The 63,566-nt window shown below is 42.8% G+C and overlaps 1 protein-coding gene and 1 long non-coding RNA gene across 3 annotated transcripts; both read right to left on the bottom strand.

Moving 5' to 3' along the window:
• Positions 1–22,256: 22,256 nt before the first annotated feature.
• Positions 22,257–48,610, bottom strand: tbx4 (T-box transcription factor 4). The gene is given in 9 exon segments (XM_029672653.2): positions 22,257–23,668; positions 23,670–24,262; positions 24,497–24,735; positions 25,485–25,573; positions 25,790–25,942; positions 30,674–30,821; positions 36,189–36,308; positions 48,047–48,141; positions 48,467–48,610. Coding segments are annotated over 9 exon segments (1,659 nt in total). The 3' UTR covers positions 22,257–23,590.
• Positions 39,067–40,827, bottom strand: LOC115136829 (uncharacterized). 2 transcript variants are annotated; one of them, XR_010465673.1, is made up of 4 exons: positions 40,022–40,827; positions 39,858–39,900; positions 39,421–39,623; positions 39,067–39,284 (listed from the first exon to the last, which is right to left on the bottom strand). It is a non-coding gene; the product is annotated as an uncharacterized LOC115136829 (long non-coding RNA). The 2 variants fall into 2 exon arrangements; XR_010465672.1 differs by having other exon boundaries at positions 39,343–39,623.
• Positions 48,611–63,566: the final 14,956 nt, after the last annotated feature.

The following is a 63,566-nucleotide window of genomic DNA, read 5'->3' on the forward strand; positions in this document are numbered from 1 at the left end:
CTGGAAAATTTCAAGAACTTTGAAAGTTTCTTCAAGAGCTGTCGCAAACACCATCAAGCCCTATGATGAAACTGACACTCATGAGGACCGCCACAGGAAAGACCCAGAGTTACCTCTGCTGCAGAGGTTATGTTCATTAGAGTTACCAGCCTCCAAAATTGCAGCCCAAATAAATGCTTAAAAAAATAAAAAATAAACTATCTGCCATATATTCAATGTATACCATTAACTTCGGCTTCAATATCACAGTGACACAATAAGGCCATTTGGTCTAAGCCACATCAGACAAGCATATAAACATGAGGGTTACTCTCGTCACTGATTTTTATTTTTGTGATTTAACCTTTATTTAACTAGGCAAGTCAGTTAAGAACAAATTATTATTTACAATGACGGCCTAGGAACAGTGGGTTAACTTCCTTGTTCAGGGGCAGAACGACAGATTTTTACCTTGTCAGCTCGGGGATTTGATCTAGCAACCTTTCGGTTACTGGCCCAACGCTCTAACCACTAGGCATAGGGCCAGTGCTTCCCAGAGTTCAAGTAATAGACATATCTCAACATAAACTATTTAGATGAGACTGCGTGATTCAGGTCTTCATGGTCGAATTGCTGCAAAGAAACCACAACTAAAGGATACCAATAATAAGAAGAGAATTGCTTGGGCCAAGAAACACAAGTAATTTCCACCATTAGACCAGTGGAAATCTGTCCTTCGGTCAGATGAATCCAAATGTTTGATTTTTGGTTCCAAATGCCTTCATTGTGAGACATAGAGTAGATGAACGGATGATCTCTGCATGTGTGGTTCCCACCGTGCAGCATGGAGGAGGTGGTGTGATGGTGATTTGCTGGTGACACTGTGATTTATTTAGAATTCAAGGCACACTTAACCAGCATGTGTCACGGCTTCTAGGAGTAGTGGGTGGAGAAGTCAGGCTCAGAGGTAGTTCAATCGTGATCTTTTAATCCAGAACAACAAGTAACGGTAACGCCAAACACTAAGGCGCATCACTTAAACCAGCCCAAAAGCAGGACCAAACAGTCCGGAGAAAATAGTCCACGAGAATACACACCACATGAACAGAAAAACAAGCCCGCACAAAAGCAGGCCGGCATGCCTGGTTTTAATAGCCCAAATCAAAACCCAAACAAGAAACAGATGTAACAAATCAGACAAAACTAACTGAAACAGAAAAGGGGATCGGTGGCAGCTAGTAGACCGGTGACGATGACCGCCGAACGCCGCCCGAACAGGAAGAGGAACCACCTTCAGCGGGTTTCGTGACAGCATGGCTACAACAGCATTCTGCAGCGATACGCCATCCCATCTGGTTTGCGCTTAGTGGGACTATCATTTGTTTTTCAACAGGACAATGACCCAACACACCTCCAGGCTTTGTAAGGGCTATTTGACCAAGAATGAGAGTGACGGAATGCTGCATCAGATGACCTGGCCTCCACAATCACCCAACCTCAACCCAATTGAGATGGTTTGGGATGAGTTGGACCGCAGAGCGAAGGAAAAGCAGCCAACAAGTGCTCAGCATATGTGGGAACTCCTTCAAGACTGTTGGAAAAGCATAACAGGTGAAGCTTGTTGAGAGAAGGCCACGAGTGTGCAAAGCTGTCATCAAGGCAGAGGGTGGCTACTTTGAAAAATCTAAAATATATTTAGATTTGTTTAACACTTTTTTTGGTTACTACATGACTCCATATATGTTATTTCATAGTGTTGATGTCATCACTATTTTTCTACAATGTAGATAATAGTAAGAATAAAGAAAAACCATTGAATGAGTAGGTGTGTCCAAACCTTTGACTGGTACTGTATGTTGATTACATAAATATTCACAACCCTGAGTCAATACATGTTAGAATCACCTTTGGCAGCGATTACAGCTGTGAGTCTTTCTGGGTACGTCTGTAAGAGCTTTGTAAGAGCTTTGCACAACTAGATTGTACAATGTTTGCACATGATTCCTTTTAAAATTCTTCAAGCTTCAAGTCAAGTTGGTTTCTAGACAGCCGATTTAAGTCAAAACTGGAACTAGGCCACTCAGGAACATTCAATGTCATCTTGGTATGCAACTCCGGTGTATATTTGTCCTTGGTTATTGTCCCGCTGAAAGGTACATTTGTGTCCCAGTGCCTGTTGGAAAGCGGACTGAACCAGGTTTTCCTCTATGATTTTGCCTGTGCTAAGCTCTATTCCGTTTATTTGTATAAAAAAGAACTCCCAAGTCCTTGCTGATGACAAACATACCCATAACATGATGCAGCTACCAGCGTACTTCAAAATATGAAGAGTTGTACTCAGTGATGTGTAGTGTTGGATTTGCTCCAAACATAACTTTGTTTTGCAGTTTTACTTCAGTGCCTTATTACAAACAGGATGCATGTTCTGTACAGGCTTCCTTTTTTTCACTGTCATTTAGGTTAGTATGTATAGTAACTAAAATGTTGTTGATCCATCCTCAGTTTTCTCATATCACAGCCATTAAACTCTAACTTTTAAAGTCACCATGGGATTTTCAATGTCTGCTTTTGTTATTTTAACCCATCTACCAATAGGTGCTCTTCTTTGGAAAACCACCCTAGTCTTTGTGGTTAAATTCACTGCTCAACTGAGGGACCTTACAATTATCTGTATGTGTGGGGTACAGAGATGAGGTAATTCAAAAATCATGTTAAACACTATTATTGCAACTTATTATGTGACTTGTTAAGTACATTTTCACTCCTGAATTTATTCAGGGTTGCCATAAGATAGGGGTTGAATACTTATTGACTCAAGACATTTCAGCTTTTCATTTGTAAAAAATGTCTAACATAATTTCACTTTGACATTATGGGGTAATGTGTATAGGCCAGTGACACAAAATCTCAATTTAATCCATTTTAAATGTAGGCTGTAATCTCCTCCTTTGGCTAGTGGCCTGAGAAGTGGTAGCAGGATCTGTCCTGGCAAATCCGGCTTGCCCATGATGGATGGCTAGGTACGACTGAAGGCGTGTTTCTGGGTGTTGTATCAGATTAAGTACAGTGGAAAGAGATCAAATAATACAATACTGTATCAGTACACAGACATATGTACAATTCAGATGATGTGCTACTGTACTTTTGTATCCGCCCTTGGGACTGTCATTAACAGGTTAGAGAGGTGATTGCCAATCTAGTTTATACTGTACACCTGCTAAAGCAGAGCAGAATCCAAAGGTTTGCTCTGTTTAAGTCTACACAAATGAAGAACACTTCCTTATTGTGTTGTTGTTGTGTAGTCGCAGTGCGTCATTATCACTTTATCACTCGCACACACTCACCAATCTCTATCTATTTCCAATCTGTTGAGATCTGGCCACGGCTCTATGTCCGCACACCACAGGGTGCCCAGCCTAGGGTTGAGAGAGGTGAGAGGTCTGAACTGCTATTACAAACAACAATTTTAAATTGATATCTGATTTTGAATACAGTACATGTATCATGATATGCAAAAAGTGGTATAGCTGGAACACGCACTGCTGTGGTCACCATTTAGAGAGAGAGAAAAGCCATTGGCATTTTGTTATTATATTGTTCTGGAAGTGCATTTTTTTGAACGAAAGCAGTTTGCTGTGAATGTGCGTGTGTGCGTTGTGTCTGCCGTGACTGGTTATCCCCTGAATCATCACCTCGCCCAGGCAGACAGCTATCAATGTGATCATACAGAAGCCTGGAGGCTGGCACCTCTGGTCACCCACACTGCATGCCCCGTCTGACCCCTCCTCCGCCACACACACACCCAGCCCAACACCCCTCCTCCCACTCAGTGGAACAGAAACGCTGTCTTGTTAATTTCCTGATTCCATAATTATATAAGGTTGTTTGTGCCATCAGTAGATTTGCAGCCATTGTCTGGACTGTGTGTGTTTGTGTGAGATGAGTGCCTCTGATACACAGTCCCCGGCTCCATGCTGATGGCACTATCTCAACCATCAGAGATTAGAGCCTTGCTCAATACACGCTCTATCTCACACACACACACACGAGGATACTCACCTCCAAAACGCATCCACTCAAAAGACTAAGACACAGACTCCACACATATCACAAACTCACACTGCACACTCTTAGAAACAAAGCCTTCGAATAGATCCGTCTCTTTTCACAGTTACACACTACCTTTCCTCCTCAGAACTTTTATGGCCCTGAATTCAGATAAGGGTCTGTTAGTGTGGTAGGCATGGTAACGTTGTTGCTTAGGTTGTTGTCTCCCGTGTAAGCTGGGCGGAAGCCATGTTATTGCAGCGGGCGGATGTTTTCCAAAGCCAGAGAGAGGACAGAGATGCTATCCTGCCCATTAGCTGTAATTGTACTCGTTTGGGGAGGAGTGGGGTTGACAGGAAGAAGGCAGTGGAAAGGGAGGTGTCGTCCTCTCACATCAGAGATGGGGGGCTGTGACGGGAACGGAGGAGGTGTGGCGGGAGAGTTGTGGTGAGGAGTGAATCGTCTGTAAGGAGGAAGTAGATGGGGGGGGGGGGGGTAATTTGGTTGGGGAAGGAGTGAGATTGAGATGATGAGCTGTGTTACCCTGGCACACCCTTCCCTTCCTGGGCCTGCCTGCCTGGCGATGGTAATCGTCTGATTTGTCCAGGGCTAAACGACAGACTCTAAACAAACACTTGGCATGATAAAGGGCAGGCGACTGAGGTGACTGGGACACTAAAGTGAGGGTCAGTGAGGCTGTTGGAAGGGCCCGTCACATAGTGGCTGAGGACTGAGAACCAACGCACGCACGCACGCACGCACACCCACACACAAGGAAAGGACACAAACAGACATCTACAATACACCCATTCACTGACCACACACAGACCAGTACTACAAAGACTCAGATACACAAAGGCACACACACATGTACAGCCAGTCAGTGACTGCTATCTCCCACATTGAGCTTTTAAAGCACCTTAAGCAGACACGTGTCGACATGTCAGCCTGAAGCGAAAACCACTGGGAACGTTGCCATGCTTTGCCAGCAATATGTCTGCCAGCATTCACATGCCCTACTTGACCTCATTGGCATAGCGGTCATTCCTTCAGAACATCACACAGATAAGAGACTTGTTCATCTCTGGCCTGTGTGACTTTGTATGTATTCACTTCGGACTCTGGTCTTCCCTTTGGCTTCTAGTCTACCACTTAGATCTTTGGCTTCTAGTCTACCACTTAGATCTTTGGCTTCTAGTCTACCACTTAGATCTTTGGCCTGGATGAGTTTGTATGCATTCTGTTTTGTACCAATCAGAGCTTGGGTCTATGTGAGTTTGTATGCATTCTGTTTTGCACCAATCAGAGCTTGGGTCTATGTGAGTTTGTATGCATTCTGTTTTGCACCAATCAGAGCTTGGGTCTATGTGAGTTTATATGCGTTCCCTTTGGCACCTCCTCTACACCACTCCTCTCTATGGTATGACTGACTGACTCTCTATCTCTGCTTCATCTGTGGCTCATCATTCAGCCATGCCACTTTAAGGTGGTGACTCACGCGTCCACCCCCGGATTAACACACTCATCTTGATCTTCATCTTGAGTGTATCTATGGATCACGCCACATGTTTTTCTCCCCAGAGGATACGCTTGTAACTAGGCTGCTAATCAGATTCTATAGCAATATAACTTTTTTTCAGTCAATAAACGCTTCCTCAATGCACTGAATAAATCAGCATTCCCTCACATAAAATGTTATTAGATTCTGATGAGAATTCTCATCACAACGACAAAGACTGTTTCGACCCATACATGGACTGTGACACACCCACACCTCCAGTGTATCCTGGCCTGACCTGAGGCTTCCTAGCTGGGCACTGTTAAGCAGACAGCTGCTTTGATTGAGGGGCCACCACAATGTCACGTCAATTCAGGTCCTTCTGGCCTAAACCCAGAGGGGATGAGCTGCAAACCACCTGCTAAAAGTCTTTGGAGCCCAAGCTGAGGCCTTTAGATCCCTACGTTCGCTTTCCGACCTGGACTTACCTTTTTTTACCTGGGTTTAGGGCACTTAGTGTGTGGCCGTTTGGCAGGGTACAGGACTGTTTGTCAGGAAGCAGGGCCGAAGAGGATAGGATACCTGGAAAAACCACCTGGTTCTGTCACACCTGTCCTGAAAACACCTGCAACCCAATTGTGACACCACAGGGAGTTTCAAGTTTTAATGTCACGTGCAGGGAAATGCCTTTCTTGTGAGTGTTTCTGTTTCTTGTTATTTGGCACCAGGTGAGTTATTCCTACCTGGAAATGTATATTTGTTGATTCTGCTGAACTTGAATAAGAGCAGCAGTAATTCCATGAGTAGCAAACCTAGGTTGCCCATGTGACTTGAGCTACCAGGTAACACTCACAAGTGGACGTGGCAGCTGAGTCGCTTATCCCATCTGCTTACATTTTATTTTTGTCTTAATTGGCGTTACGGGCTTTGTCCAATTTAAGTATATGCAAAATGACAAACAAGGTTGCTGTTGTGCTTCTCTCAGTCAGGGTTTTTCTTTAGGCACGTAATCACCTTGAGGAGGCTTGCTTCTCCTTTAGCTAACCTGCCAATCACCGGCAGGCCTGGCAATCCCTGATAAGCCGTATTTGTCAAACTAAACACTTGATCTGGAGCGGCGCTTCGGGATGAAGCTGAAGCTCTAAGGAGCCAGCCCACAGGGTTCAGGCAGAGACTTTAAAGAGGACAAAAGTTTTAGCTGGAGATTTGCAGATGCTTTTCTGGAGCTAATCCCCAGATCTCCCCCTGCCTCCGGAGATGCTCTGTGAGGCCTGGACCACTTGGCCTGGTCTGGGCTTAGTGCAGCTAAAGTGGCTCCAGGGGGCAACTGTCTGGCTTCCTCCAAAATGGCACCTTGTTCCCTATATCGTGCACTACGTTTGACCACAGGGCCCTGGTCAAAAGTAGTGCACTGTAAGGAATTAGGGTGCCATTTGGAATGCAAACAGTCTTGCAGACGAACTGTAGCCCACGGGTGCTGAGCTGTGTCAGGGGAATTAGTTGACTCTTTCTTGGAAATGTTTTTGTTTTGGTTTGCACTTCAATGACACATTCAATGATTTTCCTGTGATTTATAGTCACTGAGTATACAAAACATTATGAACACCTGCTCTTTCCATGACAGAGTGACCAGGTGAATCCAAGTGAAAGCTATGATCCCTTATTGATGTCACTTGTTAAATCCACTTCAACCAGTGTAGATGAAGGGGAGGAGATCAGTTAAAGAAGGATTTTTAAGCCTTGAGACATGGATTGTGTATGTGTGCCATTCAAAAGGGCAAGACAAAAGATTGAAGTGCCTTTGAACAGGGCATGGTAGTAGATGCCAGGCACACCGGTTTGTGTCAAGAACTGCAGCGCTGCTGGGTTTTTCACGCTCAACATCTTCCTGTGTGTATCAAGAATGGTCCACCACCCAAAGGACATCCAGTCAACTTGACACAACTGTGGGAAGGATTAGAGTCAACATGGGCCAGCATCCCTGTGGGACGCTTGAATAGTAGGAAGGTGTTCCTAATGTTTGGTTTCCCCGTGTATATTTCTGTACTGTGAATTTGGAATAATACTGTTGATGACGTATTTCAGATGGAGTTTTGGCCTGCCTAGTGACATCACCAGGCAGTAATTTTAGTTAATAGACCAATAATGAAGAGTTCCAGGCCTTCCGAGAGGTGCAGCGGTCTAAGGCATCGCAGTGCCAAAGGCGTCACTATGGACCTGGGTTTGATCCCAGGCTGTATCACAACCGGCCCTGATTGGGAGTCCCATAGGACGGCGCACAACTGACCCAGCGTCGTGAGGGTTTGGCCGGGGGGGGGGGCTTTACTTGGCTCATCACGCTCTAGCAACTCCTTGTGGCGGGCCGGGCGCCTGCAGGCTAACTTTCAGGTTAAGCGGGCAGGTGTTAAGAAGCGTGGTTTGGCGGGTCATGTTTCGCAGGACCCATTGGGGAGTTGCGGCAATGAGACCAGATCAAAAAAGCGGATAAACATTATTTTTTTTTACAAAAAAAAAAGAGATTTCCAAACCTCTCTGCCAATAATCAGTTACTTTTCAGTTTCCCCCTCCCCACTCAGACCACCAGGAAGCAATTTTTGCTTCTTTTTGACCATTTCAATTGAAAAAAATCACAGTAAGGTACATAATTGTTCGAGAAATATGTCTGCTTTGGACCTTTTAAACAAGTGCACAATCGGATAGTTACTATATCTGATGCTACATTAAATTAGACCAGCAGTCCAATGACTTTATGACCAGTTCAAGCTAGTGCATCTAGGGGGTGTTTAAGCAAAGATGACCATGTGTTAAACCTTGATGGTGTATGACAAAACACTAAAGGCAATCTCATTTTGTATTTCTGTGCACACAATTGCTGAGCACTCCATCTCTTTCCTCCTCAGCTCTTAGTTAAGCACACACTTATCATGCAATATGCCTGCACAGCAAACCAAATATGGTTCTGTGAGAGTTCCCAGAACATTCGTTGAGTTGCGGCAAATGTTCTCATAACACAAAAACAGTTGAGTCATAGTGATGATTATAGAATGTCTGTATACAAAACATTCTGATGTTGCAAGAATGTTCCTAGAACACATTTCATCTGTTCTTTAAAGTGTCTCAGCATGTTTCATTAGGAACGGGAAAGGGGATACCTAGGTTGTGGGAACTGTCTGGTGTGAACAATAAGGGGACAAAATATTTGTTACCAAAACACAATGTGTCCATTTGTACAGATTATAATACAATGTTTCTGTTAGGGTGCAAAAAACATTCACCTGATGTTATAATAAAGTCCCCAGAACACATTTCATCTGTTCTTTAAAGTGTCTCAGCATGTTTCATTAGGAACGGGAAAGGGGATACCTAGGTTGTGGGAACTGTCTGGTGTGAACAATAAGGGGACAAAATATTTGTCACCAAAACACAATGTGTCCATTTGTACAGATTATAATACAATGTTTCTGTTAGGGTGCAAAAAACATTCACCTGATGTTATAATAAAGTCCCCAGAACACGTTTAATCTGTTCTTTAAAGGTTCCCAGACTGTTTCATTAGGTTGTGTGAACAGTCTGGTGAGAACGTTGTGGGGACGTCACAAAAAATAGGTTCCCAAAACACACAAACTGTCATGTTGTGCAGATGATTCTACAATGTTTCTTTTTAAGGTGTAAAAAAACATTCACCTGATGTTACAACTACGTTCCTGGAACACATTACGTCTGTTCTTTAAAGGTTTCCAGAATGTTTCATTAGGTTTTGGGAACATTGTGTGGACATGACGAGATACCTTCCCAAAGCACTCAACTGTCCAGTTGTGCTGATTATTACAATGTTTCTATTGGGTTGCAAAAAAACACAGGCTCAGATATACTCTACTAAAAGAGAGAATCTCTTTATTTTGTCAAGATTCATAGAGCCAGTCAGAAATGCATGATGGGTGATGGTGAATAGCCCAGTTACCAGTATTTCCCTGGGTTAATTATGTCTAAGACGGCTAAAAACGAAGAATGGATTTCCTGATTGACTATACTGCCATGGTTATATACTCAAAAAATACGCCATAAGAGAGCTTCCCTGGTAGCGCAGAGGATGAAGGACCTGGCTTGGAAACCAAACATTGCAGGTTCAAACCCAACATGTGCAGATTGTCAACATATAAAGTGTATAAAAAAAGTGGTTGTGTTTGTATGATTAAATGCTGTTCAAATGTCCTATAAATTAAATTAAAATGCCACGTGGCTCTGTGTCACTTACAATATAGTCCTCAAATGAGAATTGCTATTAAATCTGGAGAGAAACATAATGGAGCTGTATTTGAATCTGCTTTCATTTGCATGCTGGGAATGGGGTAAAACCTAAATATAATATTTTCTAAATATTCTTAATGTTCTGAGGTACTCCAAGACAATACATATTATCTGAACATCAATGCAATATCACGTTAAACCTAAAACATATATGCTATGAACATCATACAAACGTACTTATTTAATTCCTACAATATTAAGAGAATATCCTTTGCAACCTTGTTTAAACATTGTATGAATGTCATCACAACTGTATCTCTTGTAATGTACCCACAACTAAAGTACATGTTCTGGGAACCTTTAAAGAACTCCGAAAGGATGTTCTGTCAACATTCTTGCAACATCAAATTAACGTTTTATGCAACAGGATACAAACATTATCTGAATGTCAGCACCACTGGAAATGTTTTGTGTTTTGGGAACATGTTTTGGAAACAGCATGATCATTACAAAGGTGCACCTTGTGCAGGGGAAAATAAAAGGCCACTCTAAAAGGTGCAGTTTTGTCACAACACAATGCCACAGATGTTTGAAGTTTTGAGGGAGCGTGCAATTGGCATGTTGACTGCAGGAATGATACATATGCATATCTGTATTCCCAGTCATGTGAGATCCATAGATTAGGGCCTAATGAATTTATTTAAATTGACTGATTTCATTCTATGACCTGTAACTCAGTTAAATGTTTAAAATTGTTGCATGTTGCGTTTATATTTTTGTTCAGTATAGAACTTAATGGGAATCTTAGCTAATATTCTGGAAATGTTCCTAGTTTGCTGGGTTGTCAGCTGCTCTCTGGAATGATCTATTACTGCCTACACATGGCATTATTTCCTCAAGGATGTCCTGAAGTCCAGTCTTTATCAGAGTTTGAGACTTTTTACGGAGCAAAGCAGGTTTCCCACCTTAGAGAATGTCAGAGAATGGAAACTACTGTGATCGTTCAGTTACGTCCCCTGACCAGTAGAGGGGATAGGCACTCCAAGTGTAGCTGTCCAGGCTGCTCGGTTCATTGTCTCACTGCGCAAGGTTGTCATTGTTCCTCCTCCACATATCTAACAGCCCATCTGTATGTGGATTGATGTCACGCCTCATCACAACACAGCAGCAGGAGAGGAGAGGAGTTGGCCATTTTGAACCGAACCAGCCTTCTCCCTCCAGTGTGTCTCTGTCAGCTGGTGCCAGTTCATTTGTCTCTGAATTAGATAAACAGAAACCTGGCAGTATTTGAGATGGATCTGTCTCCCTATTCACGGGTCAGCATCAACAGAGACCCACAGGGAAAACAGAGAAGCATAATCCCTTTAAAGGGGTGGTGGTGGTGACTGTATTGTTCCACAGTCTGTGTCCTAAAGGGCACCCTATTCCCTATATATTGCACTACTTTTGACCTGAGTCCTATTGGCCCTTTGTGCCATTTAGGACTCAGCCACAGATTACCAGGGAGTCTGTCGGGAGGAATTTCCTCATTGGCTCCCAGTGGCTTACACACACAGCGGAGCACATAATGGCAATCTTGTCACCAATCTGCAGTGAACCTGAAGAGGGGAAAGGTGAAGGAAGGAGGCGGTAAGATGGTTGGAGCCGTGGTGTTTGCCTTGGCCGGCCAGACATCAAATAGGCTCTGGCTTGAGGTAGCAATGGGCTTAGCTGGTGGGGGCTGGGCGGCAGTATGGGTATGGGGGGTGATGCGCGTGGCTAGTTGTAGGATGTGGCTAACGGAGTGTCAGGGCGGGGTGAGGGGGCTGGCCCTGCCCTTACCAGACCTCCGTCATGGGTCGGCAGGTAGCCTAGTGGTTAGTGTTGGACTTGTAACCGAAAGGTTGCAAGATTGAAGGTAAAAATGTTGTTCTGCCCCCGAACAAGACAGTTAACCCACTGTTCCTAGGCAGTCATTGTAAATAATAATTTGTTCTTAACTGACTTGCCTAGTTAAATAAAGGTTAAATCACAAAAATAAAATCAGTGACGAGAGTAACCCTCATGTTTATATGCTTGTCTGGCGTGGCTTAGACCAAATGGCCTTTGCGTGTCACTGTGATATTGAAGCCAAAGTTAATGGTATACATTGAATATATGGCAGATGGCTTATCCCAGGGGAGAACAACTGCCTCCTCTTATTGAAGCCACTGAAGTTCAAGGCCGACCGTAGTACTGCATGCATTGTTAGCAAAAAAAACAGGATCCCCTTTATAGTGAACGAACAAATGTCAATTTTCCTGGTCAATCTTTGTATTCTAAACATTTGTTTCTATTTACACAATCATGTTACCAATAATTGCTTGTAATACACAAGATAAATGTTATAGAACCGATCAGATTTTAAGGATAATTTGGTTGCTAATGGCAGCCTGCAGTACCCTGATCGGCCTTCAACTTGAGTTACTCAGAGAGGGCAGCACTGGGCTAGCCTGCAACGTCACTTCCTGGAGTTGCTCAAACGGTCTCCACGAGCAGGGACGGATTAAGAAATCATGTTTCCATTGGTTCTACAGACAGATTAGTCTTTTCTTTTCAGCAGTAGACATTTGTTTTCCAAACTGTACGTTTTCCCCACGATTGTATTTTGAAATCTGCAAAAGACAAAGTGACAGCTGCAACCAACCATAGAAATTTAAGCCATGACTGGCATCCATTGTAACACCCTTTTAAGACACTTTATATTGGTGTTTCCTTACTTTTGTCAGATACTTGTATGTGCTTGTGATAAAAAATTATGGAATCATGTAGTAACCAAAAAAGTGTTAAACAAATCAAATTAAATTTATCTTTGCGATTCTTCAAAGTAGCCACCCTTTGCCCTGATGACAGCTTTGCCCACTCTTGGCATTCTCTCAACCAGCTTTGAGAGAAGCACACAGCCAAAACAACACAGGAGTGGCTTCGGGACAAGTCTCTGAATGTCCTTGAGTGGCCCAGCCAGAGTCCGGAATTGAACCTAATCAAATGTCTCTGGAGAGACCTGAAAATAGCTGTGCAGCGACATTCCCCATCCAACCTGACAGAGCTTGAGAGGATCTGCAGAAGAGAATGGGAGAAATTCCCCAAATACAGATGTTTGAAGGTTGTAGAGTCATACCCAAGAAGACTGTAATCACTGCCAAAGGTGCTTCAACAAAGTACTGAGTAAAGCTTCTGAATACTTATGTAAATGTGATATTTCAGTTTATTTTTCATAAATTAAAAAAAAATGTAAACCGTTTTTGCTCTGTCATTATGGGGTTTTGTGTGTAGATTAATGAGGGGGAAAAATTATTTTTAATCCATTTTAGAATAAAGCTGTAATGTTTCTTTGTTTTTTTTAAAGTCAAGGGGTACTTTCAGAATACTTTCAGAATGCACTGTACACAGTCATTATCTTATCCTCATAGAACATCCTATTTTTCTTCTCTATTCTAATGATCACCGTTTTGTGTTGTTACTTTTAACCTCTTCTGCACCAATAAGGAACATCCTACACTACCGTTCAAAAGTTCGGGGTCACTTAGAAATTACCTTGTTTTTGAAAGAAAAGCACATTTTTGGTCCATTTAAAATAACATAAAATTGATCAGAAATACAGTGTAGACATTGTTAACGTTTATATGACTATTGTAGCTGGCGTACAGAGGCCCATCATCCGCAACCACCACTCCTGTGTTCCAATGACACGTTGTGTTAGCTAATCCAAGTTTATCATTTTAAAAGGCTAATTGATCATTAGAAGACCCTTTTGCAATTATGTTATCACAGCTGAAAATGGTTGTACTGATTAAAGAAGCAATAAAACTGGCCTTCTTTAGACTAGTTGAGTATTTGGAGTATCAACATAAGTGGGTTCGATTACAGGCTCAAAATGGCCAGAAACAAAAAACTTTCTTCTGAAACTCGTCAGTCTATTCTTGTTCTGAGAAATGAAGGCTTTTCCATGCGAGAAATTTCCAAGAAACTGAAGATCTCGTAGAACGCTGTGTAATACTTCCTTCACAGAACAGCGCAAACTGGCTCTAACCAGAATAGAAAGATGAGTGGGAGGCCCTGGTGCACAACTGAGCAAGAGGACAAGTACATTAATGTCTAGTTTGAGAAACAGACGTCCTCAACTGACAGCTTCATTAAATAGTACCTGCAATACACCAGTTTCAACGTCAACAGTGAAGAGGCAGAGTTGCAAAGAAAAAGCCATATCTCAGACTAGCCAATAAAAAGTAAAGATTAAGATGGCCAATAGAACACAGACACTGGACAGAGGAAGATTGGGAAAAAGTGTTATGGACAGACGAATCTAAATTTGAGGTGTTCGGAACACAAAGAAGAACATTCGTGAGATGCAGAAAAAAAATGAAAGATGCTGGAGGAGTGCTTGACGCCATCTGTGAAGCATGGTGGAGGCAATGTGATGGTCTGGGGGTCCTTTGGTGGTGGTAAAGTGGGAGATTTGTACAGGGTAAAAGGGATCTTGAAGAAGGAAGGCTATCACTCCATTTTGCAACGCCATGCCATACCCTACCCTGTGGACGGTGCTTAATTGGAGCCAATTTCCTCCTTCAACAGGACAATGACCCAAAGCACAGCTCCAAACTATGCAATAACTATTTAGGGAAGAAGCAGTCAGCTGGTAATCTGTCTATAATGGAGTGGTCAGCACAGTCACCGGATCTCAACCCTATTGAGCTGTTGTGGGAGCAACTTGACCGTATGGTACGTAAGAAGTGCCCATCAAGCCAATCCAACTTGAGGGAGGTGATTCAGGAAGCATGGGGTGAAATCTCTTCAGATTACCTCAACAAATTGACAACTAGAAGCCAAAGTTCTGCAAGGCTGTAAATGCTGCAAATGGAGGATTCTTTGAAGAAAGCAAAGTTTGAAGGACACAGTTATTATTTCAATAAAAATCATTATTTATAACCTTGTCAACGTCTTGACCATATTTCCTATTCATTTTGCAACTCATTTCATGTATGTTTTCATTGAAAACAAGGACATTTCTAAGTGACCCCAAACTTTTGAACGGAAGTGTATGTGTCCCTCAAGTTGGGGGTACTTGTGTAGGTTTTTTTCTGGGAATGTATCATTGTTTTGTGTAGTGATCGGGGGGAAATAGATACAGTTACATATCGGGATATTATTTTTGGATGATATTATATTGATATTGATATTATACCACCCACCACTGCGACCTGTATGCTCTAGTCAGCTGGCCCTCGCTACATATCTGTCGCCAGACCCACTGGCTCAAAGTCACCTAAGTCTATGCTTGGTAAAGCTCCGCCTTATCTCAGTTCACAGGTCACGATAACAACACCCACCCGTAGCACACGTTCCAGCAGGTGTGTCTCACTTATCATCCCCAAAGCCAACACCTCATTTGGCCGCCTTTCCTTCCAGTTCTCTGCTGCCAGTGACTGGAACGAATTTCAAAAATCGCTGAAGTTGGAAACTTTTATTTCCCTCACCAACTTTAAACATCAACTATCTGAGCAGCTAACCGATCGCTGCAGCTGTACATAGTCCATCTGTAAATAGCCCACCCAATTTACCTCATCCCCATACTGTTTTTATTTTATTTACTTTTCTGCTCTTTTGCACACCAGTATCACTACTTGCACATCATCATCTGCTCATTTATCACTCCAGTGTTAATATGCTAAATTGTAATTATTCTCTACTGTGGCCTATTTATTGCCTACCTCCTCATGCCTTTTGCACGCACTGTATATAGACTTTCTTTTTTTCTACTGTGTCATTGACTTGTTTATTGTGTTATTGGCTTGTTTATTGTTTACTCCATGTGTAACTCTGTGTTGTTGTCTGTGTCACACTGCTGTGCTTTATCTTGGCCAGGTCGCAGTTGCAAATGAGAACTTGTTCTCAACTAGCCTACCTGGTTAAATAAAGGTGAAATAAATAAATAAATAAAAATATATATTTGATTTCAAGTAAACCCTTTTTTTGCAACTGTAGGTAGCGTTAGCTAGCGCTAATTGGCTGTACCTGACCCAAAAGGTTTTCAGGTTTTCAGCACTTATTTCCCAGACTGTCCGAAACGCGTTCTCATGCTCTCTCTTGTCTCTCTGCAGCAGACATATAGTAAGGAATCTGTTTGGAACATCAAATCGCATTTAATTCACAGTATCGGATTGCGATACATATAGAATTGTGAGAATCGCAATACATATCATATCTGCACCTAAGTATAGGGATAATATTGTATTGTGAGGTCCCTGGCAATTCCCACCTCTACTTTGTGTGTGTGGTATGTGAGTGTGTGCGTGTGTTTGTGAGAGAGAGAACTATAGACTTGGACACTGTCATTGGGCATGTTTGTTGTGTTCCTTGTGCCCACTGCTCAGGCTCAGGGACATTGCTGTTTTCGTGGCTGGAGCAGGGATAGAGGAGGAGGGAGGAGAGGGTCGGGAGACAATAAGAGAGGTGCTGATTGGCTAAGGAGACTACGCCTTGGCAAAAAACTGAAGGAGGGAGGAGGAGAAGAATGCTGGACACGCAAACCTCTGAAAGTGAATGTCTCACCCACACAGTGTATACTCGTGCAACATCACACACATATTCCAACACACACACTTCGATAAACACTGGCTTTAATCAGAGCTATGCGGAGAAAGATGAGGTCATGTTCAGACCATGCATCTGCATCATCAAAGCAGTTCAGAGCCTCCTTCCACCACAACAGCCCATAATGAGATCCTGTTCTGTTTGCTCCCTCCAACAACGTGCATATTTCACTGAGCTGAGGTAACTATGGATTTGGATGGCAACCCGCTTCTACCACGTTATAAGTGCTGTGCTCTGATTGGTTTTAGGGCCAATTAGATTGAGCCGTAATGCTAAAGCAGAGGGTTTCAATCTTAGTTCTTAAAAGTTCTAGAGCTTGTTTGTTCTGTGTTCCACTGCCATCACCATCATTCTACTCACGTTGCACAGCGACGACTCAGCGATCTCAACAAAGCTCGTGGAACTCTTACTTAATCTGCTGGATACAACACTTAATCCACACCCCCATTTCATCCCTAACGCCCTAATCCAGGGAGCACTCACAATATAATTGTTCATTTTTACTGATGCTTTTATCCAAAGCCACTTATTAAAGTGGGAGCCCAGTTTCATACAGTGGGGTTTAGTGGAGCCCACCAGATGTAGGCTCTACCTTTGATCAAAAGACACCGCCACAGTTAAGTGTCCCACCACCGGAGAGTTGAACCCGCCGCAGCCCCCCCCCCCCCCCTTCAGCACACACACATCACATACATACATACATACACTCCCAAAACACCTATACACACCCTTCAGAAGGAAGAATTCAGAGTTCCTAGGGTTCCCTCTGTGTGGTGTATTAGGTTGACCTCAAGATGGGTAGCTAGAGGAGTTAGAGGAGGATGTGGGACGATGCCCCAACGCCACCACTCTACTGGCCCCCTACATCTTCTACCTGCCTACCCTACCTGGTGCTCAGGGCAGGGAAATCTCTCTCACCCCACCAGCTCCAACTTCAGTGGCTTGAGGGAAACACGCCAAACCATGCTGCACACACACTCCTCCCACCGTCCTCTTCTCTCCTCCCTCCTCCCCCACAGCGGATCTCTCTGCATGTGGATCAAATCAGAATCATCCACTAATTGACTATTTACAGGGCACCAGAAAGGCCGTAATGGACTTGTTATTAAATCCCTCCACTATTTAAAGCGTGTTTTCAGAGTGCCTGGGCTGGGCTGAAGGAGAGAAGGAGTCAGAGATTTTTTACAAGGCAGCCCAGTTAAGCCCATCAGAGTGGGTACCACCCAGCCCAGGTGTGTGTTCAAAATAGCACCCTATTCCCTATGAAGTGCCCTAATTTTGACCAGGGCCCATATGGCTCTAGTCAAAAGTAGGGCACTATATAGGGAATCGGGTGCCATTTGGAACGTACAACCAGGCAGCTCTCAAACGGGATTATGGGACGACAGCGGTATGGGAAAGAAAGGGCAGTGTGGAGTGTAGAGAGGCAGGGGAAAGAGGCACCGGCACAGCCAGATCTCAGAACCAATGAGTTCCAGATGGAACCCTAGGCCCCCTGTCAGGTTCTCACAGATAGGTTGCATCCCAAATTACTTTTGAAAGGTAGTGCACTATAATGGGAATAGGATCCCATTTGGGACGGAGACATGTCCTCTCACTGTCAACTGCGTTTATTTTCAGAAAACTTAACATGTGTAAATATTTGTATGAACATAACAAGATTCAACCACTGAGACATAAACTGATCAAGTTCCACAGGCATGTGACTAACAGAATGGGAATAATGTGTCCCTGAACAAAGGGGGGGTCAAAATCAAAAGTAACAGTCAGTATCTGGTGTGGCCACCAGCTGCATTAAGTATTGCAGTGCATCTCCTCCTCATGGACTGCACCAGATTTGCCAGTTATTGCTGTGAGATGATACCCCATTCTTCCACCAAGGCACCTGCAATTTCCCGGACATTTCTGGGGGGAATGTCCCTAGCCCTCACCCTCCGATCCAACAGGTCCCAGACGTGCTCAACGGGATTGAGATCCGGGCTCTTCGCAGGCCATGGCAGAACACTGACATTCCTGTCTTGCAGGAAATCACACACAGAACGAGCAGTATGGCTGGAGGCATTGTCATGCTGGGGGGACATGTCAAGATGAGCTTGCAGGTAGGGTACCACATGAGGGAGGAGGATGTCTTCCCAGTAACGCACAGCGTTGAGATTGTCTGCAATGACAACAAGCTCAGTCCGATGATGCTGTGACACACCGCCCCAGACCATGATGGAACCTCCACCTCCAAATCGATCCCACTCCAGAGTACAGGCCTCAGTGTAATGCTCATTCCTCCGACGATAAACGTGAATCCGATCATCACCCCTGGTGAGACAAAACCGCGACTCGTCAGTGAAGAGCACTTTTTGCCAGTCCTGTCTGGTCCAGCGACTGTGGGTTTGTGCCCATAGGCGGCGTTGTTGCCGGTGTTGTCTGGTGAGGACCTGCTTTACAACAGGCCTACAAGCCCTCAGTCCAGCCTCTCTCAGCCTATTGCGGACAGTCTGAGCACTGATGGAGGGATTGTGCGTTTCTGGTGTAACTCGGCAGTTGTTGTTGCCATCCTGTACCTGTCCCGCAGGTGTGATGTTCGGATGTACCGATCCTGTGCAGGTGTTGTTACACTTGGTCTGGGTCTGCCACTGAGAGGACAATCAGCTGTCCATCCTGTCTCCCTGTAGTGCTGTCTTAGGCCTCTCACAGTACAGACATTGCAATTTATTGCCCTGGCCACATCTGCAGTCCTCATGCCTCCTTGCAGCATGCCTAAGGCACGTTCACGCAGAAGAGCAGGGACCCTGGGCATCTTTCTTTTTGAGTTTTTCAGAGTCAGTAGAAAGGGCTCTTTAGTGTCCTAAGTTTTCATAACTGTGACCTTAATTACCTACTGTCTGTAAGCTTTTCGTGTCTTAAAGGCCGTTCCACAGGTGCATGTTCATTAATTGTTTATGGTTCATTGAACAAGCATGGGAAACAGTTTTAAACCCTTTACAATGAAGATCTGTGAAGTTATTTAGATTTTTACGAATGATCTTTGAAAGAAAGGGTCCTGAAAAAGGGACGTTTCTTTTTTTGCTGAGTTTAGATACACTGCCGTACCTCCGCAGCTCTAGAGTGGGGATACACTGTGCTCTGCAAGTGGCTTAAACTTGGCTTCTTTATAACAGAGAGAGACTGTGTTTTATGTGGAAAGTTAGTATAAGTATAAGTATAACTCCTTTCTAGGGAGTTTTTCCTAGCCACCGTGCTTTTACACCTGCATTGTTTGCTGTTTGGGGTTTTAGGCTGGGTTTCTGTACAGCACTTTGAGATATCAGCTGATGTACGAAGGGCTATATAAATAAATTTGATTTGATTTGATTTGATATAAATGTAGGTCTACTGCTACGTCTGTCTTTTTATGCTCTATTCGAGCTACAGCCGAAAAAAGGTCATCATAAATTTAAGAATGAGAAATAACCTTTTTTCCCAGCAGGTTCTCAAGAGTGGCTTTTGGGTGTTTCCTGTTTTACAGGAGTTTTTTGTTCAAACCACATGATGCTTTTATTTCTTTGTCCTCACCTCTCACACCATAGCACGGTTTCTGTTAGCCATCGTTGGCCTCTCAGCCATCGTAGGACAATCAAATCAATTATTTTGTAGTCAAATAACTCTTGACTTAGTCTGAATTACTTAGTTTTCTGATTATAAAATCGTCCAATTCTGCTCAATACTCCAGACCTATTGTCCCTCCCAGTAGAACCACCTGCGTTCAGTTGGACATCCTCCATAGACACATGGAGGTCAGTCTAACTCCTCAGCTTCACAACCACCATACCATCCACACATACACGGCCATCCTAACCATATTTCCTCCTGGTCTGCACATGTGAGAAGAACACACTTGTGTATATTACAATACACATGGTTTGTTACTAATTTTAAACTGGGTGGTTCGAGCCCTGAATGATGATTGGCTAACAGCCTTGGTATATCAGTCTGTATACCACGGGTATGACAACACATTTATTTTTACTGCTCTAATTAGGTTGGTAACCAGTTTATAATAGCAATAAGGCACCTCGGGGGTTTGTTAAATATGGCCAATATACCACAGCTAATGGTTGTATCCAGGCACTCTGCGTTGCATCGTGAATAAGAACAGCCCTTAGCCGTGGAATGTATATTGGCCATATACCACACCCCCTCAGGCATTATTGCTTAATTATATCCTGTATCTAATTTTTGTCATACATGTGATTTGTATGATGCTCTATGTTGTACATATGTCTCTTAATTAATTAATTATTTTTATTTAACGGTTGTATAACTAGGCAAGTCAGTTAAGAACAAATTCAAATTTTCAATGACAGCCTACCCCTGCCCAACCCTAACCTAACCTGGACAACGCTGGGCCAATTGTGCGCCGTCCTATGGGACTCCCAATCACAGCCGGTTGTGATACAGCCTGGAATCGAACCAGGGTCTGTAGTGACACCTCTAGCACTGAGATGAAGTGCCTTAGACCGCTGCGCGGAAGCCCAATTAGGCCAGATATTTTATACTGTATATTACTGTAAATATTTATTATGGTAAAATGATGATTTGTACCCACAATGGTTAGGTTCTCTTGTGTAGACACACTGCAAGGCCCCACATCCAATCATTTCTACATCCATTTCAGAGAGGAAATGATCTTTATTTATTTTATCTGTGGTGTATGTATTGTGGGATGTTTGTCACACCAGTAAAAGTGTATACTTAACCTATGTTGCCTATACAGCATATGGGAAAATACATGCATAGCCACTGTCATTTTAAGTACAAATGTAATTCATGTTCAAGATACTATCATGATCTCTGCTTACAAAAAATAAGCACCTCTCACCCACCGTTTGACATGGTAGACATTTCATCCTGTTTGAAGACCCCAGATCTCTGAACATTGATTTGTTGGAGTGGGAAGTTCTCCTAGAGACAGAGAAAGAGAATGAGGGCGAGAGAAAGAATGAAGGCAAGAGAGAGAGAGAGAGAGAACAAGGAAGAGAGAGAGAGGAGGCACTGACAAGAGCCAGGGCAGAACCATAACTCAGGACCCTAATGATTGCTGTGTGTGAGAAAGCAGAGGGCTACAGTACCGGTATGTATGTATGCCCTGGGATGTTGTCCTTTACCTCACCCATTCATTTACATACTGTACTGTACAGCCACGCTGCCCTGACACACATACACACACACTGACATATGACATACACACAAATGATCTCACTTGACAGATAACTAACTAACCCAGTCAATGTTCATGGTTTGATGCCATTTAGGTGGGTGTAGTTATTCATGTTTAATAATGTCGTTGATAGCTTGATTGGTTTTTAATAATAATAATTTGGTGGGTGCTTATTTGTCCTATTACACAAATGTACAACTGTGAATTGGAAATGTGTTTTTTTGCATATCCCACCTCTCCCCGAGACACCCTCGGTGAGTGGGGTCATGGCCAGGATTTTCCATTATCTGCGGCGACCCTGGAGCAATTAGAGTTAAGTGCCTTGCTCAAGGGCACATCGAAAGATGTTTCACCTTGTCGGGCTAGAGGATTCGAACTAGCGACCTTTTGGTGACTGGCCCAACAATAGAAATATAATTTATATATCTGTGGGCCCAACGCTCTAACCTGTTAGGCTACCTGCCGCCCGTAATGATTGATGTGAGCCTTAGATCACCAATGACAAGTAAGTGCTAGTGGAGGATAGACGGAAGTTAAATTCAGACTGAATCCAAGATAGCCAAGGTAATAACCATTACCATTATTATTACCAGTGCAATACATCCGCAAAGGTACTCTGTTGACTGTTTATTTGTTTTACATAACGCTAAGCAACAATGGGAGGCATTCAAATATTTATTTCATCATGTTTGGGAGAAAGAAATATTCAAAGAAGTTATATCGAGAAAACAAATGTAATAATGAAGAGATAATGTGGGTCTGCTAGGTAATAGACCCACCATATTGTTCTGTTATTACCCATTCCTACTTGTCAAGGTCAGACAGGCCGGGCTGAATGTTACCCAGTCGTCCCTACTTCAGTTCAGCTCAGCTTGACTTCACAATGTGGCTCCTCGCCCGCCCCACTCGGGCTGTTTTACATTTGCAGTCTTGTAAGGATTTTTCCAACGCAGTCATTTGGGGCTGGGATTTGTGAGAAGCTCTGTGTTCTGCACTAGTGTTGGCTTAACAATGATTCCTTAAGCTCCCATCTGGTTGGCCAGGGACCTTCTCTGAAGTCTCACTTCAACAGGCGGGAAGGCTGCTTCGGAACGGACCGCAGGTTTGGAGCCAAAGTGCTAAGCGATTACTGCCCTATTGTGGTTCAAAGACTTGGGTTACCGCTAACTAAGGGCCGTTTGGCTTCATGCTTAGTAGTGTCACGCTAGCTTACAATATGGCTAGCAGAGGAGTATGGTTGAAGATGAGATCTAGAACTACACACACTTAAGCTCTGCTCAAATGGACTGCATGGGTGGGCTTGTTGTGTAGTTTACCTGCAGCCCATGTTTACAAGTTCAACAGATTTCTAACTGGCAAAGTATCTCAATACAAGCAGAGATGGCAAAATTAAATGAAGGCTTTACTCAAAGTTTCAACAAAACACTTGGCCTGTTACTTCAATCTCTTTACACATACACATCCATGTCCCACTCACTCGTTTGCTGATAATAATATGATCAAGTTTTGCATTGAAATGTTTTTCTTAGAAACCTTAATCAATTCATTACTGGTACTTGTCCATCTTTACCATAAACACACTACTTCAAAGGCATAATGGATATTTTTCACTTTGCTGAACACATCTCCTTTTGGCAGTTTGACATTGAACGTTTTAGATGATTTTTTAAAGCCATTATATGGCAAGCTTTGCATAATTCTATAGAGGGGTTCTTCCTCTGGAATACTCATTATCATCATCACAGGCACAATGCTCCTCCAGTCAGGACAACATGGATCTGAAGGCGCAGATCTTTTAGGCAGATGTAGGCTTCTATTGGAGTTTGGTCACTCTGATCTGCTTCTCCTCATGCTAAACTACTATGGCTTCATCATGGTCATCATGGCTGTATTTCAACATAATCTAATTTCAGATGCCTCACATGCAGTTCAAAGTTGGCTGGCTGGCTGATTCTGAACTGACCGGATGGGTGGACATCGCCGCTGCCTCAGGAGCCACACAGCACTCCCTAGCCCTAGCTATCATTCCAGTGGGCCCCTACACTGCTCTGCCCCATCTGGTACTGGTAGGACGGGTCCCGGATGGATGGGGGTGCTCTGTGTTGGGAAGGCTGAGAACTCCCTGTGAGGACGGAGAGGAGACCCAGGCTTCCTGTGGTACAGAGGAGGATGGACCACCGGCCTGCTACCCCTGGAACCAGGAACCGGTGGAGAGGAAGACGAGATGGAGGACGACGAGGGGATGGTGGCCAGGCCTCGCTGTGCTGTGGCTGGACTGTAAATTCCTATGTCGGACTGGGGGCGAGGGGGTCCGGTGGGGGTGTGGTGGGGCACCACGGAGGTGGCGGTGGCAGTACTGGTGAAGTGAGCAGTGAAGGGCTGGTAGGGGACAGCCTCCACTGTCTGCACGCTGTACCGCGGGTAAGGCTGCACCGACGCCCACATGTTGCAGTTCAGAGAGGGGGGAGCCAGGTCGTCAGCACCCCCAGCCCCGTGCCCGTTCTCTCCCTCCATCCCTCCATACATACAGGCCTCCCTGGAGCTTATGGCCTCACCGCAATAGGGGTGGGACAGCAGTGGAGGCTCGTAGGTGGGAGGAGAGCAGAAGTAGTGTTCCTCTGAGACTGCTGGAAGTGCTGTGTCCAGATATGGCCGTTTACAACCCAGTTCCAAGTGCCTGGTGTTATCTGTAAAGAAATTAAGATTAAATCATCATCACTGAGTATCAACCTCGTGACCTATGATGCTTCTTTATACTGTTTGGAACTGTGTACCAAGCCATTTATATTGTGTGATATTGATGTGTAGCACCAAAAGATGTGTTGCAAGACAACAAAGTTTTCTGAAAGACTAATGAGGACTGCCCATTTTCTGTGATTGACAGGTGTGGAGATGTTCAGGTAGGCCTGTAGCTAACCCACCTCTGTGTTTGAAGCAGTGGTAGAGCAGGCTGGGCTCTCGGCTTGGAGGGAAGGAATTGGAGATGTGTTCCTGGTGGTCTGAGTTCCCCAGGGGCACCCCACCCTCGTACTGGTAGTGGGAGAGGACCTGGGGGTGCCCCGACAGGTGCACCCCAGCTCCCAGCTTCCCCGTCCGGTGACCATGTGAGGAGAGGAGCCTCTGGCGAACCAAGTTCTTAGAAATCACTGGGTAGTCTTTTCTACGGAGAGGAAGAAGGGAACACAAGAACAGAAGGATTAGCGTTAGTGTTAGTGTTGGGGAAGCTACTCTGAAAATATAGTTTATCAAGCTACCAGTTAATTCATACTGGAAGAAGTTAACCTACATAAAAGCTACCCTTAAGAAAAATATAGCTTACTTAACTAAATTTACTTAGAAAAAGTGGTTAATTACATCCAAACTACTTCTAAATCTAAAATGTCAGACTACAAATTGCAAGAGCAGTTCACTCTGGAGCCAGCTGTTAACAGAATGTGTAATTTAGCCTATTAAACACAAAAAGTGAGAATTAGGCAGGTCTGATGTAAAAATTAAAAATACATTTTTAAAAATTTAAAAATCTTGCCTACTTTACCGATATTTTATTTTTGTTAAAAAAGCTTGTCTGTAGTTCCAGTAGTTAGCTTCACCACTACATGGTAAAACACTACCAAGATTTGAATTTAGTTCAACTACGACCAAGCTACTGCAAAATTGAATTAAATCAATAGTTGAACTAAATGTAGTTCACCACTTCCCAATACTTGCGTTACAGATTCTACTTAGCAGAGAGTGCTGTATTAAAGGAAGCAAGCACAGATAAAGGAAGAAATGGAACAAGTTCCAAAAGGAACAAATGGTTCCAAGGAATGATGTACTGTCCCAAAATAAAAATTGTTTCTATGATAAAGTAAGTATTCCATATACTTTTTATTGAGTGGCACATTCCCATAAACATACAGAACATACCCCTGGAGTCTGGAGACACGCAGGTCCCCTTCGTCGCTGCCACGGAAACCCTTGGCAAACGGGTTGTTCTCGATCTTCAGCTGAGTTATCTGAGAAGACAGCAACATATCTTGTCACTGCACTTGAGACTCATCATGAAATGTGCAGCTAGGTTCCGTCAAAAATAGTCTTTCTATAATTTGGAACATTTCTCCTGCAGATAGTGTTTTGAAGACATGCTCTCGTATTACTGACATTAGAAACGTGTCAGACTGTGTGTGCAGCAGACGTTGAACATCAGATAGCAGGTGGCACACATACTGTACCTTGTGGTTCTGGTAGGAGGTGACAGAGATGAAGGCTGTCTCGTGAAACACGTGAGTGCAGTAGGCTGTGTTCTTAGACCCAAAGGCGTTGTTCTCGTCGGCCTTGACGATGTGGAGCCGAGGCTGGTACTTGTGCATCGAGTTCAGGATGATCTATCAGGGGGAAAGATGGAAAGTACAGGGTCAGACGAACGACAGCTGAGTCGATCACAGCACACAGTCCTCTTAGTGGCATCGGTGAATGACCAGACACCACCACAGGTTTAAGACTGTTTCAGATGTTTTTATTTATTTTTTAAGGCTAGTTGTTCCTCATTTAAATGAATGGTTGACCCTGGCCTAGATGTTAAATTCCAAGTGATGTAATTGTATTGACTTGAATAGACTCATAGTGTGAATGGGGTGCTTAAGATGCTCAGGTTTTCCATGGCTAGCCTTTTTAGCAGGTAGGCCTATTTTAATACTATTGGAGTCAGCATTAGTGGGCATACAATGCCCAACTTTGTCCATACATGTGGAAATTTGACAATATACTGTAGTTCAATGTGTTGATACTGAAAAGTGGGCACCCTTTTGTCACACTTGAGTTGCAACTGTATAGTGCATCAATCAGCATGTGTGGAGCGTGCTCAATGTTTGGGTTGGGGGGGTCTAGGTTAGCACATTGCACCAGTCTGCTCAGAGTAGCCCAGTAGCCTAGCCACGTGCTCACTAGAGTGTCAGCAGGGTTGGAGCAAGGGTTATCTCCAGTGCAGCTCTGTCAGGGCCGATGAGCATCAAGCTCTCCCCCACTCCCACCTCCTCTCCTACATTCTAGACTCACGGCCCAGTAGTACAAGGGCATTGTCTTAACAGGCGAGCCCCTCCAGGAGGCTACCACAGAGTGGGGTTAAGACTATCAAGCACAGGCGGGCCGGTTCACCATAATTGGGGAGGATGGGCTCATAGTAATGGATGGAACAGTATAAATTGAATGGTATCGAACACATCGCTACAAATCACTTAAGCTATAGACTTATATCTCCTTCTCTAACTTTAAGCATCAGCTGTCAGAGCAGTTTACCGATCACAGCCAATCTGTAAATAGCCCACCCAACTACCTCATCCCCATATTGTTATTTATCTTTTTGCTCTTTTGCACCCCAGTATCTCCTTGCACATCATAATCTGCACGTCTATCACTCCAATGTTAATGCTAATTTGTAATTATTTCGCCTCTATGGCCTATTTATTTCCTTACCTCCCTAATCTTCTACATTTGCACACACTGTACATAGATTTTTCTATTGTGTTACTGACTGTACGTTTGTTTATATGTAACTCTTTCTTGTTGTTTTTGTCGCACTGCTATGCTTTATCTTGGCCAGGTCGCAGTTGTAAATGAGAACTTGTTCTCAACTGGCCTACCTGGTTAAATAAAGAATAACATCAAACGCATGATTTCCATGTGTTTGATACCATTCCATTCACTCCATTCCAGCCATTACTATGAGCCGTCCTCCCCTCAGCAGCCTCCTGTGTTATTAGGGCACAGGCAGCCAGGGTTATAGTTGCACCCTGAACAGCCCAATGCTCACATGCCTTTGCACCCTTTTGCTGAGGCAAGGTTCAGACAGAGATAAACAATTGGTTCATTGGCTGCCTAGAGACCTGAGGCAGAACACGGATAGAGATAAGCTACTGGTTGGTTGACTGGAGACTCTCTGGTGATGACCTTTGTCTAGTCTGCTAGTCTGGCCAGTGTCTGTCTGGAGGGAGTGCAGGAAGGAGTCTGACTCTCTCTGTTCTGTCTGGTTGCATTGAGCAGGACAAGCCTTCCTTGGATCAATCCAGAACCAAATCATGCATTCTCTCTTTTATCTTGTGGGTGAAAATGCCAGCCCCAGACAGTCTGCTAACTGGTTTTTACACCAAGACACTCAGTGACAGCTGGGAAGTGACAGCATTTCAGGAGTGATTCCTTGGACCATCTCTTGGTCAACAGTAGCATGGGTCAGTGGGAGCCCAGATCCCAGATCAGTGATAGTGTTTTTACTGCTGATGCTGAGCAGGTCAGCAGCAAAGGGAAGGGAAGGGCAGGGCAGAGTTTGTGGGGGATGGTCAGAAAGGGGAAGGTCTGTCATAGATATGAGACCCCTGGGTTGAATCAAGCTGATGGCCATCCTGATCTGGGCTGGACTAGCAGCCATGCTGACCCACATACTTGCACACACAGTCATGCAGACCGCATACTCTCACATATATAAACACACTTGAAAAGACACACTCTCAAATGCACAAACAACAGAGTCTGTCATTGACTGTCATTAGCTCACTTAATTCACAGGCTGTTTTGTTTTGGCTGTGGGTCAGTTAAGAGCAGTGGTGTCAAACTAATTTTTCACCGGAGAATGCATTCAGTCTTCAATGAGGTCCGGAGGGCTGCATTGAAAATATTTTCAATGCTCCCTGACTGTCTAACTTTCATTTCAGTGATTATTAGCGAGCTGGATTTAACCCCCCATGGGCCGTATGCTTGACACCCCTGGTTTAGTGGGTCAGGTGGGTGGTGGATCCAGTGCTATGCAGGGCAGGGAGGAGAGGCTCTGGCTCCCCTGCTGGTGTTGGCTGTTCTATGGCCATCAGCAGGGCTTAGCTAGACCTGGCCCCTCTCTCTCTCTGTCCTCATTACTCGCCCTTATCACTATCCAGGCGGCGGACTCAACCTGACAGCGGGCCTCGCCGCTGATCCCAGAGGTTATGAACCTAATGAGTTCTCCTTCTGACGGGATGGCTTTGGACAAGCCTGCTCAGAGTTCCTCTGGGCAGCACTGCTGCCGCCGTCACAGCAAGACACTCACTTTCTCTCGTATGCTTTCTCTCTCTTTCCCTCTCTTCTCTCTCTGTCACTCCCTCCACTTCACTCCCTCTTTCACCCTCTGTTCCTTTTCCACTCCGGCCATCTTTTCTCGACTCCTTCCCCCTCTCTCCTCTCTCCCTCTTTCCCTCTCCTCTCTCCCTCGCTTTCCATAAAGACAGCTTCATGACTCAGTCTCTTGTTAAAAAACGCTCTATCCTGCTGTTGTTTTAACACCGGTCTGTTGAAGTCTCATCCACTGTGTAGTTTTTACTAAATGAGCCGTATCCAGTCACCTCTCTTGTTTTACATGGCCAAGAGAAGTGAGAAGCTATATTGTGTGAAATGACCCAGTGCCTTCCTGGGATGTGACCTACATTGTGAGGCCTCAGTAGCTAACCATCCCCCTCGCTCTCACTCTCTCTCTATTCCTTTACAGTTAATTGAGCTTAAAGATTATAGATGTTGTTGACATTATTCAGAGCAGTCAAGCTGTTGATCAGTTGCATCAGCAGGGCCAAGTGATGTGACAAGCAGAGCACTTCGCTCGATGACAAAGAACTAAGTGGCTTTAAGGGCCAAGTGTGAGGTCACATGGCCAAAGTACCTGTTGTTGTTTGGCAATTGTCCAGCATATACCCATAGTTTAGTTGTGTACTGTTACAGTTGAAGTCGGAAGTTTACATACACTTAGGTTGGAGTCATTTAAACCATTTTTTCAACCATTCCACAAATTTCTTGTTAACCAACTATAGTTTTGGCAAGTTGGTTAGGACATCTACATTGTGCATGACACAGGTAATTGTTTACAGACACTAAGTTAAGCTAGCTAGCTTCTGTCCTCCTCTGGGTACATTGACTTCAATACAAAACTTAAGAGGCTCGTGGTTCTCAGCTCCTTACACAGTAATTATGACAACTTCCAGAGGACGTCCTCCAACCTATCAGAGCTCTTGCAGCATGAATTGACATGTTGTCCACCCAATCAAAGGATCAGAGAATGAATCTATTACTGATTCATACGCTACAGCTAGCTAGCACTGCAGTGCAGTGCATAAAATGTGGCGAGTAATTTCCTCAAAGAGAAAGACTATAGTTGAACAGTTTTGAACAAATTAATTTCTTCCAAAATTAAGGAGAAGCGAGAGAGAGAGAGCTATATTTGGTTGTATTTTTTAAATTTTATTTCACTTCGCTAGTAAATGCAGCTAGCTAGTTTAGCCTACTCAAACAGAGAGGGATGCTATGTCAGCTAGCTGGCTATGGCTATCCAACACTGGAACTCTTCCAAGTCAAGGTAAGATTTTGGTTTTATTCATTTATTGCCACCGGGGTCCGCCGGTGTAACTGTTAAACTACTTTCTTACTGTACACTGGGTTTACTAAAGCATTAGTTCTTGTAGTTCTAGTTGACTATGACGTGGCAATGATGTTGGCTGTGTGTAGTGGTTTAGCGGTCATGATATGAAGGTTTTTTCGTCTGGTGTCAGACAGCTGATGTGCTGTGCACTGAAGTCCACAAGCGAAGGGAAAAGGTGTATCACGTGTGCTCACGTGTGCTATGAAAGTGAACTGTTAGCGTGTTACCAGGGGTCTATTCATTGCACCGATTCTGTTTAAAAAGGTTTCTTCAATGGAAGCAAACGGAACGAAACAGTGATATTTGTCCAACAGAAACTCTCATTTGCAACTGTTGGACTAATGATTACACCCTAGATCAGCTAGATGCAGGCAAGGCAGTGTGAATGTGTCACTGTCTGTCACCTTGATTACTCAAATTTCTCTCAACCTGTGCATCTACGTCATGAAGGGTACAGGGAAAATTTGAGTATCATGTAGTAGCCTAAACCTATCACTGTTACATTGAACTGGGTGAATGGAATATGAATGACAGTCATCCAATATGCTATAATAGAAATAAGGCTGTGCTTATTAAAAAATATATATATAATCCTCCCTCATCTTAAATGCACCGACAGCCACTGATTTGAGTGAATGTTAGCCTGTGTGCAGGGATGCTGTAGGTAGGTAAACTGAGGGTCACTCACATGCCCAAAGGGGTCCAGGTGGTTGTTGGTGAGTTTTAGCTTCTGAAAGGACACCAGCTGCCTCATCCAGTGGGCTCCTGTAGCTGGGGAGTCTGGGTGGACATAGAGCCTCCCTGGCATGGCTGGCTCCGCCTTGCCTGCCACCATCCTGAGTAGAAAAAGGAGGAGAAGAAAGAAGAACGAGAGTGGGAAGGTGAGAGGGTGATGAAGAGACAAATTAATGTGCAACATCATAAAGACCCCTTGGCTAGCAGCAACCAATGGGCATTACTCTGCCAAGATGACTCAGCCATTGCGGTAATCCTGCAGCCATATACAACCCAGTAGCCCTGTGATCTACCAAACCATATTGTCACAGCATGGCCAAATCTTCCAGCAGCCACACGACTCCATTCAGGCTCACTGATAGGCCACTGAGACTTAAGGATCCCTTTTTATACTAAACACATGTAGCTACAGTCAGTAATCATAAAAAATTACAGCCGTTTCAGCCCTCACTCCATGGGCTATAGGAACCATTCTCTCAGACTGGAGGTGCTGGTGGTTGTTTCAACCGTAACATCAATGCTAATTACGCTCCTCCAAGGTGTCGCTGAGAGAATCCAGAACACCACACTGGCAAACGCTGGGATTCCATGCCCTCCCAGGCCATCCCACAAAGATCTGGAACAAATGGCCATTAAAAAAAATGGCTGCTGGAGAAAGCAAAGCATGGTGGTACATTTTATGGAGACTTTGTCTAAGTCTCAAATGGTACCCTATTCCCTACATAGTGCACTACTTCTGACTATGGGCCCTGCGATTAGGGTTTTCTTGGCATGACTAGGGTTCTGGTGTCAGTACACCCTACCCTGGATATGGTTGTTTTGTCATTTGCACGGCTGGCAGTGCTAATGATTGATGCCGCTCCGGTGGGCAGTGGCAAAGGGCAGGCTGTGGTGGCATCACTACTTATGGCTAGAGGAATACAGATTATGTCAAATTGAGTTCAAAGTAGATTTGGTTTTGCATTTTAGCTAACCCTAACCGTAACCTAATTCTTCTAACCTGCTACGTTAATTATCCTAACCTGCTGCGTAAGTTGCAGCCAGGCGCTCCTTTTCACAAGAGCAATGATTAAATTGACAGAAACCTTTCGGTTTTCCTCCTTATTCAACCACAACAGACTCAATGTTACGAAAAGTCAATTCTTTACCCCTTTTTCGTGGTATCCAATTTGTAGTTACAGTCTTGTCTCATCACTGCAACTCCTGTACGGACTCAGGAGAGGCAAAGGTCGAGAGCCATGCATCTTCCAAAACACGACCCCGCCAAGCTGCACTGCTTAACCTGGAAGCCAGCCGCACCAATGTGTCAGAGGAAACACTGTATACCTGGCGACCGTGTCAGCATGCACTGCGCCTGGCCTGCCACAGGAGTCCCTAGTGCACGGTGGGACAAGGACATCCCTGCCGGCCAAACCCTCGCCTAACCAGGACGACACTGGGCCCATTGTGTGCCTCCCCATCGGAATCCTGGTCGTGGCTGGCGTCGACAGAGCCTGGTCTTGAACCCAGAATCTCTGGTGGCACAGCTAGCCTTAGACCACTGCGCCACTCAGGAGGCCCTTGTTCTGGTCAATGTGACATAAGCTGTATCCCATCTAGTCAAAACCGGCATCACCCAAGGTATAGGGTCAATGGAAGGACAGCGGGTACAGCCCAGCAGGCAGCTTGCTAATGACAATCCGCAGCTACAGTTTAGTTAGAGCAGCAACTGAGACATGAGGCACTGCTCTTGCTGTGCTCAAGGAGCATGCATGGTTTGACATAATATTATAACATGACCTCAATAACAACAAAGCTGTCTGTGGACAGACTTGTCGCAAAAAAAATATTACAGTACTAGAGATTTCGATGATCATCATACTGTTTTTGTGTCCTCTCTCTCTCGTTCTGAGAAGTGGTGATTTTCTCTGCAGCCAGGCGCTCCTTTTCACAAGAGCAGTGATTAAATTGACAGAAACCTGTCGGTTTTCCTCATTATTCAACCACAACAGACTCAATTTAGGCTGCTTGCTGAAGGCAGCAAGTGCCTGGACTCATACTCCATCTCTCCATTCCATCAATGAATGTATACAAATGAACGAATGAACAGATGAGTTGGAGATGGACATCACACATGTTGGTCTTGAACACAAAGAAAATGTTGTTAACCAATACACACACACAAAAATAAGGGTTCCTCAAGGGTTCTTTGTGAAGGGTGATGGTTCTATGTGGAACCATACTGACCCAAATAACCCTTTGAGCCGTGAAATGTTTTTTTTTGTAATTAGCAGAGTCAAAAAAGGGTTCTTTCCTCTTTTAGTGCTAATTAAAGGGTGGCGGATCATTAGAAATGTTGGGGGCGTGGTTTGAGCACTGCTCTTTTTGTAAAACCGAGTGTCATTACAGTTTATCTCATCTTTTTTGCTATGCCATATTGAAAATGACTATGGCCAATGACAGTGTTTTGTGAAAGACTCATGTATGGCCTTGATGTCCTTAAGGGTCCTTAAGGAGAGAATTGAGAACCACTGACTGAAGCAACAGTTCTCAATTGACACAAGGCCATTCCAGAGCTAGCACACCTGATTAAGCTTGTCAATGAACACAACAATAAAACCTATGGAATTGTAACACTATAATAGGGCTAACCAGAAAAAAATAACCCTGTATGGTTCTTCAAAAGGTTATTTGGAGAACTTTTGAGATTGATTATGGTTATATAAAAAAAAAGCTTTCTCCAGGTAGGTTCTATAAAGAACCATCAAGGGTTGTAATCATAACACTAAAAAGGATTCTGCTATATAGAACCTTTTTATAGTGCTTTATAGGAAAGGGTTCTTTATAGCAACATAAAGCTTCAATTTAGAACTGTATTAGCATGGTTCTTTATCTAACCTTCAAAAAAGGGTTCTATATAGTGCAAAAAAAGAGATCTACTATGGTTACAATGCTTTTTGGTGCTGTATGGTTCCACATGAAACAACGTTACATTATCCAACATGACATTTGTAAGGGGGGGGGGGGGGTGTAAATAAAGAATATAATGCAGAAAACGTGGTCATTTCTACCCTTCCATTAATTTGGTTTGCATAATGATGTCACAGCATGTAAAGTTTTTGTTCAAGAGGGCCCTCTGCCTGGGGTTTGTGTGTGTGTGTGTGTGTGTGTGTGTGTGTGTGTGTGTGTATGTGTGTGTGCGCATGTGTGTACTGTGTGTCTGTGTGTATACTGTGTGTCTGTGTGTATACTGTATGTGGGAGGCAGCATCACCTGAAGCATATAAAACTGTCTGAGAGTGTTATATGTCTCTCTCATTTGCACCCACCGTTAATGTCTACTCTACAGCGTTGGTGATTATTTTCCTATGGTGAGAGGAAGGCCTCTGCTGAGTGGTGGGGGTGAAGCTGTGGGGTTGAGAAGATAATAGCTACTTTCACCTTCCTTAAGCTCACCGCTCCCTCCCTAACCTCCCCATTTCTTTTGACCCCCCTTTCCATTTCAAAACATCCCTGACTCCTGAGGTCTAAAGCCAAGCAGCATCTGAGACAGAGATGAGTAGGTGGATTTCTCATAACAACCATTAAGGATGTTACTAATCTAAGCCCTGAGCTTAGAGAAGAACTTGAGCAATACTGCAAACTGGAAGAACCACTCTGACAAGGTTTTTGGCAGGATTTTACAATTGTCTATGTATATTTTCTATTCTGGTGTATTGTATGCATTGCTGTATTGTCTGTTTTTAATATGTACAGTTGAAGTCAGAAGTTTACATACACTGAGGTTGGAGTCATTAAAATAATTTTTTCAACCACTCCACAAATTTCTTGTTAACAAACTATAGTTTTGGCAAGTCAGTTAGGACATCTAGTTTGTGCATGATACAAGTCATTTTTCCAACAATTGTTTACAGGCAGATTATTTCACTTATAATTCACTGTATCACAATTCCAGTGGGTCAGAAGTTTACATACACTAAGTTGAATGTGCCTTTCAGAAAATTACGTCATGGCTTTAGAAGCTTCTGATAGGCTAATTGACATAATTTGAATCAATTGGAGGTGGACCTGTAAATGTATTTCAAGGCCTACCTTCAAACTCAGTGGCTCTTTGCTTGACATCATGGGAAAACCATAAGAAATCAGCCAAGACCTCAGAAAAAAATATTGCAGACCTCCACAAGTCTGGATCATCCTTGGGAGCAATTTCCAAATTCCTGAAGGTACCACGTTCATCTGTACAAACAATATTACGCAAGTATAAACAGCATGGGACCACGCAGCCGCCATACCACTCAGGAAGGAGACGTGTTCTGTCTCCTAGAGATGAAATGTACTTTTTAGTGCGAAAAGTGCAAATCAATCCCAGAACAACAGCAAAGGACCTTCTGAAGATACTGGAGGAAACAGGCACAAAAGTATCTATATCCACAGTAAAACAAGTCCTATATTGACCGAACCTGAAAGGCAGCTCAGCAAGGAAGAAGCCACCTCTCCAAAACCTCCATAAAAAAGCTAGACTACAGTTTGCCACTGCACATGGGGACAACGATTGTACTTTTTGGAGAAATGTCCTCTGGTCTGATGAAACAAAAATAGAACTGTTTGGCCATAATGACCATCATTATGTTTGGAGGAAAAGGGGGAGGCTTGCAAGCCGAAGAACACAATCCCAAATGTGAAGCACGGGGGTGGCAGCATCATGTTGTGGGGGAGCTTTGCTGCAGGAGGGACAGGTGAACTTCACAAAATAGATGGGGTCATGAGGAAGGAAAATTATGTGGATATATTGAAGCAACATCTCAAAACATCAGTCAGGAAGTTAAAGCTTCCAAATGGACAATGACCCCAAGCATACTTCCAAAGTTGTGGCAAAATGGCTTAAGGACAACAAAGTCAAGGTGTTGGAGAGGCCATCACAAAGCCCTGACCTCAATCCTATAGAAAATATGTAGGCAGAACTGAAAAAGCATGTGCGAGCAAGGAGGCCTATAAACCTGACTCAGTTACACCAGCTCTGTCAGGAGGAATGGGACAAAATTCACCCAACTTATTGTGGGAAGCTTGTGGAAGGCTACCCGAAACATTTGACCCAAGTTAAACAGTTTAAAGGCAATGCTACAAAATACTAATTGAGTGTATGGTAACTTCTGACCCACTGGGAATGTGATGAAAGAAATAAAACCTGAAATAAATCATTGTCTCTACTGTTATTCTGACATTTCACATTCTTAAAATAAAGTGGTGATCACAAATTACCTAAGACAGGGCATTTTTACTAGGATCAAATGTCAGGAATTGTGAAAAACTGAGTTTAAATGTATTTGGCGAAGGTGTATGTAAACTTCTGATTTCAACTGTACATTTTTGTATTGACTGTATAGTTGCTGTCTTGGTGACCAGGTTTCCCTCATAAAGTAGATTCCTTAAGGGTCTTCCAGGTTAAATAAAGGATCACATTTTTTAAAATGTGTCTCTGACTAAACTCACCACTTGTTGTCACAGAACTTGTAGCGATGGTCGTCGGCGGGGACAATGTCTGTGAGGAGGATGTACTTCGTTTTCGGGTTCATGCCCGTCACTTTAACCTTGTAGCTGGGGAACATCCTCCTGTGAAGGACACAAGAGAAGGGTCTTACATTAAATTAGACATTTCCTAATGATGATTCCACCCACCATAATACCCACTAGACCTAATGCTTGCTCCCCAACTCACTCAAACACGAATTGGGTCAGCATTTAGTTATTGGTGACAAAGTCACCTCATCCTGATCCAATTTGGAAAGACCTGCCATTAGCTTCTAAGCACCTTTAGTATCGTAAGACCCGTAAATACGGAGGTTTATTTAATGCCTTATGTCTTCATGCTGTCCTCACACCTTGGAGCTTTGAGGGATGTTGAACGGGAATCAAGGTGATAAGACGCTTTGGGCAATGATGTCACCCAAGCTTTTTGAGCACCTAAGTATCTTCCCTCACCTAGCTACCTTACACTGGAAAAGATTTCCCTCTTCAGATGAGCTAATGAAAATCAGCCAAGGTGTCTCTCCATGGGGCTGAGTGCAAAGGGTAAACATGCATAAGAGGCTCTTCTCCGGCTTTGCAGGAGGGTTTAAGTCAGCCCTGAGTGTAGCATCAGCACGGAAAGTGTTCTCCCCGCGGCAGATGAGCGGACGATTAGCACTCAGAAAGCGGCTCAAGCCAGGCTTAGAGACTGATTGGGACGGGTAAGGAGCTAGAGAGGTCACAGTAGATCACAGAGTTGGAGGTATGTAACCACAAACTGGTTTAATCAACTTTATTTGTCTACGTATTGTGGTGTGGAAGCTACGTGGAAAATACATTGGATTTGAAAAATGTAATCAATGTAAAAGTATGTTTTGAGGGTGGAAATTCAACCACAATTTTGTCATCATTGTAACCAGTGTTCAACATAGACAAACCTTGTATCAAATATGTTGAATATGTAAGTTTGAAACATTATATCCACTATCAGAAAGAAGACTATAGGCTGGGTAGTACCTCCTACTGGAGAGTTAATCTATCTACTGCTATTCATTTGGTCTCCCATCCAGGGTTTTGACCAATCCGAGCCCTGTTTAGCTTTTATATGTGTCACTGGCTACTACCAATGTGCTATCATGAGAATGAATACTGAGCAATCTCTAAATAACTAAATCTATTCACTGTTGCTACTGAAGTCATTCAAAGGGATAGCTTTAACAGAGCAAATTAAATGTAACCATATACTTTATAAGCCATACTGTATATCATCAATTACACTATTTAGGCCTATATAGCATTTGCAAAGTCATCAACAGCTTTTTAAAAATTATTTTCTTTATTTTTTAAATTATTATTATTTTTTATTTTTTTACCTTTATTTAACCAGGAAGGGCTCATTGAGATTTAAAATCTCTTTTTCAAGAGCGTTCTGGCCAAGATGGGAGCACCAAGTCATTATAAAAATTACAGACAAACAACATGAAAAACTACAAGTAATCTAGTAAAAACCATAGAATTCACAAGAGTATAACAAAAAATAAAAACAGCTAATTAAAAACATTGACAGGTCAGGGAATCAGTCTCAAGATCATTCATCAGTGATTTAAAAATACCAATCGGGGCATGTTCTTCCAGTTTAAAAGTATTTTGTAAGGCGTTCCAAGACGATGGCACAGAGCAGCTTTTGTTCAAATTCAACCCAGGGTTCAACTAAAAGTATAAACTGGGTGGTTCGAACCCTGAATGCTGATTGGCTGAAAGGTGTGGTATATCAGACCATATACCATGGGTATGACAAAACATTTATTTTTACTGTTCTACTTAAGTTGGCAACCAGTTTATTATAGCAATGAGGCACCTCTGGAGTTTTTGGTATATTGTCAATATACCACGGCTAAGGGCTGTGTCCAGGCACTCTGCATTGCATCGTGCTCAAGAACAGCCCTTAGCCATGATATATTGGCCATATACCACACCCCCTTGGGCCTTATTGCTTAAATATCCAATACATGTACACTTAGAGTTTCAAGCTTTAGTTGATTTCAAATCATCTTCAATTGAATCATTAATATGTTGGATTCACATCTCCATCTCAACCAAAAATAAAAGTTAAAGAATAGGACTAAATCAAATCATATTTTTTTAAAGTGCATCTAAAGTTTGATTAGACTAGATTTAGTCCTATTCTATAACTTTTATTTTTGGTTGAGATGGAGATGTGAATCCAACATATTAATGATTAGAAGTGACTCCAACATATAAATGATTCATTTGTAGACAAACTGGATATTGAACAGTCTTTGGTTGTCAATGCAACCAAATATCAACATTTAAAGGAGATGTATCTTCTGCTTGGATAGGTCCATCTGTGCCACTGATTTAGTCTGGCTTTAATTCCAGTTTCTCTACAAATGAATCATTGATATGTTGGATTCACGTGTCCACCTCAACCAAAAATCTAACTTAAAGAATACGACAAAAGGCAGGAAGGCCCTAAAAATTGTCAGACTCCAGCCACCCTAGTCATAGACTGTTCTCTCTGCTACCACATGGCAAGCGGTATGCACCAAGTCTAGGTCCAAAATGCTTCTACCCCCAAGCCATTAGACTCCTGAACAGCTAATCAAATACCCGGACTATTTGCACCCCGCCAACACCATTTTTAGAATGCTGCTACTCTCTGTCTATTATCTATGCATAGTCACTTTATCTCACATTTACATTTACATTTAAGTCATTTAGCAGACGCTCTTATCCAGAGCGACTTACAAATTGGAGCATTCACCTTATGACATCCAGTGGAGCAACCACTTTACAATAGTGCATCTAAATCTTTTAAGGGGGTGAGAAGGATTACAACATGATGGGACCTCTGTCTCCTCTCCAGCAGTATTATAACATGATGGGACCTCTGTCTCCTCTCCATTCAGCAGTATTATAACATGATGGGACCTCTGTCTCCTCTCCATTCAGCAGTATTATAACATGATGGGACCTCTGTCTCCTCTCCATTCAGCAGTATTATAACATGATGGGACCTCTGTCTCCTCTCCATTCAGCAGTATTATAACATGATGGGACCTCTGCCTCCTCTCCATCTCCAGCAGTATTATAACATGATATTATAACATGATGGTACCTCTGCCTCCTCTCCAGCAGTATTATAACATGATGGTACCTCTGTCTCCTCTCCAGCAGTATTATAACATGATGGGACCTCTGTCTCCTCTCCAGCAGTATTATAACATGATGGGACCTCTGTCTCCTCTCCATTCAGCAGTATTATAACATGATGGTACCTCTGCCTCCTCTCCAGTAGTATTATAACATGATGGGACCTCTGTCTCCTCTCCAGCAGTATTATAACATGATGGGACCTCTGCCTCCTCTCCATTCAGCAGTATTATAACATGATGGGACCTCTGCCTCCTCTCCAGCAGTATTATAACATGATGGGACCTCTGTCTCCTCTCCAGCAGTATTATAACATGATGGGACCTCTGCCTCCTCTCCAGCAGTATTATAACATGATGGGACCTCTGTCTCCTCTCCAGCAGTATTATAACATGATGGGACCTCTGTCTCCTCTCCAGCAGTATTATAACATGATGGGACCTCTGTCTCCTCTCCAGCAGTATTATAACATGATGGGACCTCTGTCTCCTCTCCATTCAGCAGTATTATAACATGATGGGACCTCTGTCTCCTCTCCATTCAGCAGTATTATAACATGATGGTACCTCTGTCTCCTCTCCAGCAATATTATAACATGATGGGACCTCTGCCTCCTCTCCAGTAGTATTATAACATGATGGGACCTCTGTCTCCTCTCCAGCAGTATTATAACATGATGGGACCTCTGTCTCCTCTCCAGCAGTATTATAACATGATGGTACCTCTGTCTCCTCTCCAGCAGTATTATAACATGATGGGACCTCTGCCTCCTCTCCAGCAGTATTATAACATGATGGTACCTCTGTCTCCTCTCCAGCAGTATTATAACATGATGGGACCTCTGTCTCCTCTCCAGCAGTATTATAACATGATGGGACCTCTGCCTCCTCTCCAGTAGTATTATAACATGATGGGACCTCTGTCTCCTCTCCAGCAGTATTATAACATGATGGGACCTCTGTCTCCTCTCCATTCAGCAGTATTATAACATGATGGGACCTCTGCCTCCTCTCCAGCAGTATTATAACATGATGGGACCTCTGTCTCCTCTCCATCCAGCAGTATTATAACATGATGGGACCTCTGTCTCCTCTCCAGCAGTATTATAACATGATGGGACCTCTGCCTCCTCTCCATTCAGCAGTATTATAACATGATGGGACCTCTGTCTCCTCTCCAGCAGTATTATAACATGATGGGACCTCTGCCTCCTCTCCAGCAGTAATATAACATGATGGTACCTCTGCCTCCTCTCCAGCAGTATTATAACATGATGGGACCTCTGTCTCCTCTCCATTCAGCAGTATTATAACATGATGGGACCTCTGCCTCCTCTCCATTCAGCAGTATTATAACATGATGGGACCTCTGCCTCCTCTCCAGCAGTATTATAACATGATGGGACCTCTGCCTCCTCTCCAGCAGTATTATAACATGATGGGACCTCTGCCTCCTCTCCAGCAGTATTATAACATGATGGGACCTCTGCCTCCTCTCCAGTAGTATTATAACATGATGGGACCTCTGCCTCCTCTCCAGCAGTATTATAACATGATGGGACCTCTGCCTCCTCTCCATTCAGCAGTATTATAACATGATGGGACCTCTGCCTCCTCTCCATTCAGCAGTATTATAACATGATGGGACCTCTGCCTCCTCTCCAGCAGTATTATAACATGATGGGACCTCTGCCTCCTCTCCATTCAGCAGTATTATAACATGATGGGACCTCTGCCTCCTCTCCAGCAGTATTATAACATGATGGGACCTCTGCCTCCTCTCCATTCAGCAGTATTATAACATGATGGGACCTCTGCCTCCTCTCCATTCAGCAGTATTATAACATGATGGGACCTCTGTCTCCTCTCCATTCAGCAGTATTATAACATGATGGGACCTCTGTCTCCTCCCCATTCAGCAGTATTATAACATGATGGGACCTCTGCCTCCTCTCCATTCAGCAGTATTATAACATGATGGGACCTCTGCCTCCTCTCCAGCAATCTCTACCTACATGTACATATTACCTCAATTACCTTGACTAACCTGTGCCCTCACTTATTGACTCTGTACCGGTACCCCCTGTATATAGCCTCGCTACTGTTATTTTATTGTTGATCTTTAATTATTTGTTGTTTTTCTATTTTCTTCTTTTTGAACTTTGTTAACACTTATAATTTTTTAACTGCATTGTTGGATAAGGGCTTGTAAGTAAGCAATTCACTGTATTTGGCGCATGTGACAAATACAATTAGATTTGATTTGAAATCAAGTCAAACATTAAATGCACTTTACATAAAGTTTGATTTGATTTAGTCCTATTCTTTCAATTTGAATCTTGATTGAGATGGAGACGTGAATCCAACAAATCAATAATTAATTTGTAGATGAACTGGAATTAAAGCCAGACTAAGTCAGCGGCACAAAATATACATTTCCTTCAAATGTTGATATTTGGTTGCATTGACAACAAAACACAATTCAATATGGGGCTGATTCCAACCCGCGTTAAGCGCGTAAATGGAATATAATTCCCTTTTTATGCCCTTTTCTCTCTACGCATATACTGAATTTGAACTTAAGCATGCTATTCACCCGCTATTATTTTGGGTGGGGATCGAATAAATGAAGGTGTGGCAAAGGTGTGTCTGATATGCCGTATTCTGACCTTGACTTAATTCCCTCATAATTCCACCACATTTATGTGCAAAGAAACCATAAATAATGTCTAGCCAACATACCGGTTCCAAGTGGAAAAAGCATCATTATTTCCTGATACAAATAACAACATTCTCAATGCACTGTAATTTACAACTTGATGAGAGCTATTGATAAGAACTAGGTAAATGAGTAATCCGTTTGAATCAGAGAATTGTAAATATAAATTATATATTTTACCTTATAATCGCTGGAGACAAATGTGAAACCAGTCATATGGCAGCAAACTGAAGCATATCAACGTATCAACTTTCCCACAGTAAAGATTATGAAATGCAGAATTTAAATTGAAAGACATTTTAACTTGCAGGGATGGGCACTCTCAAATGTCTTAATTATAGGCTACCCCACATTCTCTGTATCCTATTTCTATCAGGTTAAATATTACCCACTACTGGGTAACTTACTGTTAATTCCCTTCAGTTGGTATAGACTACATTATCATTCCATTTAATTCCATTGTTTTGTTTACAGCCATGTGGTTGTTGCTGAGGATCATTGGTAACAGTTGATAATATATATATTTAAAGACATGTAGGCTACTTAAATCGTTATGGAGTAAAGCGCAGACCAAGCCGTAACAGTTTGAACCTGATGCATGGTGCAATACTCGGCTGTGTCATCACACAATTCCATGGTTAGTGCAGGCAATAGACGAGGGTATAGCCTGCTATTGTACACTATTCTCTCTATTATATTTCTATGTACACTAATCTTCCAACATTACCATGGGTTGAAGAACTGAATGTGAACATTTTCAGAATTAATCAAACCACTGTCTTTTTTCTTTCGTGCATAAATGCTCTCCTATCCTGTTTTTTTATGATTCCTAAATACTTCCTAACCCTAAATAATCTATAAGATCAGAGTTTTTTTTATCTACCAATTGGTGCCGAAACGTAGAAGAATATGCATATATTTAGATGACTTTCTTTCATGATCTCTAATATTCTGAACACGTTCTCTGGATATATTCTAGTGAATCTGTGAATAAAATTAAATCTATAAGGTGTTTAAAGAGATGACTTAAGGTAAATGTACTGAAAACCTTATTGAATGAAAACTCCACGAGAAAATCTGTTGGCCAGCAAGTGGGAGGGTTTTCAGCGGTTTAATTGCATTTATTCAGCATGAGAAGGAATCACACCGGAATCACACCTGCAAATCCTGTTTCATGCCTACACAAGGTAAGTCTGAATACTAACTACTGAGAAGTGTGTGGGAAAGGTGTTCCTAAATCAGAATCGGGTCTTTCACTTTTGTAATACCGTAAATAGCCCATTAACTTGTTAATAAATGAACAAATTATATGTTGGATTCATGTCACCAATTAAATCAAAAATAAAAGTTAAAGAATAAGATTAAGCCAGTGGCTCAGATGAAACTATCCACTATCCAAGCATTAGATATCCATAAAATGTTGATATTTGGTGGCGTTGTCCACCAAACACAATACAATATTACTTTTGTAATTCAGAAATACAGACTAAAGTTAAAGCTGTCTTACAAACTAATGTAACAGTATTTATTCAACCTTAAAATAAGTAACATATCCATGGCCACATTTTGAAGTTAGTCTACAGTAACTATAAATGTCTTCTTATGTTCTTATGGGCTTCTGAGTGGTGCAGTGGTCTAAAACAGTGCATCACAGTGCAGGAGGTGTCACTACAGTACCTGGTTTGAATCCAGGCCGTTGGCCTGGGTAGGCCGTCATTGTAAATAAGAATTTCTTCTGAACTGGCTTGCCAAGTAAAATGTGTCATAGAAAGCTAGCATGCAAAGGTTGCAGGTATGTGGAGCTTGACACAGTTTCTATAATAATCTGTGCAGAATCAGCATTGATGTACTTTTTATGCAATCCAGGTAATTTGGTTATGCTATTAGATTAAATAGTGTGATAATACATTAAGTTGTTGTATAAATTCAAAATATCTGACATTGTATTACTATTTGAACTTTCTGTGCTTTTAAATGGTTGAAAGCGCAGTGATAATACATTTAGATAACAGCGACGGAAAATCTGACATTATTTTTCCATTGGAATTTGGTTGTGCTTTTAGATGGTTGAAAGCATAGTGCTAACACATTGGGAATTCAACAAACTTATGGCTGTCTTTTTTAGGGGGTGAATAAAGGTTGAAATTGAATTGATCCAACATTTCAACCAAACATTACTCACATTTCCACGTTGAAATGACGTGGTGTGCCCAGTGGTAAGTTCCTACATTTCACCTGATGGTTTTTGAGAGTGCATCGGCAGCACCGCCAAAAAAATAGTTCCCTGCTCTCATCCATCTCAGAGAGAGAGACTCGGGAATGATAGACAGAATATACTAATATAGCAGACAAGGCCATAAAACACATGAATACCCCTACCTTCCGTGACCTCTTCCCTGTGAAACGGCCCTCTTTTTCATCCCATCTGCAAAGCAAAAAGTTGCAAAGGGATCTGCAGCACCCCTTATAAACCCCTAAGTGCTTTTTAATGGCGGTTCGGATAGGACAGCACTTTGTACATCTGACTTGTCATCGTACCGCATCACCCCCTGAGAGAATGGTCGGTCAAAGGGTCTGTACTCCAGTACAGTTGATCTGCTGCTTCCCCTTCTACCGACAACCGGTTAAAATAGTGGGAGTGTGAGACACACTTGTGAAAGACTGACAGTGACATGCTCTCTGAATAGATCAGTGTAAGAGCGGGCAGATAGCTGGCCCCCTAAGCAGGCCAAGCATAAGGCTCTGGATGCATCAAAGGTAGTGCACTATGTAGGGAATAGGGTGCCATTTGGGACTCAGCCTCTATCTGTTGCTAACGCACAAGGCTTCAAAGGACCCATCCAAGATCTTTCTGGCCTGACAGCAGCCCTAGCTAAAGTTTTGTTCATGGATCACATTACTGTAAATACTCAACCCGCCCTGTACAGTAGAGGGGATTGAAGGCAGGTAATCTCTCTCCGTCTCTCTCAGGCTCCAAATCCAATCAGTGAGGAGATCAGTCCTGGTGTCATGCTCACAGAAAGACCTTTTAATCTGAGGGGAACATCCAAAACAGATCTGCAGCTCATCCCAGCCCCACTCACACCATCCAACCAGGCCCATATTGAGGCCTGTGTCAATAGATCAGGCGGTCTCCAGAAGGATATAAGGCTATTTCTATGTAACCCACCCTACCATTATTGCTTTTGGCTTTTCAGCACTTCCATGATTCCATTTTCCCACAAAGACATGACTCGATCGAAATAGTGGTGTACAGTAACCCCTCAGTTACTGTGGAAACATTGTTCAATCGGGCCCTAGAATTACCATCTCCCTATCTGAGTCCATTTCCAAAAGACTCAGCTCTACGAAGGGGTAACACAGCACAGCTCTGCGAGGGGGCCCACACTGGATCACATAGCATGTCTAATGGCTAATCGGGGACCTCAATGGCTCAGCCACCTCAGCCTGCCTGATGACAGATGCTGTGGTTTCCATGGCAAAGCTGCCAAACAGCCATGATAAAATATCCAAGTTGTACTGTCCATCCCCTTGAAGTGCAGCACTTTACTCAAAAGCATGCCTTTGTGTCATCCAAAACAGAATATGACAATGCATGAACAATGGAATAGGGATTCATTTGTTAAAGTGAGTGCCTGTCAAAACTCAGGAGCAGTCAGGACCAGCTGATTGCCACATAATCCCAAGGCATGCGTTTTCTGTGCACGTGCGTGTCTGAGAGAGTGTTTGTGTGTGTAGAGGACTGGAGAGAATGAGAAATAGAGATGGAGAATGTGTATGATATCAGTGTCAGTGTGTGGGTGTGTGTTTGTGTGGCGTGAGCCAGCTGTTTTCCTAGCAGCTCAGCACTAGGAGCCTCCCTGCCTCCTAGGCCCTCCAGTCCAGGGATCTATCCAGGCTCTGTTCCAAATGGTACCCTATTTCATTTATAATGTACTACTTTTGACCAAGGCCCATAGGGCTCTGGTCAAAAGTAGTGCACTACATGGGGAATATGGTACCATTTGGGAATCCCATCCAGTCTCTGGGAACCTCCAGCACTGAGGGAGATCAAAAGGAGTGGCGGGGGGATGATGGAGCGTTCCAGGCCCCGCTAGACGCTGCTGAAAGCGGGCGCCGGGGTCCTCTAATCACCCCTCCACCACCGCTCCCACTGACGGACTGTGTACAGAGAGAAAGAGAGGCGAGAAGGAGCACCGTGTGTACAGATAGGGAGAGAGGGGAGAGTTGGAGCACTGCCTGGGTATGTTAAAGGGCAAGGATTAAGACTGAGACTGTGGCACTCACAATAACAAACTACATCTACGTTCCTCAGTCAGGAGTTCACTGACTGCACTGTATGAGGCTTAAGGGCCAAGCTGCACTGTAAGAGGCTAAAGGTCAAGCTGCACTGTAAGAGGCTGAAGGCCAAGCTGCACTGTAAGAGGCTGAAGGTCAAGCTGCACTGTAAGAAGCTGAAGGGCTGAACTGGTCGTATGTTTCCCAACCCATGGTCTAGTCTAAAGACACAGCCATAACTTCTTCCTAGTCCTGCCACTCTGCCCCTTCCAATGAGTGCTGACCGGACACTGCCCGCCCTCTATAGGGTGTTGGCCTCTCACTGTCCTGAGAACCTTCATTCATTCATTTATTAATTTGTTCATTCATTCATCCTTCATGTACTGACACTGATTAAAACCTGCTAGCTCATCAGATCCTTTAGCATCTAGCAGCACCTAGCACCACTGCTTGATGCTCCTTCCAGATTCCTCTATGAAAAAGTCTCTGCTGGGATAAATTGGCATTGAATTGTTTTGGCAGTCTCAGCTGCAACTTGAACAACAATATGTCTGTTAGAGAGCAAAATGTCGAGCAAAATGTCTAGCTAGAGCTGGTGTAGCAGTGAAGCAGCCTTGCTATATTTACTCGTCATTTTTGCATAGAGATTCAGATTACGATTTTGGCACCTATAGTTTTTCTATAACATTCTCAACAAAACCAACTCTCACCCACTGTGTTGAGGCCTACAAGTGGTTAAATTTACAATACATTTTTATTTTCAATAACATTTTATACTTCACATCAGTTCAGACAGAGTTCATTCTTAGAATGATTGAATTACGTACTGTAGCTTCTCCTGCTCCATTACGGAGCAACATAAACCTGGTGTGCGTCCCATACGGCACCCTATTCATGATCACCATGGGCTTGAGTCAGAAGTAGTGCACTATAAAGGGAACAGAGTGCCATTTGGGAAGACGCCCTGCTTTTCTCTGGCTTCTTAGGCTGACTGACTGGATAAGCCTAGTCAGTCAAGTTTTCCAGCTGAGTGCAGCTGGCGGAGCTGCGTAGCTAAGCGTCACTCTGAGGCCGGGCCCTTCAAAGGTTTTAAGGAATTCTCAGCACACTTTATCAGCTGGACAAGGGAAAGCCCATCTTTCACAGTGATGCGGCATTAAAGAAAAATTGTGGTGACCTTTTACATTTTGGACTGGGAAAAAAGCCCCTGTGAGGAATGAGGGGTGGGCGGAGGTTAGTTAGAAAGCATCTAGTCATCTTCTGGTTAAAGTCCAGGTTAAGGGCCAGACTGTCTAATCCACGGGGCGGCATTCAATCTAACACACAGAGCAGGACTGTGGGTTTGTGTTTTCAATTAGATATTCACTGGGGCAGACATGACGACTCTACCACTACCTGAGACCCAGGGTGCCATAACTGTAGCATGGTGTAATTGGTTGCCTTAGCTCCAACAGATGGTCATAGCTGCTCAAAATGGAGGTGCCGTAATGACTACATTTTAACACTATTGAAAGCAGCTACACAATTAGCAAAAGTAACCCATATTTTTGGAGAGTCTCAGATGAGTCTAGTACAGTTTAGCATAGTGCAGTGTAGTATATAATGTGTTGTGCTAGTCTACTAATATGGTATAGCCCATGTATTGCTGTGATATATGAACTGTAGGTACTCACCTGCCTGCTTTCGTTATGATCATCTCTGTTCCCGCCTCATGGAACTTCTTCCACAGCTCCCTCTCATGAAGAAGAACCTTGATGTTCTCAATATTCTAAATAGAGAAAGTTAGAGACAGCCATGAGGGTTGGCAACCTGTTGTGGGCTTATAGACAACTCAGATTATACCATCTGCATTTTTAAGTTAAAGTTCATTCTCAATAAATCATTCCCAATTGATAGGGTATCCACTGACTAGAAATAAAAACACCCACGATGTAATTTGGCCAATAATTTTGTCAAATCAACATTTATTGAAATTGAGAGCAAGGACACATACCCATTTGGCCATTTCCAAGAATAAGAAACGTCTGAACATACAAAACCTTTGCAGTTGTGGTTCTGGCTCTGTGTTGAGAGCCTACAATACCCATGATTACCTGGTCTGGCTCATTGCCCTGGGGGGTGCTAGGAGTTGTAGGCAGGCCCAAGTGTGAGGAGTCAGGGCTGAGATCTGGGGGCCCTCCAGGCTGGACCCCAGTCACACTGTCATCCGTCACAGCTGAGGCCTTCTCCTGGAGCATCTCTATGAGATGAACAACGGCTTCAGTTCAATACACAGACTTACAATACACAGACTTACAATACATGGACCATAGAATTACATATGGAACTTATATAGAACTTATATAGTAATGTAATAGAATATATGTGACACAGACTTACTATAATACTAAAATAAAACAAAGCATCTCTACAGATACTAACAGACTTACAATACCAACATTACACTGTCTCTTAAAATACTTAAATATACAGATACTAACAGACTTACAATACCAACATTACACTGTCTCTTAAAATACTTAAATATATTACATTCCCATAAAATGGACTGGACAAAATATGTTCCAACGAAATACACTGTGCACGAACAAAATGTAACATCCCTTCTAGCTACAAAGTTGAACCCCCCCCTCCCCCCTCCAAAAAAAAGTAGTCTAATATTTCATCATGGCTAAATATTGAGCTATTATTTTCTTTTTCAACTAGTAATTGACAACTAGTAATTTATATAATGTACTTGTATAGCAATTGCTATTCATTTTGTATTTCTACAATAATTATCGCTATTAATACTGTAAGGAAATTGAACACATTTAACTGGAAAGCTTCTAATTAATTCAATATTTTCAAACCTTACATTCTTGCACTGCATTAATACACACTTGAATGTGCGTACTCAACTAAAAATGTTTGCAATGAGAGAATATATATATTTTTAAAATTAATTCAGGCATGCTCTATCATTCTGGGATATTTCTTGGAATGAATTTTTCCGTTCTTGGAAACCAGGTCACTATTTTGTCCCCAAGCTACTAACTATTGTTAATAGAAATATCTGTTGAATTGTGTAGGCGAAGTCATTTCAAGGTGGATCACTGCAGCAAGGGCCATGTGCCATTGGGGGAATTTGGTCACAATGACCCAAATATGATGATGGGCCCTCATTCATACAAAATAGAGCTGATCTAGGTTGGCAGTAAGGTTCCATGTGAGTTTACAGGAGGACCTGCGTCTGAATTGTCTACAGCATACTGTACCCTCAGCTCTGCTCTCCATTCATGTGAAAAGATGGAAGAGTAGTGAGCAAACTTGGTTGTTCCACACATAGAATTCAAATTACTGGACCCATTCAAGTGAAGTTGTTCCCACATACAACTACACTGTTGTGCTTGTTAGGTCATCATAAATACACAACTATTAGGTAATCATAAATATTCAAGCAACATTCTGGCCATAGAATTAGAATTACTAGAACGGACAATCCCATTCCACTCTGCACTCTGTGATGGGTGGACCAGCAGCCATATTGAATACTTATATTTCTGTTATTTTGGTACGATCGCCATTTTGATTCTCTGACGTTAAGTTTGATAAATAAAATGACAAAATTCCTAATATATATTTTTATATTAACTTGAAAATCATAAGAAACTCTAGACATAAGCTAACTACTCAATCTGCATGCTTGGAGACCACAATAAAAAGCACACAGGGTCAAGATTAATTGTTCGTCAGAAGAGTTGGATTAAATATTTACTCTTATAGCATTACGGCGGGATGGTTTTATGTAACGGCTCCTAAACACTGTTCATTCCATTAGTCCAGGTCACCAACTAAGCTTCGCTTTCTCACGGCTCTAAACCCATCTCAAAGACAAACATCTTTCTTGAGAGACACAGACACACAGACAGCCTGGTATAGCCTCGTCTGCTCCATACAGTTCAGTTTCACAATGCCCTCTCCTCTCCCATAGCAACCATTCGCCCAGCCATTTTACCATACAAACTCAAACTGTAGCTCTACGTCCCAAATGGCACCTGATTCTCTATATAGAGCACTACTAGTCCTATGGGCGCTTTTCAAAAGTAGTGCACTATATGGGGAATAGGGTGCCATTTTGGAAGTACATATAAAGGTCTACAGTGTACATTTCGGAGAGTTTTACACTCACCCCGGCCCCCCCTTAATCTCAGGCATGTAAACAATTAGAGTGCTCTCTCTCAGGATGAAAGAGAAGGGGCTCCAACTGTAAACCAACGCAGACATTTGCTAAAGCGAATAAAGATAAGGCGCGCTGCAAATCAGCCGTGGTACTTTTTTACCCTCCTGAACAGGGCCCTTTCACTTACCCTGTTTAACTAAACACACTGAGCTAGCCCTCTGTTTATATCTGTGTCACTCCCAGACATTTAATCCACTAAACTATTCATGGCAGATTGTCCTGTGTGTGTGTGTGTGTGTGTGTGTGTGTGTGTGTGTGTGTGTGTGTGTGTGTGTGTGTGTGTGTGTGTGTGTGTGTGTGTGTGTACCCTGGGTGCAGTAGGGAGGCTATTCTCAGTGGTGAGTCTGATATGCTGGGAGCTGGCCAAACTCAATTAGCAACTGTTGCTTTTAGGCAACTCCTGAGTTTTTTATGAGGAGCAATACCATGACAGTAAATGGAGGGGAGAGCATGCAATGTACTGTATCTATATCTCAGTACATTTTGTGTGTGTGTGTGTGTGTGTGTGTGTGTGTGTGTGTGTGTGTGTGTGTGTGTGTGTGTGTGTGTGTGTGTGTGTGTGTGTGTGTGTGTGTGTGTGTGTGTGTGTGTGTGTATGTGTGTGTGTGTGTGTGTCTTTGCCTGTATCTGTCTGTGTGTCTGTGTTTTTGCCTCCCAGTCTGAAATATAGATATGAAGCATGTTATTGAGACAGCTGCCATAAATTCAAACCTGACCTGCCATTTTGTGCAGAAGCCAGTCTCATGCATCTGGTGTTGTGTTGCAGAGGGGGGGGTGAAAGTGCATCAGTACATTGCATCTTTGCATCTTTGTTGTTGTATGTTTGTCTCTGGCAGGTACAACTCAGCTATGTCAGTAGAATCACATCACGTAGCCTTGGGCTTAGGGGCGGCAGGGTAGCCTAGTGGTTAGAGTGTTGGACTAGTAACTTGAAGGTTGCAAGTTCAAACCCCCGAGCTGACAAGGTACAATCTGTCCTTCTGCCCCTGAACAGGCAGTTAACCCACTGTTCCTAGGCTGTCAATGAAAATAAGAATTTGTTCTTAACTGACTTGCATAGTTAAATAAAGGTTTTTAAAAAAGGCCCGCAAATAGTTATGAATGTGAAACTGACCTATCACAACAAAAATGTAATGGTACCAAAGTAGTAAGTGAGTATGGTGCTGTAAAATCTCTCACCTGGAAAACAGCTCTCTAATGTTGGATTCCCTCTGCAAAATTAGGCCTGTTTAAATCAGTTGTTTAGTTGATTTATTGGCTACAAATGTCAGTATCCTACCTAACAGAACATCTCAGGATGTAATGTTTAAAACAAATAAAAAATTAAATATGAATTATAGTCCACATTTTAGCGACATCCCACATCATTGTTCGAGGGCTTTGTATTTTGGTATTTCTTATATTAATGTAAATGAAAAGGACATTATTTAGACTCCCATATGTAGATAACATTATTTGTTTGTAATTTGTGATCATATCATTCTAAAAGCATATTCTAAAATCATTATCTGGCAATCGGCCTGTATAAAAAATATATGAATAAGATTAATAGTATTTGCATTATCATTTTTAATGGTTAATGATACTAATAATAATATTTGTAACATTATTTAAGGATAATAACTATAATAAGAAGACTGTCTTTTTAATCTTAAACAGAACAGATAGAATTGTTGTTTGTTTAAGGTTCTATATTAAAGCGTGAATCCATAGTTGCTACATCAATTTTGGACTTAATACACCCATTGATTCTTGAAGGATATAACTTACAAATGCCTCATGAGCTTAGTTCAACTGTCTTTCCCCATCAGAACCTAAAATAAAACGTTTTTTTACTCCAATGTTTCTAAACAATGTAAATGTTAACAAACACTGTATAGCCTCAAAACATGGTTAAAACTATCATTTTAATACAATGAATGGTCAGTCCTTGCATCCATAGTTCTCATGACTTTAATGTCAATAAACTCTGAATAACTTCACAGGGCCCTGAAACATACATCAGACTGGTATTTTGGTGTTTAATATGACATTTCATGTCATTTCTACACAGCATATAGGCTACTATCCATAAAGAAAAGTACAATCTCAGACAAAGGCTCCTGGCCTTTTTAAAAAATGTTGTTGTGATTTTCGTCATATTTACAGTAAACCTAAAAATCATATTGTGAAAATAATAATTATTTAGCATATCACTTTTTTGAGTACTGGTGAAATGTATAGAAATTGTGACTTTCAAATGTGACTATAGGCTCTTATGTTCATATCAGTTAAAAATTTCATTTTTTATAGACCGTGTGACCATATACTGTTATTCACCTCCATAATATTATACAGCAACATACAACAACGGTTTACTGCTTTAGCTTTTATTGTTGAAATAGGCTACAGACACAGCGTTGTCACGTTCAACATCACTATCAAGGCAGTCAAATAACGCGTGAAAAAAAGAAAGTAGAAAGTACATCCTAACACTAATCGCATTAAAGAAACTGAGCCTATCCAACTACGCCGTTTTCAGATTGACTCTACTATGCCTGAGCTTGTTTACAAAGCATGTAGACAGGCAGATTACACTGAAGATAGGCAAGAACATTATTATATTACCTCATGAAATATTAAAAGCTTGAATCCATTTATTTTCCAAATGGTAATTTTCTGTCTTCACGAAGGAAATATCAGAAAGTTACGTTCCATTGAGACGTAGTTAGGGCAAGTCGTCCAGCATCTCATCTTAATAGACTTGCTTATCTTTCTCCGGTATAACGGTTCTCGAGTACACTCCCGGTCACGCGTGAGCGCCCGTGTTAACCCTGCCTTGATGTGATTCAACAGCTCGTGAACTGAACTGTAGCCTGCTCTGCGCGTTAGCAGTGCGGTTTGAGCGTTAGAGAGAACGAACTTGGTGCGTGATTTTTTCTCGGAAACACAAAAAAGAATTTGCTCAACCCCTTGAATTGTTAAAACACCGGGATGAGTGAATTATTTGGCTCCTTCCACCCCTCTCCCTCCCTCTCACCGTCGCAGACCTGACGTCGCTCCCCTACCAACGAGAATAGTTTCACTAGCGCGATGCACTGGTCCTCTGGAGCCAGAATCTCTCCACCAACGACTATTGGACTAATAATCGTGGTGTATGACATGAATACAACCTCATCTCCTTCGCCATCCCACTGTCTATTGGTTACATCTTTAAAAATACTAACCCCATGCTACGTGTTGCCTATAAATGGATATAGCTGCAGAGTTTGATAGGGCCTATAGGCTATTAATATGCATAATATAGTACACATATAGGCTTCATAAATAAACTATTCTGAGAATAATACATATTTTACCCGATAGACCTTTGCTACTAGATATTATTTTTTCAACCAACTCAGAATAGCACAACTTGATCATTGAAGCATCTGCTCTGACTCTTTGTCAATCAGGTGTCACTGTGAAAACAGACATGTGAGGTACTGGGTTACCTGTGAGGTGAACCATGTCCAAATCGCGATTGTTGGGTTCGAAATGAGGCTCCTCTGTTCCAGGGCCACAATGAAGACGAGTGGACTAGCCTATAGCCTACCCATCGTCTGGTTCAGTTAGGCTATAGATTTAATTTCTTTATCGTTATTTCGCAGGCCATGTTTTCCTTTCAAAACAGCAAATGACCTCTGAGGACAACAGTGAAGACGAGTGGACTAGCCTATAGCCTATCCATTCAGTTATTGATGGTATTTCTGGACCGTTATTTCGCACACCATGTTTCCATTCAAAACAGCAATAGCCGTCAAAGAATGATGCTAAAACGCTCATACATTTTCAGGTGAAATATGGTTGTGGTTTTGGAGTAAATGGGTCGAAGCACGAGGCTGAAAGACCAATAAATCAACAATAGAAGTTGGCGGGTCGGGTTGGTCGGTGAAAGTTTGACTTATATTTACTGGTGACATGACCAAATGAACGAGAACAGCTTAAATGTCCTTTTCGCGACCGTTTGTCATTTCCCCCAATGCGTTTTCAACCCTTTCAATATTTCTCAGCCAAAATATGACTGGTGAATGATCTGGCATCGAATGATCAAACGACAGTGGTCCTTGTTTGAGTCTGTTGAATGTTTGGACATGGGTGATGCATTTGATCAGTTAATGGCAAGTTTTAGAGATTTATTGATGATTTGTTGGCTCATAACAGATTTTGATATGCATTCTAATTAACAAATGGCTTGATTTTGGTATCATTTTGAGCACAATAAATTGCATCTAGGCTGACTGTATTTGTCAGTTTGTTGAAATCATAGGCTGATATTTAATACACTAGTTGCCTTTAATTTATTTACTTTGTCAATGGGGTGATTTTCGTTTTTTTGTTCGTCCATTTAACTTATGAATGAACAAAAAATGTACGAATAATAGTTTTAATATTTCTTTATTGTGAACATAGCCTACTACAATTATTAATAGCTTACTAATAGGGTAATTATCATAGGCTAATATAATTGAACGCACACATGCATTTTTTCGATAGGCCTGTCATCATTATTGTATGATTAATCAATATAATTAATATTAACGTTTTTTGTCAGGGAACAAACATACAGAATAGTCAGTTTTCTATGGTCTTCCATCTCATATTGCTATGTCAACCAATTTGCTGAATGGGACAGTAATCTTTCCTTGGTTATGTGGCGCCAAAAGGCCAAAGCCTCTTGAGTTCACGTGAAGGCCTTTTGTTCTATATTGAACGTACAGTCCATCCCAGATCGAACGCAGTCCTCCAAACATCAGTCATTTGCGCGGGAAGAACATATTTAGGAAAACATGTAAATATTGACCTGAAATTCATTCCATCATATAAACACAACGCCAGGCTGTGTTAACGCATAGGCTATGCTAAGTTTACACAAAAGCCTCGTAAATATATATTTACCTACCTCATGAAAGTGAAAAAGCAATGGTATGACCATTGACCAACAACAAATATGCAAAATGTAAAATGACCAAAGGCACATACTCAATTCTGTGTAACTGGCACTCACAAACATAACACGTGATGTAAAAGTAGCCGTTCTTACCTCCAAGTTATTGCTCTGCCCTTCACACGAACTTGACCTCTGCTCTGTACTCCCCTTTAGCTGTGCTTTTCTTCAGGGAATATTAGTCCCACAAGGACAAACCTCATTCGCCGTGGTATAGAAGATGCCTCTGTTATAAAATGGTTGAATTTTTTTTATAGGAGCTGAATTGAGTTGGGTTTCTGAAGGAGTTTAAATTTGACTCACTCCCACCGTCACGTGGTGTAGAAATTAGGAACAGGAGTCCAGTGGAGTTGTGGTGGGCTCGTGCAGGGCTGGGAGTTGCTGGGGGGACAACGTTCAAGCATCCTTAAAAACTCCCATATTATATACGTCGATTCCTTGGCGTTTTGGTCTCTGGCCCGAAACTTATAGTGTTTGTTGGTTTAGAAGTTATACTATATTGATGTTTGTGAGAAATACTAGGCAAAAAGATATAGCCATTTCCTTTTATTCACGTGTCAATAGGTTACCTATGACTTTGATGGGGCCATTAGTAATCCTTGCTAATGTCATAATTTTGGTTTGAATAATGACAACATCAGTTGCCAAAACATTAATTCCAATACATACATCAACTTGTTTTCACAAGTCGTATTTGTATAGTCTATTTTGAACCATTTTAATTCGTTATTTCGATATCAAATTAAACCAGAAAGAAAAAGACATGTATGATGAATGAACATGTCATTGACCTTTGGCCCTGAGTAGACAAGCACGAAGTGCAGTAGTTGCAAAAAAATTCAGGATGTGAGTATGACATTTCTATGAGCGTCCTTAGAATATAATAGTCTGATTCATGGAGGTATGTATACCACTATTTTACCTACACATTGTTATTTATTTATAGCAGAAAAACCTAGGCTTCATCCAAATATCAGTGAAATACATTTTTTCAAAGGTTACCTGACATTTTGACTTCTAAACCCTACGTTTTTTTGTAGGATATGTATTTTTTTCTTCGATTTTCAGCAATTAGAATAGCAGATGTTTTAGTCATTATCGTGATTGGATGGATATACACTAACTGTATATGATATTGTTGGTTGATGCCTATTCAGAACCAGTTACGCATCTCTAACGAATTTGACATTACCAATGCAGTACATAACAATGGTATATTTTCATATATGTGCCAATTTTACCCTAAACTCTTTGATGTTCCTAACATTTATACAATGTTGTGTGAGAGTACATGTTCCCTCCATCTATTCCATCTGACTGTATGGAAGTAGACGGAGCTCTGTAATGAGTTGTTTACACTCATTTAGTTGACCTTTGCCCTCTCTGATATACTTCCATACAGACATTGTATTATTTAGAGGTTTGACACCACTCAGCCTCTTATGGTTTCAGAATAGTTTTTATGTTTTGTGACATGGACTTAAATTGGGGTGTGAGGTTAAAATAGGACACTGCATATATAGCTGGAGTTGTGTCTTTGTGATATTGTATAACTAGGGTGAGCGTTGATGTCACAGCATACAGAGTAGTCCACTGGCTGATTTATGTCGGACGGAGTCAGGGTTTTTCTTTCCTTGGGAAAACATTTTCCCATGTAATTGGCAGTGGGTGAGAGAGAAAGGGGTCTCGGCTAATAAACAACGAAAGAGGAGGGGACATGCTCTCTCCCTCTCTTATTGCTGTCTTCTTTCTCTTTATAGCCACACTCCGTAAGGTGTGCATGTGTCATATTTTTCTAAATCAAGGATTACATAATTAATTAGTTGAAATCATCTTACAGACTGTTCAATCTTGCAGCCTGTGCCTCTCGTTGCTAATTTGTGTGCAGTCAAAATGGTGGAGATAGAGTGGTGGATTTGTTCATATTACTACTACAGTCCTCAGATGCCTATTAGTTTTAGTTTAGCAGTTAGCACAGTGCTAGCTAGCACACAGAGGCTATTTCCCCCACTTACCCTGATATACTGTATGTGTGCCCATCACCCACCATTACTCAGATTCCAATTGGACTGATCCTTTCCCCTCCACTGGCCAGTCTGGGGGATAGAGAGCCGGTCGGACCAGCTGGATCTACAGGGAGAGAATAGTCACTTACACTTCCTGTGTGAGCAGCCAGTCAGAACCAGGGGTTTGCCTAAATTTGCCACCCATGGTTCTGTTTGGCTGCTCACACAGGAAGTGAAAGTGACTATTTTCTCTCTATAGATCCGTCTCTCTTTCCCCCAGGCTCCACTCTATGGCCATGGTGCATCATGGGAAACCGGAAGTGGCCAGCACACTGCCCAAACATGGGGCAGATTAACTGTAGAGGGGGCTAATGTTACGCCCCTGTTACATCACGTTAACTTTAAATGTTCATCGTTAAATGTTAAGGATGTTACAGAGACACACACACCATGTCCCAATTGTCACAGCTCAAGTGTCCCTTGACTGTTCAGTTTGGTAAACCATCAATAATGGATTGTGTGTGCAGTTACAATAGGTAATGTACCAACTAGTATCAAATGGTGTTATTCATATAATCAATATCTTCTGATTTAAGATTAATTTTATTTATAACCCTAACCCTTCTTGGTGCTCTAGGAGATGTTTCAATCTGAGGGGGCTGGTGGGAGGAGCTATAGGAGGACCTGCTCATTGTAATGGCTGGAATGGAATAAATGTGGTTTCCATATGTTTTACGCTACTGCTACTCTCTGTTCATCATATATGCATAGTCACTTTAACCTTATCTACATGTACATACTACCTCAATCAGCCTGACTAACCGGTGTCTGTATGTAGCCTCGCTACTTTTATTGCCTCGCTACTGTATATAGCCTGTCTTTTTACTGTTGTTTTATTTCTTTAGCTACCTAATGTTCACCTAATACCTTTTTTGCACTATTGGTTAGAGCCTGTAAGTAAGCATTTCACTGTAAGGTCGACATCTGTTGTATTCGGCGCACGTGACAAATACACTTTGATTTGTTTTGATTTGATACTTTTCCATTTAATCCATTCCAGTCTTTAGAATGAGCCTTCCTCCTATAGCTCTTCTCACCAGCCTCCTCTGGTTTCAGTTCAACCACAAGCAGGCTGGTCTACCCTGAAACAACAACCTCAAAATAAGCTTTAACCCTACTATTCTTTTCAAAGAAGACTTCAAAATATTTTTGTTTATTTCCATTTTAAGTGACACACACTATTAGGTTGTTTTGAATGTCAAAAATTAAGTATCCTTAATTTGGGAAGTAAAGTTGAGTCCAAATAAATGTGTGGTTGGATTAAAACAAGCATAAATTCCCAAAGGCCAATTAATGTAGAAGTTGTGCTTTGTTGAAAAACATTTTAAATGCAGTCAAAGGTTATCACAGATAATGAGGTTGACAATTATAAAAAGTTAACTTTCTCTTTTCCTCCAATTTCTGACAATCCTATTCACTTTAGGATGCATTTATAGATATTTTGCCAAGTGATATTTTACAAACTCCAGTATTCTCTCTGGTGAACATTAGCCAAATATTGAATATGAAGTGCAGATGATTATGCTGTATGACAGTGTTTCCCAACTGGTGACCCACAGGTGGAATTTGGCCAGCGGGTGGTTTTATTTGGCCACACAATTTTTCTGAACATTTTCTTTTTGGAGGGTGGGGGGGGGGGGGGGGGTAAAATACAGTGCATTCGGAAAGTACTCAGACAGTCACTCGCTGATCTGTTTCACCTGTCATTGTTAATGTCTCCACCCCCCTCCAGGTATCGTTTGTTTTCCCCCAGTGTATTTATCCCTGTGTTTCCTGTCTCTCTGTGCCAGTTCGTCTGGTATGTTTAGTGTCAACCAGCGGTTTTCCCCATACTCCTGCCTTTGCTATTCTCCTTTTTTCTAGTCCTCCCAGTTTTGACCCTTGCCTGTTCTGGACTCTGTACCCGCATGCCTGACCATTCTGCCTGCCTTGACCACGAGCCTGTCTGCCACTCTGTACCTCCTGGACTCTGAACTGGTTTTGACCTTTTGCCTGTCCACGACCTCTTGCCTACTCCTTTTTGGATTATTAAACACCTTAAGCTCCCACCATCTGCCTCTTGTGTCTGTATCTGGGTCTCGCCTTGTGTCATGATAGTACAAACTGGCCATGACAGACCCAGCAGACTTCGCCATGCTGTCTTCCTGCAGGGAGCCACCATTGGGAGACATGAGGAGCTGTTACAGGACCTTCTGGAAGGGCTTTGTTCTCTGACAGAACGCCACGACCAAGGGTTTAAGGCTACTATGGAGCTAATTAAGGAGTTAACTCATAGGCTGTCTGCCATCCCTGAGAGACCCCAACCTCCCAGTGCATTTTTTACTTTTAGTGGTGAGTTGGTACAGCCTACCCCGGTTCCCTGAGAACCCCGCTTACCTCCTCCGGAGCGATATTCTGGAGATTCTGGTACCTGTCGGGGCTTTCTTTCTCAGTGCTCACTTATTTTTGAGTTAGCTGCTCGGGAATTGCCGGTAGATCTCGACTCCCTCATCGCCCTAACCATTACGATTTATGGACGCTTAAGGGAATGCAGGAATGAGAGGTCTGGCTCATCTTCGAAGGAATCCAGAAGTTCACGAAGCCAGTTTTCTCGAGAGGATTCGAAGCCACCTGAGCTCCTCGTGAATTATCAACAACGGGTGAGTTGGATTCTCCTGAGCCTATGCATTTAGGAAGAGCTAGTTTTTTGGTTGGGGAACGCTCACGTAGGCTCAATTCCAACTGTTGTCTGTACTGTGGTGGCGCAGGACATTACACAGCTACCTGCCCTGTTAGGAAACCCTTGTCTCTGGTGGGTACTTTGATCAGTCATACTGGGAGTTCCCTAATTCCCATCATCCTCACACCTTTCTTTGTGCTTGTGCTGTGGGGAGACCAATCTAAGTCTCTCCGAGTACTTATTGACTCTGGGGCGGATGAAAGTTTTATGGATGCTACTATTGCTTCTGATCTAGGTATACCCATTCAACCTCTCTCGGTTCCCATGGATGCCAGGGCACTGGATGGCCGCTCAATAGGTGGAGTCACCCATTGTACTGTGCCCATTCAAATACGGACTTCCGGTAACCACAGTGAGACCATACAGTTCCTCCTCATTGCATCTCCCCATGTTCCTGTTGCCTTGGGGTTTTCCTGGCTCCAAAAACATAACCCTGTTATTGACTGGACCACGAGCTCCATCATGGGTTGGAGCCCATTTTGCCATTCCCACTGTCTTCAAGCAGCACAGCCTTCCCCCAGATGTCTTCCTCAGGATGTCAGCAAGGATTTGGATGTTTGTCATTCCCACTGAGTACCATGACATACTTGATGTTTTCAGTAAGGCACATGCAACTTCCCTACCCCCGCACAGTCCTTATGATTGTGCCATTGATCTTCTCCCAGGCACCACACCACCTCGGGGTCGGCTATATTCTCTATCCGGGCCAGAGACCAAGGCCATGGAGGAGTTTCTGGCTACTGGGGCCGTCCATCCGTCTGCATCTCCTGTCGGCGCAGGGTTTTTCTTTGTGGAGAAGAAGGACAAAACCCTGCATCCATGCATTGACTACCGGGGACTGAATGCCATTAACATAAAACATCATTACCCCTTACCACTCCTCTCCTCTGCTTTTGAACCTGTCCAGGTGTAACAGTATAACTTTAGACCGTCCCCTCGCCCATACCCGGGCGTGAACCAGAGACCCTCTGCACACATCAACAACAGTCACCCACGAAGCATCGTTACCCATCGCTCCACAAAAGCCACGGCCCTTGCAGAGCAAGGGGAACTACTACTTCAAGGTCTCAGAGCAAGTGACGTCACCGATTGAAACGCTATTTAGCGCAAACACCGCTAACTAGCTAGCCATTTCACATCCGTTACACAGGGGCCACCATTTTTCTAAGTTGGACCTTCGGAATGCCTACCACCTGGTTCGGATACGTGAAGGGGATGAGTGGAAGACAGCCTTCAACACAGCCAGAGGACATTATGAGTATCAGGTCATGCCGTTTGTACTCACCTACGCCCCTGCTGTCTTTCAGGCTTTGGTAAACAATGTGCTCTGGGACATGCTCAACCGTTTTGTGTTCATCTACCTTGATGACATCCTGTAGCAGGAGGTCAGCGTACCTTCGGCCCAGATGTTTGATCGCCGCTGTCGACGTACCGAGAGAAGAGCCAAGACCAACTCCAGGTAACGTCGACAAGCGGACCGTCCCCCCCACCCTGATCTGTTTCACCTGTCCTTGTTAGTGTCTCCACCCCCTAAAGGTGTCACTTGTTTTCCCCAGTGTATTTATCCCTATGTTTCCTATCTCTCTGTGCCAGTTCATCTTGTATGCTTCAAGTCAACCAGCGTTTTCTTCAATACTCCTGCCTTTGCTATTCTCCTTTTTCTAGTCCTCCCGGTTTTGACCCTTGCCTGTTCTGGACTCTGTACCTGCCTGCCTTGACCTCGAGCCTGTCTGCCACTCTGTACCTCCTGGACTCTGAACTGGTTTTGACCTTTTGCCTGTCCACGACCTCTTGCCTACACCTTTTTGGATTATTAAACACCTTAAGCTCCCACCATCTGCCTCTTGTGTCTGTATCTGGGTCTCACCTTCTGTCGTGATACAGACCCCCTCACCTTTTACCACATTTTGTTACGTTACAGCCTTATTCTAAAATTGATTACATTATTTTTGTTCCACATCAGTCATTGATAATCCTTGATGTTTCTGTAATTGTTTGGGCATGCTTTGGAAAGGCACACAACTGTCTATATAAGGTCCCACAGTTGACAGTGCATGTCAAAAACATGAACAAAAACCAAGCCATGAGGTCGACGGGATTGTCCGTAGAGCTCCAAGACAGGCTTGTGTCAAGGCACGGATCTGGGGAAGGGTACCAAAACATTTCTGCAGCATTGAAGATCCCCAAGAACAATGATGGAGGTCCCCAAGTGGCCTCCATCATTCTTAAATGGAAGAAGTTTGAAACTACCAAGACTCTTCCAAGAGCTGGCCGCCAGGCCAAACTGAGCAATCAGGGGAGAACGGCCTTGGTCATAGAGGTGACTAAGTACCCAATGGTTACTCTGACAGAGCTCCAGAGTTCTTCTGTGGAGATGGGAGAATCTTCCAGAAGGACAATCATCTCTGCAGCATTCCACCAATCAGGCCTTTATGGTAGAGTGGCCAGACGAAAGCCACTTCTCAGTAAAAGGCACATGACAGCCCGCTTGGAGTTTGTCAAAAGGCACCTAAAGGACTCTCAGACCATGTGAAACAAGATTCTCTGGTCTGAAGAAACCAAGATTGAACTCTTTGGCCTAAATGCCAAGCATCACATCTGGAGGAAATCATGGTGGTGGCAGCGTCATGCTGTGGGGATGTTTTTCGGGTACTGGGAGACTAGTCAGGATCGAGAGAAAGATGAACGGTGTAAAGTACAGAGAGATCATTTTTCCTTTAACGAGTGTGACGAGAAGGATATACTGCTTTCCCGGGAACAGGCCCAAATCCCCGTCTTTTGCGTGAAGAAAAGATGGAGGAAAAGAGGGCGCAGATCGGGCTGCCTTCCTAGAATCCGTAGGCGAGCAAAAAAACCTCCCACTGCCATCCGTTCTACTTGCTAACATGCAATCATTGGAAAATAAAATGTATGACCTACGATTACGATTTTCCTACCAACAGGACATTAAAACTGTAATATCTTATGTTTCACCGAGTCGTGGCTGAGTGATGGCACGGATAAGGTCATAAGCAAACAAGAAAATGCTCATCCAGAAGCGGCGCTCCTAGTGGCCGGGGATTTTAATGCAGGCAAACTTAAATCAGTTTTACCGAATTTTACCAGCATGTCACATGTGCAACCAAAGGAAGAAAAAAAACTCTAGACCACCTTTACTCCACACACAGAGATACATACAAAGCTCTCCCCCGCTCTCCATTTGGCAAATCTGACCATAATT

Source organism: Oncorhynchus nerka, linkage group LG14 (genome assembly GCF_034236695.1).
Source record: "Oncorhynchus nerka isolate Pitt River linkage group LG14, Oner_Uvic_2.0, whole genome shotgun sequence".
NCBI classification, from domain to species: Eukaryota; Metazoa; Chordata; class Actinopteri; order Salmoniformes; family Salmonidae; genus Oncorhynchus; species Oncorhynchus nerka.